The 64,417-nt window shown below is 35.2% G+C and overlaps 1 protein-coding gene and 1 long non-coding RNA gene across 2 annotated transcripts; one reads left to right on the forward strand and one right to left on the reverse strand.

Moving 5' to 3' along the window:
• Positions 1–5,601: 5,601 nt before the first annotated feature.
• LOC131145490 (uncharacterized) lies at positions 5,602–13,648 on the forward strand. Its single transcript, XR_009134159.1, has 2 exons — positions 5,602–5,754; positions 13,243–13,648. It is a non-coding gene; the product is annotated as an uncharacterized LOC131145490 (long non-coding RNA).
• A 1,284-nt stretch (positions 13,649–14,932) lies between these two features.
• LOC131145691 ((S)-N-methylcoclaurine 3'-hydroxylase isozyme 1-like) lies at positions 14,933–16,786 on the reverse strand. The gene is made up of 3 exons (XM_058094890.1): positions 15,893–16,786; positions 15,237–15,515; positions 14,933–15,100 (listed from the first exon to the last, which is right to left on the reverse strand). Exons 1-3 carry the CDS (start codon positions 16,784–16,786, stop codon positions 15,071–15,073), a joined length of 1,203 nt encoding a protein of 400 aa, XP_057950873.1. The 3' UTR covers positions 14,933–15,070.
• Positions 16,787–64,417: the final 47,631 nt, after the last annotated feature.

A 64,417-nucleotide genomic window follows, 5' to 3' on the forward strand; every position in this document is an offset into this window, starting at 1 on the left:
ATACAATAGTAAAGTAGAGTTTAGAATGAGATACCTTAACCTCTTCTCCAAATCCCTATTTATAGTGAAGGAGGTTGACCCAAGGGTGTCATGCCATTTATTGGCGAGTTATGGTGCCGGCCTGAATCGCTCCAGTGCTTACCTCGTTGGCGTGAATCACTCTACTTATTATAAGGCGGGAGTCGATTGCTCCGGTCAGGCGGTTGACTTGGGTGGTAACTGCCCTCATAATGCTGCGCTTTGGTCTCTTCTAGGTAGGTGATATATTTGGATTATATCAGTTGGCCCCCTTAGGTTTGAATTTTTGAAGCTGGCTTCCAAAGTTCGAAAGTTGTTGTTGTTTTTGTTGTCGTTGTTTTTGTTTTTGTTTTTTTGCCGTCAGCTCTTCTTGAGACATTTTGGGTTGCTTGTGGCTTAATGAGTCGTATTCTTCTTTTTTGCCGTTACTGGTCTAATGGGATGTGCTCATATTTTGGGCCGTTTTTGGGCCTTACGAGTGTTGCTCGTCAGTTGGGCTGATTCTTCATTGCCTAATGAACTGTACTCATTTTTTGAGCAGTCTTCTGGTCTCACAAGCATTGCTCGTCAGTTGGGCCGATTCTTCTTTACCTAATGAGTTGTGCTCATTTTTTGGGCAGTCATCTGGCCTCACGAGCGTTGCTCGTCAGTTGGGCCAATTCTTCTTTGCTTAATGAGACGTGCTCATTTTTTGGGTAGACTTTTGGCCTCATGAGCGTTGCTCGTCAGTTGAGCCAATTCTTCCTTGCCTAATGAGTTGTGCTCATTTTTTGGGCAGTCTTCTAATCTCACGAGCGTTGCTCATCAGTTGAGCCAATTCTTCTTTGTCTAATGAGCTCTGTTCATCTTTTGGCCTATATTTTCAATAACATTTTGGTCATTTATGATGTCGGGATGGTTGTTCAATTCGATAGGTTCTTGCAGTTTTGATTTCATTGGGGTTAAAGATGTGAGTTCTGGTATTTTCAATATTAGTTAGGATGCAAAATTGGTTCGGGATGGATTTGTTTCAAAGGGTTTGGACGTGTATGCACCAAGTGTTCGATCATTTGCGGCAAAGGGAACTGCAGGTGAGCGTGCAGTGTTATAGATTTCGCAGACTATTTTCGTGTCGTTTGTGTCATCTGTGGGGTCTATAAACTTAGATTATTCGATTGTATCCCAGTTGATCCGTGAGTCCTTTGTTGGATTTTTTGGACTCGGGTTTGTAAGTGCAGTGGCAGATTGAAGTTTGAGATTGAGATCTCGGAGATGTTTACCATTGACGACGATTATTTTGTTACTAGTTGTTTTGAATATGGTGTGGATTTTTCAACTGATTGGGCTCCAGGTGCTCGACAGAATGTCACTAAGGAGCTCGGTTTTACTATTTGGGGTTTTCTCGATTGCAGTTGCTACAATTGTGCAATTTCAGTGTGCGTAGCAATTTCAACTCAAATTTCAAATTTACTATTCAGAGCACTGTTCAACGCACATGAATGTGCAAGAGTCATTATTGCCGACCTCGTGGTGCATTCGGCCAACCCACTGAAATTTCAAAACTTGGCTTTGTTTATTTGACAGACAGTGCAGCTGTCATGACCCCACTATGCATTTGGTGCATATGTCATTGTTCAATCAATTAAATAACTTGAGCATCTTATTAATTATTATTAGCCATTAAGGTGGAGCTTGTCAAGCATTGAAACTCTGACATCTATTTGTTTTTTTTTTAGAATTATTATTGTATGATGAAGAAAAAATCATACTGTGAGAATAGGCACGTTGGCTACGTAAATCTTGCGCATAGAAACATCAATTATAGTCGGATTCTCATTAGATCCGGAATTTCCCAATATTGCAAGTTGGGTCTCGATTATTCGTCCGTCAATTAGATCCGGAATTTCCTAATATCGCAAGTTGGGTCTCAATTATTCGTCTGTCAATTTTCTTACTTGGCTTCTTCAACAAGAGCAAAGCACCATTGACGTGCTTGAACACAATAAACTCATACCCTTTACTTTTCCCGGTGACCTTGCCAAGGATCACAACGACTTCTTCGAGGTCACCGTAGGTGGAGAAGAGATTGCGGAGGTTCTTGATGGTAGTGTCCCATCCAAGGCCACGAGTGAAGAGTTTGTGCTGGGTAGGGTTTTGATCGGCGATGGATCGGACGGCGTCGAGTACATCTAGGTGTTGGACGGCGGCATTTCGAACGATCTCAATTGAGCCAATGCATCGACCTTCAATTATTTGATGTAGTTATGATCAAGGATTGAAAGAGAAAACCTCTCAAGAAGTTCCCATATATGACGCCAACTGTTGTAGCCAAAAATTGAACGACCTTCACAATCTTTGATCACAACCACCTGAAATGAGATAAATAAGTAAGACTTGGAGGACCCGGGGTGTACTCTGGGGAATCTCTCTGATGCCTAAGTTAGGGATTGGCTTGAGAGGTTTTTTATACAACAGTAAAGTAGAGTTTAGGATGAGATACCTTAGTCTCTTCTCCAAATCCCTATTTATAGTGACGGAGGTTGACCCATGGGTGTAATGCCATTTATTTGCGAGTTATGGTGCGGGCGTGAATCGCTCCGGTTCTTACCTCGTTGGCGTGAATTGCTCTGCGTATTATAAGGCGAGAGTCAATTGCTCCGGTTGGACGATTGACTTGGGCGGTAACAGCCCTCATAACGCTACACTCTGGTCTCTTCTAGATAGGTGATATATTTGGGCTATGTCAATAATAGATCACCTAGATGTCAATGTTGAGTAAGTTGACCCATTATCACTAATAAACCTTGAATCATTAAAATTTGAGCATGAGAAAATCCATTCATTTCTAACTTTAAAACATTAACCATACATTATAGTCCAAGTTAATGTCCTCTCCTATTTAATCAATGAGAAAAGCCCCAATTGCCACACAACCTATGTAAGAACTTGATCATACAGATATAACTTATTAGAAAACCACAAATCCCATGCATCCAAACTTCACTAGAGGCATAATTTAATTATGGTTCTAGATTTTCATGAAATTTATTAAAATTTTTGTTTTCATTACATTCGAAATTGAAATGACAATCAATTCCTATTTTTCAAATTTTCATCAAAATTTTTACAAATTAAGAAAAATGATTCTATATCTTAAATTTTACTACATTTATTGAAATTTTAACCATTGAATGTAATTCACTTGAAATTCAAATATGAGATTCAAAACCTAAATTTATAATTTTCTATTAACTTATCTTTTTTTTTTTTTTTGTTGTTGTAGAAATTGAAGATTATTACACAATATGAAACCTTTAATTTGAAACTATACGAAAAATTAAACTCATTCAGCCCCGCTCATAAGATAGATTAACCCTGCTCATATTGACAATAAGTTGTACTCACCAATATCAACGAAAAAAAAGGAGTAGAATGAAAGCTCTACTTGGGCATAGAAAAATTTTGCTTAGCTTGGCGTGAACTTGCCGTAGAGTTAAAGCTAATGGAGATCTACTTGGTTCATAGGAAAAGAAAAAAAAAAAAAGAGAGAGAAAAGAGAAAAAAAAAGAAAAAAAAAAGGCAGCTCAGCTTGGTGAGGGTCTGCTCGGTGGAAGGTTGGAGCCTTGGAGGCATTCCAAAAACTAATACTAAGCTTAAAAAACAATCTTTTTGCTAAAAAGTGGAGGGCAATTGATGGTGCATAAAATATCTAAAGATGCCCAAGAGGCACATAATATTGGGATATGAATTTCGCCCAAGATCAAATAGCGCACACACAAATAACACACAAGATTTACGTAGTTCGATCAATTAAGCCTACGTCAACGGGAGAAGAGTAACTTCACTATATATATGAGTATATAGTGAAGGAGGATGAGGATTACAACACACTCAACTTACTCACCTTAATACACACTCACAGTGCACTCACAATTATTGTATCTTCACATTATATACACAATGAAGGGGAAGTGCTCATTTTATAGGAGAGGATGAGGAAATTACCAGAGTCCAATTTCCTCCAAAAAGTCAGTATCAATTGTCTTTTTTCAAAGGGGGAGGTGGAGATGCTGCACCAAACAACAGCACCAAATTGCAGCCATCTTCGAGGCCACCATGTGCAGCAATTAATATTCTTGCCTCCTTTTTAATAAATGATGCGAGCCCCAACACATAAATATTAAAAGATATAACTAGAAGTTAATAAGTAGGAGAATAGAAAAAGGTAACTCCTAAATAAAGGAGAAAAAGTAAATGAGCATAATCTTTTATTATTATTTATCACGTAATCCCTTGAGAATTAAAAAGACGAGTTTTTGGGGGAGTCTATAAAAGAATCATAGTAGGAGAAGTTAGGGAATACACCTTAAGTTCTATAGTGGTCATGTTATTTATACAATCTTAATATTGACTTGAGCGTCAGAGAATGTCGTCAGATGCCCCCTAGAGTTTGTCAAGCCATTATTATTATTATTATTATTATTATTATTATTATTATTATTATTATTATTTCTTGATGGCAAGTGATTGTTGCGTATTATGAATGCATAGATCAAATTTATGTTTTGACGTCAACAATGTTGGTTAATTATACCCTTGTATATTTTTATAAAATATATTCCTTTAAAATTTGTTATTCTGTACTTGTTTTATTATATTGTGCATACTTTGAATTTTTTTTTGTATTTTAAAAATTTTCATAACTTGTAAAAGAAAATATGAATATTTCTAAAATAGGTAAATGAAAGAAAAATGAAATAAATTTGAGATATTAGTTACTTTTGTCATTTACATAAATCAAAAATTATTTTTCACACCCTCATGATATATTGTATTCTTATAGTTTATAATGTATCTTATGATTTTTTCAATAAATTCTAACACCATGTTTGAGAATATGGATTTCAAACCTTATATTTGAATTTAAATAAATTCAACATTATATTACAATTTATCCATAGAAAGATTTATATATTGTTGAGTAGTATGAATTTTGAGACTTGAATTTAAATTTGTGCAAATTTTGAATAAATTTTGACTAAAGTTAATATAATTTGTATTGTATTTTATTTAAGTTTATACAAATTCAAATTCAATATCCCAATTACATGCTCCCAAAAGTAGGGTCAAAAAAATCAAATAATCTAAATTCCTATATCCCAAACATTGGGTTAGTATTTTATTGGTTTGTATTGGGTTTTAATTATAGCAGAATATTGTATTAGTTGCATTATTAATTTCTTATTAATGTTTTTTTTGAAGTACTTTATTTCACATTGTAACTTATTTCAATCTTGAATCATTAAATTGGGATGGACGTGAGAATATTATTTTGTTTAAGTTCCAAGGTTTGTTTTTGTCTATTTTCAAGAGAACAAAACATTGTATTAACGTGCACAATGAAATTATTATTCTCAGAATATTTTATTTCTTAAATTATCATTCTTAAATAATCACGGTGGTCAAAAAATTCAAAATAAACGGCTTCGAATTTGTTTTGGGTAAATTTCTGTAAAATATTTTTGTCATGGACTTAAAATTAGAATTCAATAATTCAGTTGTTGACAAATTTTGTTTAAATATATTAATTATTGTCGTATGTTGTTTATTTTGATTTGCACTTTGGCTAGGTTCCTCAATGAAACGGAGGGAAAATTAGATTTAGCCAGTCGGGCATCTCATCAATGACGAAATTTAAGCAGATGGCAGAGGAGGGCGGATCATCTCACAGCTGCATGCAAGCTTGACACGCCATGGGTGAGCACTTTCTAGTTTCTACATTCTTCTTCTTCTTCGGCTGAGAAATATGGAACAGGTTTTGAATTGAAAACGATCACATGTTGTGTGATTGAGTGATTAGCGTTAACTTATAAGATGTCATGTGCAATTAGCGTTAACTTATTTTGAATAATCACTCATTTCTCAATGCGTACCAACTGTTTGTTAAATTGCTGGAGAGAAGAGATGGGATTGGGGCTTGCTGTGTTATCTGTCTGCTTCCGCATTCTGCGTTGGATTTTGTAAAATAAATTTATGGCTGCTCTGTGATTGGGGTTTCGCCGCGAGGCATTCCCTCTTTTCTTTTCCTTTATTCACCTTGGGACTGAACTGATGCATAATGGATTTGGGGATGAATCCATGAGATTGTGGTGGGTGTAGGGTTGAAATGCAGAGAGTTGGGTGTACATATTGCATTGGGGGTACAAGTAGGTGATGTAAGAGACAGAGTTCTGCTTGGGTTCTAGGAATAAGCTTTGGTTAGGGTTTTGTGTGGTAATAAGTGATTGTTGTCGCTTGAGTATGGGGCTTGCGCAGATGGGCTACTTCTGCTTAACAATTTTTTCAGGTAATTTGAAGCAATATCTTGATTGAAGCCCATTCCTTCAGCAACATTTGAAGGGATAAAGGATGCAGTTCCGTTCACCACGACTGAGCTTATTTTATGTGGGCGCTTTCTATAACACCACAAAAACAATTTTTGTTTTAAAAATTTGCTCGACACATGGAATATTGCACATGTCCAAGTGTTCGAATCCTTTGTAATGGCTGATACAGGTGTATAGGAACATAGGAAGTAGGAAAATTTTCAACAACTTTCTTTCTAAATTAGTTTTATCTTCAAAATAAATTTCAACCTCCAGTAATGTTATTATTGCTGATCCTGTAATGTGTCATTTGGTTCATGGAATCAAAAAGATTTCTGGGAGGCCTCAGCAATTCCTGGATATTGTCACGTTTCATTCTCGTTTTTTAATTAAGAATTCCATTCCTTGGAGTGGTACAGATTCCTATTAGCCACAACAATCTTTAAACACTGGCATCCCCATTCCTATTTGAATAGGCATGTATCCAAATTCCCAGCCCATAGAAATCACAAAAACCATGATTTTGCCCCATTATATTTTTTAAAAACTAAAATACGCTCACATATTTATCACCTATTTCATTGCAATATTTTATTGTCTCTCCCTCTGCTTGTGTTCTCTGCAACCACTGTTCTTGCATTCTTTTCCTCTTACTTTCATTATTATTTTTATTTTTAATGAATTAAGTAATTTTGGTATTCTTATTTTATTTGTTGATTTTGTGCTAACATAAAAAACTCCGTACATTTCATTTTTCTTTGAGAAGAGTTGGTCTTTCAAATTGAGGATATATGCTTTGGGAAAGCATGGTTATTTCTTAGAATCAACCATACATGGGAGTGTCACATTTTCAGGATTTTATCCGTAGTTACCAAAAAACGCTAACACCCTAGTGAATCATGTATTGGTACAAATATTCCAAAATATGGTACATACTCGTTCCAAAACACTAAATGTTACCAGCCATTGTGGTCTTTTCCTTCCTTGGACCCACATATGCAGGAGCTTTGTGCACCTTGCTGCCCTTTTTTAAAGTGGAGAGTTATTACTATATAGTTCGATTTTCAGTCATTATTAATCTATTTCACATAAGAAAACCTCTTCTAGAGTTTGAAACGCTTCAATATCCTACCCCAAATATACAAGTGCCACTGCATACTTCTCACCAATATATCTATTCAAGTACACCCTGAACATTCCGCGTTTTAGAGCATGTGCCATACCATGATCCTATTCTTGTTCCATCAACCGGAACATTCCATGTTTCAGGTAACACACGTTTTATCAATAATATGCTTTTAAACCAAATGCATGGATCGTATATTCCATGTATTACCGCTCCTAGAAATCATAATGTTAGACTGCATCTTACCACAAACCAAACTCTACATAAAGGTATTCCTCTAAATGAATTTTTTTTTTTTTCCTAAACTGCGTGGCATTTTGTAAGAATATGAATGAATCCTTAAGTTGAAGTAGAATAAATAATGGACTAGTTTAGTCAAGTTATAGATAATATACAATTGTATAGTACGGGCATTGTATAGGTACTGATATTTATTTCACGTGTAACTGTACTCCTAAGCTTACACTCTAAAAATGAAGACTTAACTCCACCATTTAAATCAAATTAGATTATTCTAAAAATCATTTTAAAATTGGTTGATATATTAGGGACTCTATTATACTTAGAAAAATTAATGATCGATTGCAACTTTGGCTCCAAAAATTATTCCTTTATTATTAGATATGAAAATATATAAAATAGTTTAACCAAATGATTGACTTTTGGCTCATATATCTAAAATAGGTACCTACTCGACATTCTTTGGTCCCGTAATAGACCAAGAAAAGAATACATGACATTTCTCATGATTGCGTATATTTGTGAGTATGCTTGTATGAAGACTCCCATAGAAGCAGGCACCTGAACTATAAAAATTTTGCTCCACTCGTCACATGTGACACTGGGGGAAAATGAATGCTGCCTCTCTTTTGTGGAGGGCAGAGAGATACCCCCGAGCCCACATGTCATGATCATAATGATTATTGTACGCAAGCATACTTAATTATTCTAAAAGTTAATAATCGAAGTTACAAATTTGGAAAGAGGAAAATCTGGTCATTATGGAATAGAAGGAACTTATCCACTTTGAAAAAGTAAAGAGTTGGGAAATAACCTCGTTCAACAATGGAGGTTCAGGTTGAGGAAACAGTTGGAGAGGGAGGTCCAAAGTGAGACGAATGACACCGAAGAGGATTGCCCAAACTAGGGCTTGCAGCAAGAGGACAAGGAGAGGACTACTTGAGTGAGAGGAGAGTTGAGGTCGAAAGGGTTCTCCAATTTGGGACAAAAGACAAAGAAAGAACCTCCATTGTTGATAGTGAAGGGAGACAACGAAGTGAAGCAGCGAGGGTAATCGGCAAGGGCGTTCAACTTCGAGCAACATCGTGAGAGGCGCTATTAATACCCAACATGTTATATTTGTCGTTTTTTATCAAATTTAAAACTTCAGCCTACTTATAGGGCTCATTAAAGCCCCTAATATTTCAATGCCTCAATGTAACGGCCATAAGAAATACCTTGTTTAGAATTTTCTCCAGGCTTACTTTAGGACCTTGTAATCACACTTTTTTTTCCTTCTATTTATACTGTGTTTTAGAAATCTCGAGTTTGGTTTGCTCCTCACTAGCCTTCTTTTGGGAGGAAGAACCTTAACAACAGTAGTATTACAGGATTCTTTAACATCTATTTTTGGCATTAATGCACCTTTCTTCTTAACAACCTGAAAATTTTAAACCTCTGCTGTCTCATTTTATAGATCATTCCCTTTTCTGGAAACTCAATTTCCATAGCTTCTTCTATTCTAAAACCAGCATCAAATTTAAGTGCAACGACTTTCTTTTCATAATGATAAGAAGGGGAACCATCCATATCCACTGATTTCAACAAATCCTTTGCTTTTTGCTTAGTTAATTCCTGTATTTCTAGATTTGCACCACCAACATCAGTTTTATGTGTAACAACTTTATTTACATGCTAATAAGAAGGAGATCCATCTATATCCACAAAAATCTTTTTGTCAACTCCAGTATTTCTTGTTCTGCAGCACAAAACCTTTGATTCTCTCCATTAGTACATTTATCATCTTTCAGATTCCTAACATTGTCATTATCCAATGAATCAAGTACAGAGAAAGGATTGAATTTTCCATTCTGTCTTCATTTTGCAATTTGCCTTTTCCCACTCAAATCTTCTTAGCACTACAATTTCTGCTAATATGGCAAACTCATGGCAGTTATCACATTTCTTGGGCTTCCAAGAATATTCCAGATAACAACAATAACAACAGCAGCAACAACCCTGAAGTCCCACTAGGTAGGGTCAGCTACATGATTTTTTCCTTTTCCTCCAATTCACCTGATCCAGAGTATTTTCCAGATTATAATCTCATTCTAGTGTCATAAGCTCAATTTGATATGGCAATTCCAAGTTTAAATCAATCTCTATACAGATCCTTGCACAGGTAAGATTATTCATTCTTTGCGTAAAAAATCCAAAAAAATTGGCACACCAATAGAGCTTGCAACATAGCTCAATCCTACCTCAGTCCAGTAAACATGTGGGATTCCATGACAGTTTGCCTAAATTGGCACTATATCCAATTCCAACCTTTGATTTTTTGTTTGCAAGGACAAAGGGGAAAGAAATATTGGATTATTTCCAATGAACCAAGGACCTTTTTTCAAGAATCCACTCTTTATCGTTTTTCTTATCAAATTGAAACAAAAACAACCATTTGAAAGTGTAATTACATCCACTTTACCTGCTCTCTTCCAAATTTTCTGTACTATTGTTTTTCCATAAGAATATGGAGGTGCTTTGCCAATGAATCTTCCAATTAATGCCTCTTTCCATTTTTCCTCACCCATTCTGAATACTTCTTGTGGAGGATTTATAAGAATTCTATTATCTTGACTAATAGGTTTATAATAGCTCAAATCGAGTTCCGTAGTTGGTATGCCGCAAATTGGTACTAGAAAATACAAAAAACACCAACTTATGTGACGAATGATTCGTACAAAGGTATAATTCTATGCCGAGTATGTAACCTATATCCCAGCAATTTTCCATGTACCTGATGTACTGTAAAGTATGTGACTCAACTTGGTATGTAATTATTCATTTTTATAATCTTTAAAATATAATTTACTTAACGAATTATCAGTATACCATGTTGGTTTTGATTGATGGAACTTTTTTGAAACATGTGGGAGGATCATATGCACATATAGCGATTTGAAAGAAAAATGAATAAAATAAAAACATATGATTTACATGGGTTGATAGTGTGTCTATGTCTGTGAAAGCTTTGTAGAAGCTCCACTTAATCGCCAATGGAAACTGTTTTAGGGTTTTGATCATTGGTTACAAGACATGTATAAAAAGTAAAAGTTGCTAAAATGCGAATGTTAAGGTGGATGAGTAGTATACATTAAAAGATAAAGTAAAAAATGAGCATATATACAATAACTTAGGCATAGCACCAATTGAAGATAAGATAAGGGAGGGGTGGTTTTGATGGTTTGGGCATTTGAATCGTAGACCTAATAAAGCACTAGTGAGGAGAAGTGAGTTAGCTATTGCTTTTGGTATGAAAAGAGATAAGGGTAGACCTAAAATAACTTAGAATTAGGTAGTGAGGAAGGATTTAATAGCCCTTAATCTAATAAAGGAAACACCCTCGATTAGGTGAATTGGCAGAAAAAATCATGTAGCCGACCCCACCTAATGGGACTTACGGCTTGTTGCTGTTGTTGTATCATTGGTTACAAGTATAAACATAGGCTCCAAGCAAAAATCTCAAAATACTCTTAAACAACAACATAATGACATTTCAACCCGACTAAAAAATATGTTATTGTAACTTGGGGCCTATTGGATCCTCAAACCCTACACAACGAAACCTCCTACTTATTACATGCTTCAAGTGGATGATTCTTCTTAGTACAAGCCACAACTCCCAACATGTATTTTGCAACTAATGAATGAAGCTCCATGTCTCTTTTGAATTTCCCTTCAAGGAGACTCACGAAGGCGGACTAAATTATCAGGCTTATTGGCAAATTGAATCTTGAGAGCTGATACAAAATATATATATATATATATATATATATATATATATATATATATATAATATGAAAATCCAGATTGAAGTTTGCAGATTTTCCCAAGAAAATCATGTTGTGATATCAAATGCAATACCCATGGAGAAATCCAACTGAGCTAAATGGAAAATTTGGAATATTTTTAGAGTACCTCAAACTCATAAAATGAAAAATAAATGTAAAAATTATAGTTAGAAAATTAATTTAAAATCAGGGGAAAATACTAAATAAGTAAAAAGGGAAACTTTTTGACAAATGGAAAAAGGAATTTTTGATGGTTCAAAGCTAACTCAAAGAAAATGGTAATAGTGACGCTTTGGAGTATACTTTTCAAACTAAGTTATCCCTTGCCTAGGGTTGATCACTAAGTCGAGGATTAAACCTTCTTGGTTGGGGATCAAGAATTTGTATGATCCTTCCAAAGGGTCCATGGTGAAGAAGGCCTTGACCATTTTGTAGCTGATTTATTTAAACTATCTATGAACACCTTACAGCAAGTGTTGAATCAATGATAGTAGTTGTAGTGATTTCGGCCTCGAAATCATCTACTACCACTTCTAGGTCAAGATTTGTAGGTATTGAAACACTTTACTCTTGTGGCCCAAAAAATGGGGAAAAAACTTATATCATTTTTTAAAAGCCAATTTTGGCTTTTGGTGTATTTTAAGAGTTCCCCAAACTCATAAAAAATAAAAAATAAATGTCAAAATTAGATTCAAATAATTAATAAAAAATTAGGGAAAAAACTAAATATTTAAAATGCAAAATTTTAGATAAATGAAAAAGGGAGTTTTTTAGGGTTTGGAGTCAACTTGGAGAAAATGCTAATAGTGTTGCTTTGGAATATATTTTTTGAATTTAATAAGTTATCCCATGGCTAGGGTCATTGGATTGAGGATGAAACATTCTTGTTTGGGGATCAAGAACTTGTGTGGATTCTCTAAAAGTGTCCATGGTGAAGAAGGCTTTGACCATGTTGTTGTTGGTTTATTTAAAATGTATGAAGACATTCTTTATAAATTGACGCTTAGAACGTGTAGGATCAAGGACAATAAGTGCATTAATGTTTGCCTCAATATCATCTATTACTACTTTTGGGCCGAGATTTGTAGATAGCTAAACACCGTTGTGCTCTTGGCAATTATGTTTATTGCAAAAATTGGGTCAACAAAAAATATGAGGGGACAAAAGAAATCAAAGTGGGTAGTTCCTAAGACTAGATGAAAAGTACCTTATTCAAGGCATGAAGAACAAGGATTTTGAACTTGAATTGCAAAAGTGATCGGTGGTGCCTTGAAATATGTTTGAGTAAAGCGAATAGGTTTGTGAAGGAACTAAATGAAGGGAAATTCAAGAAATTTGTAAAAACAAGTCGTAGGAAAGAAGTAGCAAAAGGAAGGCTTGAATATAAAGTTTCTAAAGCTCTGAGATGCAACAATGATGGGTATGACTTAAGATGATGGGTATGAATTGTGAGGTATGAGCTTAGATTACTATTAAAACTTTTTCAAATTTTGGGGAATGACAATGTTCATGCATTATCCCCAAGGAGAGACAGGTGACATAATGGCATGATTTTAAGATTTATTGTACATAATCCATATGTCCACATGCATGCATGCAAACATTTATATGATGTGTATGATTGAAGTGAACATCCTTCGTATTTCATATTTAAATTGAATTAATTTGGGTTTTTTTATTTTTTGAGGTGGTGGGATTCCACTAAAAATGCACTCGTGATGATGTGGCAACATTCCAGCCCTAGCATGGATGCATGGTCTAATTAAAGGAGTTGGGCAATTCGAGGAAGGGTTGCTATTGTGCACCATTGTCGAATCTCTGCTACAAGGTTGAGTAGTTCAACCCAAAAGTTCTTAAGAGGAAAGGAGTAACCAACCATCGTTAGATATCCTTTGGAAACATAATTTGCAAAATGCATAAGATGCAATCAACCATTTTAGATGTTTATTGGGATAAAGGAGGATTCTTATTATTAGTGGGCCGAGAATTAGGGTAAAAGCTTCGTAAAGCTTATACGCTGAGAATTATTCTTATGTTCTAAAAATTCTTTCTATATTTTTGCAATATATTTGAAATCAAATTCATTGTTGGATACCTCTTGATGGATAGGGTGATTGAGATTATTTAAAAGCTGACCCTTTTGTCAAATGCAGTGTTTTAAAAGGCCTAATCGAGGCTTGCCTAAAACACCTTGAGGCTCAATCTAAAATACCAAATTCCCAAAAGGCTAAAATATTTCATGTTGAGGCTTAAGCATTTTTACAGAAGGGATTTGGGCGGTCTGGGGGAACCACCATGACTCCTCTCTTCTCGAGAATCCATACATCTCTTATTAGTGTATGGGCAGCTATCACTCGAGTAGAGGTTTAGGTTCGGTCTTAATGGGAAAATCAAATGGAGCACCAAAAAATGCATCTTCACATACCAAGAACTACGAGATCACCCTAGAATGAAAGGGATGACGAAGGGATTGTACCATTTGAGCCATGCCTTTTGCGTCTTTATAGTTGAGGCTTACACATTTTGGGTGTGATTCTTAAGTAACAATTGGTTAACAAATTTTAACATGATGTTTGTATAAAAGAAACGTCATAATATGAGTTGATTTCTAGAACTCTTGGATCCCAATCTTTCCAAAATAATTGAGAGCTATATCTTAGATCATGAAAATAGTTTGAACTTTGTAATAGTATAGCTATCTCTTGTCATGATTTATGTCATGTATTAAAGTTGGCAATTTTTGAATGACCAACAAGTAGTTTTAAAGTATATATAGTTTTTCTTTCTTACATTATATTTGTGATTTTCTTAATTTTTCTTTATTTTCAAAACATATAAAATTTATTTACATATTTTTAAACTTACACCCCAAAGCCTTAAGGCTTATAGCTCGCCTCTTAAGGGTTAAAATGTCTTGCCTTATGCCTTCGCATTTTAAAACATTGGTCAAATGTATTATATCAATAACACACGTTATTTTTATTCACCTGGCTTTAGAGAATTGTTATAACTTTCTACCAATTTCATTCTTTTTTGTTCTTTTTCTTTTTATTTCCATCCCTTCTATATTCTTGTCTATTCTCCAGGGGCTAAAATTTAGACTCAATTCTGATTCACATTCTTAACTTTTTCTTCATGCAAGTTACCAAGTTAAAGAATTCTTACAATTATAGGTAGTAACAAATGATCATATGTTTATTTATTATTTGATAGACAACGACATATATCTATGATTAATTGTTACAGACTCATGAGAACTTGATCAACCAACCATGCATTAATAATACACTAGTCCTAGCTTGGACCTTGGTCTTTATTTAATCTTCGCAATTAGTTGACCTTCATGCCATCAATCTATTTCCTTACTCTAGGAATAAGGTGTAAAGGTTGTTCTCTCCGCAACACTGTAGAAAACTTCTCACGCATGTCAAGTTTGGCCGCATCCATGTTTCCTGGAAGATACCAATGGAACGAGTGCACCAACGTTGCAACAAATAAAGGAACTTTCCTTGCAGCTAGGGGCAGCCCTGGGCAGATTCTCCTTCCTGCACTAAAAGGTAAGAATTCAAAATCATTCCCTTTATAATCCAAGCTCGAATTTAAAAATCTCTCTGGCTTGAAGCTCAAGGGATCCTTCCAATGCTTAGGATCTCGACCTATCGCCCACACATTGACAAGCACCTGAGAGTCCTTGGGCACATTATAATCCATAACCTTGCAGGTTTCCAAGGCTTGGTGAGGTACGATTAAGGGCGCTACAGGGTGCAATCTCATTGTCTCTTTGATACAGGCTTGTAAATAGGGCAGGTTTGGTAAATGAGAATCTGTCACAATTTCCCCACCAATCTCATTTGCGAGCTCTTTGCGAAGCATTTGCATGGATTCTTGATTTTTTATTAGCTCTGCCATTGCCCACACTATTGTCTCACTAGTAGTTTCACTTCCACCAATAAACATTTCCTGTATGTCAAAGAATACATTTGTTAGTAAGCAACCACTCGACCTATTAGTTTGAAGTTTTAAATTGAGCTAATATCTCTTTGTTTCACTTACAAACATTTTATCACCAAATTAGACAACTAGGAGCTTAAAACCAAATTATGTAGAATGATGACACAGTAGAAAATTATACCCCAACATTTTTGGTGATGTATGCCTTTTTTGAGTCTTCAACGATTGAATTAAATATTTAAATTGTTGTATTGTGCCAAAAATGTGCATCAAGTCTAGCGCAAGTACAATAAACAAGCACACACATATATGCATGCACATGTATACGCACATCTTTGCATATGTACGAACATGTATAGAGACACAAACATAGATAGAGAGAGAACCATGATAAATTGATTGATCTGATCGTTGTTGAATCCAATATCAAGCAAGGCATCCAAAAAATCTCTTGGTCTTGACTCTTTAATCTGTTCTCTTCTTTCTTTAATAATATCATCCCAAATTCTAAACACACTCCTAAAGGCCTCATGGGTCTTCTCTTGTATGCCTTGAACATCCCATCGACTTACGATGGGATAAAAATCTGATATATTAGGCAAAGAAATCAACTCTAGAATTCTTATTATGAGTTCTTTCATCTCCCCACCCATACCCCTCCCCTGTAAATCTACGAAATCCCTTGAGAAAATAATGTTGCCTAAAATATTTAAAGAAGTTGCAAACACTATTTCCCCAACATTCACTGCTTTCCCTCCTTTTTTACCCAAAAACTCCACCATCTCCATCAACTTCTTCTCCCTCAACTTAGTTTGAGAATCTAATGCTTTGGGAGTGAGAAACTCTTGGCGACAAATTGTCCTTAGGTACTTCCATGGTTTCGTGCATTTGCTTGCAAACACTAGTGATAAGTGATTGAGTTCTGGACTTTTAATTGGAACTGCATGCACAACGTAGCGGCCTGATAATACACGATCATGGGTCTTCAAAATTTCCATTGCAGCAGTTGGAGATGATCCAACAATGAGGAGTTGGCCACCGAGGCGTAATGACATAAGCGGACCGTGCACTTTGGCTAAGTTACTCAATGTAACATGAGGCATATTTCCCATTTGGTGGATGTTTCCTATGACAGGCCATGGACGTGGCCCTGGTGGAAGTGAGTATGAACTACTTTTTCGTAGGAAGTTCTTCAAAACCACAAGGAGAACGGGTATACTTAGGAGGAGGAGGGTAGAAAAGAACGAGATCTCTTCTAGTAAAATGTTTAGAAGACCCATATTTTCACTTGGAAGCTAGGTTATGGCTTATTGGTGCATTGCAACAATTTGGTGACCCAAATTTATAGATTGGGGGCAGAGGCTTTCGGTCGTCCTCACTGCAGCGTATTTGCAATTAAGCTTGACAGGTCATGGGGTGAGCAGTTTCTACATCTTCGTCTTCTTAATATACTTTTCAGCTGTGGAATATGGAGCAGATTTGGTATAGTAACTATCACATGATAATGATGGAATGGAAATTGTGTGGTTCTGTGGGGTATATCAAGTTTGAATGAGTACTGACATGTCTTGATTAAGTTGAGAATAATGGCTCAATTATGCTGCGATATTAAGTGAAGGAATCAATTAATAGCAATGTTTTCTTCTCTGTGGCAGACACTTCATGCTTTCAATAGCACCACAAAATTTGTTTTCTCGTGAGCCAAGCAGTATATGAATATATGAAAAATAAGTGTCAAATTATTGGCTCTCTTTGGGTGCATCTGTTGCAATAGATAAGGCGCATGGGAATGGACTCAACGTAGATTGGATTACGGTATTTATCTTCTCTCATATTTGGATTGTCAGTAGTATCTTGTGCTTCTGTGTCCTAATCATATGCTAAGGTTGTTCTGCCTATCCCATAATTTTTATGATAGGGCAAAACCTTCTTACAGGGTTGGAGTGAATTGAATTGAGGAGTTGAGTAACATAGAACTTAATATGGTAATGTTTGAGAATTTAAAATTTAAATTAAATTTGTATGAATTTAGATAAAATATTGTATAAAAATATATTAATTTTTATTCAATTTTATACAACCCGAATAAGAAATTTAAAATTTATACTTACAAACAAGACCCAAAATTATAACACAAGTAGATATTTTTATTATTTGTTTTAGTTGTTGTAAACTGCTTTAGCACGAGATGATTATAGGCTTTAATGGACGTCTTATCTACTGGTCCAGTGGCGTTCCAAAATGGAGAGTGAGGAATGGTCAAATAGTGATGAGCTGTTGAGTACTTGCCTTACCCGCATAGGAAGGTTGGGGAATTTGCGGGCACGTGTTCCCGTTCTTTCTTTAAAGTTATGTTTAGGCATCCTTAGGGGCCTAGGCTGAGCTTAGTTCAATTGTTAAGCTTAACATTGGTTAGGTTAAGGACCCTTGTTACACATTTGGTTTATAAGAGTATTGAGAATTCCACTTGAGCTTTATGGTCAAGTTAGTGTTTATCTACGTGTATCAAGCCCACCCATGGGCTCCTCCAATGTTAACAAGTGGTATCAGAGATGACGATTTGTAACTCTAGGTGAGCGACCTCGTAAAAGTCGAGATATAAAGCTAATTCTCTTGATATGCTAACAGTTGGAGGATCAAGTATGTGACTGAGACTAATAAGGATCATCTAAATTGAGGATGGATCCGAATAGGGTCAAGACGTGAAAGGCAGGATTGATTTGGAGGCACGTGAAATGTAGTTCGAGATACATAAGGTGCCAGTGGTAAGACTCATTTGAGCAACTTTTAGGAGCTTACTCCCATAAGGGTGACAGTTTCCATTCAAGGGGAGCAGTTGGAACTCACAAGTGAGGCCAAGATTGTTGAGAATTTCATTTATGAGTTTATCTCACATTGAAAAATTTGAGTGGATGATGGATGCTTATATACACAGTTGGACTCAAGACCCAATAGGTTTAAGCTTTTGGGCCAAGTTAGTATTCACCCGTGTGTATCAAACCCATTCATGGACTCCTCCAATGCTAACAAAGAGTGGATAAAGTCAAATTTGTCTCGTAATTTTGTCAATCTCTATATTTAAATTTTCATTCCATTTTACTATTCCATTTCATTTCGTAAACCAAACATGATGTTACTATATTTTGGGCACCACACCAATAGAATATGACTAATAAAAAGAATAAGAGGTTTAATCCATTGGTATTTGTGTTTTAGGCGGTCACTCCTAGTCGATGTTCGCTTAGCTTCTTTCATGGCCATCGTAGCAAATTTTGGTGGAATTATGAGTTCTCTTTGTGAGTTCTTGTTGGAAATGGATTGTAATGTATCATAGTTGTTGGAAACAATTTAAATGACACTTTCATCTTTAGAGTAATTACTTAATTACATATCATGGTGATTCCAAATGAATTTTTAGTATTTACTTGAGAGGAAATACTTGCAAGCAATGATTGTCCACCAATCATAAGATGTTATTTTAATAAATGGATCCAATAAAGTTCTACAAAATCTATATCTTTGGGACTTGCGTCATTGAAACTTATAATTTGATTCCAAAAACTTAAATTAATTGAGTTGGGCACATCCATATATATTATTTAATTTTTTGATATGAGACAGCTCTCGCAACTGAATATCCAACATATTTACCCTCACTTGTGAGTCTTTATCCCTCTCAAGTGGATCTTACCACTATGCCTTACATGTCTCAAATTGACATTCCATCTGCTTTCAAATTAATCCTACATTCTACGTCTTGATCCTATTTAAATTTATTTTTTTGGTTGAGATGATCTTTGTTGGTCTTTGTCATACATTTGGTCCTTCAATTGTTAGTACATCAAGAGAACTTTGCTCTAGTACATCAAAAGAACTTTGCTCAATCCTAAACTATTAACATGTTAGGAGAATTTTGCTCTTAGATCTTGATTTATGATTTTTTTTTTTTAACTTGGGAGTTACAAACTGTTAAATTGGGAGAAAAGTTTTTTTCTCTATTAATTCACACATAATATAAGGATTACGAGGGTATATATACATGAGAGAATTGGAAAAAATGGAAAGTATATATTGTGCTAAATGAAAAGTAAATATATCGCTAATACAAACCAATGGTTCTCATATCACTTGTTAAAATTAGAAAGTCTTTGCACGTGTTAAATATACATAAGAAAACACCAATTTGACCTGCAAGTTTAAACTATAAAGTCTTGGGCACACCATGTATATAATCCACCCATCCTCCACTTTCTTTTTTGAGGTGGAATAAGTTTTGCAAGTGAAGTAATATTTCATTAACTGATAATTAACACTAATTACATAATTCAAGGACAACATTACCTTAAAAAAACAAAAAATTAATTCAACTTAACATAATCCTTTTTATATCTTAAACATTTAATAAATTTGACTATAGGATATTATAAAGTGATAATTTTAATGGAGTTCATTTAGTAATTTAACACCAAAATATAGTCAAATAATTTTTATGGATTATGTTTAATTTAATGATCCTCGTCTATACTTCTCCAATGAAATTGTTCCATAAAACTTATAATTTTGTAATTTATTTCTCAACACGTTAATATACTAATTGAATTAATATTTTTAATAATCTCTATTAATAAGTAAACTAATAATTTTAGTAGTCATTATAGATGAATTAATTTTTTTTATCTTATCCTATTTCATTTTGTTCATTAACATTCAAGATTCGAATCCTATGGTCCCATTAGTAAAGTAAGAATCAAAATCTAAAAGACAATAAATTTTTTTTTTCTAAATTTTCTTATAAATTTAGAAAATTAGAAAATGTGATGGCATCTTTACAATTATTTTGAAAAATTAAAAATATAAACTAAATCTATTCACCTAAACAACTAGTATCAAAACTTTTTATTAATATTATTTATTTTATACTAATCTTGTAAAACTCAAAAATAGCGTATTTCTTTTGGAATTTTTTGAAAAACTTAAAGTAAAAAATGAGAAGTTCCACACTTGATGAGGGTGGGAAGGGCTAAGGATTGATTGATGGGCTTCTTTTGGTTATGTAAAAGGTGAAAAAAAAAAAAACATGATAATTGTATGTCAAATTTTTTTAAGGGTTTTGTAATTTACTCTTTGTTATTTCGAAATCACAAACATTGCATTTGAGAGAATGAATTTCAAATATTTGATTTGAATTTGAGTATATTTGGACATATGTTAATATAATTTTATATTACATTTTATTTAAATTCAAATTTAATATCTTTGCAAATCTAGGAAAAGATATTTTGTAAAATTATACGACAAAAGGACACTTGCCTAACAATGAAAGTGATATCAAGTTAGAATTGTCAAGTTAATTAGTCAGAACATGTGGTCCTAGAGTGGACTACTTTGTGGACAAAATTAATTTGCAAGAAAGTATGGTCCTTCTGTATATATTTCATGACAGTGAGGGAAGAAAAAAGGTTTAACATTAAGTTGGACTTATATGCCTTTGTTGTCATGATTAAAATGACAAAAATGGTGCAATTAATCTTTTTGTCAATTAATATTGGTTCATTTTTGGGATAAGCAAGGGTATTTTTAGTTATGGAAAATAGTATTTAATTAATTATCTTTTTTCCCCCATGTTTGTAGAGACCTTGAATTTGGAGTTGTACTGGATTCAAATAAGATAGTGTATAAAATTGCAGTGAAATTTATCCAAATCCACTCAAATTTAAATTTAAGTTCTGAAATCTATGCTTCCAAACATTATCTTTAGGTTCTTTAATAACAACAAAATTATCACTTTTCTACATTTCTATTTTTCAACATTTATATAGAAAATTATAAAAAATGAAAATTATTTCCAATTTTCAATCATACTATTAGATAACTTAATAATAACATGACATTTTTTTTTGCAATTATTTAATAATATACATATATATATATATTTCACAATTAAACAAGCCCTAATTAGCCTAATTTAATGATAAACCCTTCATGTATAAATCATTATTTGGTTTATAAGAGAGATCACCCCAAGAATTAGTGTTGAAATGTTTTCTAAAATAATTGATTTTATGGGTTTTCAAAGTCTTCAATTTCTATATTTTCAAAAGCATTTATGAGGAGCATTTAATGCTATGTGGATTTGTCTCACATTGGAAAGAGTGAAAAAGAAAAAATTATTAATAAATGATAAAACAAAACATTCTCTTGTAGTTGGTTAAGAGATAGTGCTAGCGTATATTTTAGTATACTTCAGAATAATGCTTCGCACCGTTCGCACGCGCGTGCGTGTGCGGGGCTTATAGGACGCTAGTAGCGCATTTAGTTGGCGCACAAGCACTTAGTACTTTGCATCATTGTAAGATCGTAACCGTTGATCATGATCGGATGATTTAAAATTAATCTAATATTTTTTATAATATGAAGATCTTGACCATATAAATAATCTAATAGTCATATTTTAATTTGACAACTTTAAATTTGAACAAATGTAACTGTTGGGAATAAACATAATTCTGTCTATTTAAAGACAGAATTAATTTCACGAATCCTATAAAATATTCAACCATTCTCTCTTTCTCTTTCTCTCATAAGGCTTTCACAAATCATATCTTCTTCACTTCTGGATTCTGTTATCTGCAGAAATAGAATTCCAAAAATTTGTTCAAATTCTTTTAAATGTGTTTGTGATCAGTTTTTCATTTGTGTATAATGCAAACTGATATCAAATTATATTTTGGGTTGCATTGTATCCTTAAAACGTATTTGCTGACTCAATGCACACCAATTTGGTGGGGGACAAATAACATTTTAAGTAAAACGACATTGTAACGTGCTTTGAAGTGTTTTATGTTCTGTAACATTTTCTCTATTTATTTTTTACAATAGTTTCTTTCAATCACATTCAAAATCTAGATAGGACTACTTAGTTTACATTTTCTTAAGATATGTTTGGATGGTACTCAAATAAAAGTGATTTTATAGTATCAAAGTTGTGACGCCCCGAACTCGGTGGGGTCTAGGGTGCCACTTTACATAAATAATATTAATGCAAGAAGCGGAAATAATCTAAAACCTCAAATATTATAATACCAGTGTCCTAAATCACCAAATTTACATGGGTATCATCAAGTGACAATATTTACATCATGTGAAACAAAAAAATATATTTAACTTTTATTACATAAACACTTACTCTAAACTATATTTTTCTAACCCTGCCAAGAAGCTCGGTAGGCCTGATCTTCGATACGTCCTGAAATATGAATTAATTATTGGAGTGAGACACTTCTCAGTAAATAAGGATTAAATTAACATTAGTGTGTGACTAGAATGAGCTTTAGTGTAGAAATAATTTAATAATAATTTTAACTATTATAGAAATTTCATTTATAAACTTTAGGTCACATATCTACAAAAATAAAAATACATACTTTTCTCCTAAAACAACATTTAGGCCTATTAAATGGTCATAGGCACATAAATACACAAATATGTATAAAAGAACTTTTGGCTGATGTATGTCATGTTTAACCCCCATGACGGGTTGTGTGGTCTGAAGACTGAACTTATCTTGGTTAGCCGACTAAAGCTGAAACAAAATATTACGTTTGTAAGATCGATTTGCCTACCACATCTTGGTCCAGAATCAAGTAGGTACAACCCTACTCATGTCAAATCGACTATCCACGACCAACAACTCCACTACAGTGTGACTGTACTAATATTCCTCTGTAACTATGGTATCGAGCATTCACCACATCCGGTTTATCAAGGTTCTTAAAACATAGAATTGCAATTTATGCAACAACACAGTATAATGATCTCATCATTTTCTCAACATATAACCAAATCTCATCATTATTCCCAATCAAACACGTAATAAATATAACCCCATAAAATTCACAATAAACACGTAATAAATATAATATTGTAAAAATTCAAAACGTGCTAAATTATGCAATAAAATAAAATAAACTCATACCACACGATTTGTATAATAATTATAATTTCATAAATCACCGGAGAAAACATATAATAATATACTCGGGTATATTTTAAGAAAAATGCGGGTATAATCACCTCCACATATTTGACTTAACGCAAATATATTTAAATAAAAAAAATATAACCGTATTCACATACTCAAATTTAATCAATCGAATCCGTTAACGTACTTAATTTAAATTAGACATATGGATATAATTAATTTAAGTAATCCATTTAAATCAAGAATAATTTAAAATAAATTATGACATAATCTAGCCCACTTACCCTAATTTTGGAGTCGTGCCTATAACGTGTAGAAGTTGAAATCCCCACTCCTCAATTTTGTAGGGAAATAAATAGGGAATTGAGATTTAAATTTTTTTTCCTTGCAGGAGTAACAAAAAAATGGTGAGAAGAAACGAGGGAGGGAGAGAGATCGCAGAGAGAGTGTGAGGGAAAGGGGGGGGGGGGGTCTTGTAACTTTCTTGAAGCTTTCTGAAGCTTTAGGAACATGTATATATATATATATATATATATGAAATATTATATTATATTATATAATTAATAATAATTAAGTAATTAATTAAAATTTTTTTGGATTATTATATCTTCCACTCCTTATAAATCTTTTGTCCTCGAAATTGTTAACCTAACATCTAACACAAATCAACTTCAAGAAAGAGCCGATAGCCACCCACATAGCGGTCCCGTTCTAAATTTATTAAAAACTCTCACTTATGGCGGATGAAAACTGTGGTTACAAGCAAAGTCTTTGGGAAATTACAAATTGGCAATAAAACTCTCTCAAAAACCAACCATAAATAGAAAAACCAAAACAGAAAAACAAAAACTAAATATACCTAACCCAATGGCCTAAACCAAACAAGCCTACATCAAAATAGCCAAGCAACTACACAGAGAGTTGTGGTTACCTGACTTCGTGTTGAGCCTCGTTAAATAGGTATGGGTACCCATGACGTATTTCTTCTTCTAATTCCCAGGAGACTTCCTTAATTGCATGACTATGTCAGAGTACTTTTACTAACGGAATCTTCTTACTACGTAACTCCTGATCCTTCCTGTCTAAAATCTAGACTAACCCTTCTTCATATGATAAGGTGTCACTGACTTCCAATGACTCATAGCTCATCATATAAGAAAGGTTTGGAATGTATTTTTTAAGCATTGAAACGTAAAATACATCATGAATCCTAGATAATGATGGAGATAAAACTATTCTGTAGGCAACTGGACCAATCCTCTCCTATATCTAGAATGACCCAATATACTTGGGACTTAACTTACCCTTCTTTTCAAACCTTATGATTTCTTTCATTGGAGCAATCCTCATTAATATAATATTTCATACATAAAATTCTAGCTCTCGTCGATGAGTATCAGCATAACTCTTTTGTCGACTCTAAGCTGTTTTAATTCTATCCCGAATGAGTTTGATTTTCTCGGAAGTTTGTTGTTTAATCTCTCGCCCCAAAATTCGCCATTCACCAACTTCATCCCAATATAATGAAGATTGGCACCTCCGACCATATAATGCTTCATACGGTGCCATCTCGATACTGACCTGATAGTTGTTGTTGTAGGCAAACTCAACCAAGGGCAAATACTGAATCCAACTTCCTTTGAAATCCAACACACATGCCCACAACATATCCTCTAATATTTGAATTGTTCTCTCTAATTGTCCATAAGTATGGGGATGAAATGCTATGTTAAAGGTAAGTTGAGATCCCAAGGTTTTTTGCAAACTTTTCCAGAACTGGGATGCGAACTGTTGGTTCCAATATGATATGATGGACATTGCTACGTTGTGTAGTCTAACTATCTCATGAACATACAACTCTGTTAGTTTATTCATAGAGTAGTTAACTTTGATTGGAATAAAATGGGTAGTTTTTTTTTTTTTTTTTCAGATGGTCAACAACTACCCAAATGACGTTTTGTCCATGAAGTGTTGGTGGTAACCCTGTTACAAAATCCATAGAAATGTGCTCCCACTTCCACTTAGGAATATGGAGTGGTTGCAATGGTTTTATTGGTCTCTGATGTTCAGTTTTCACCTGCCGACATGTAAGGAACTTCTCTATGAATCGGGAAATTTCTCTTTTCATGTTGTTCTATCAGAAAGATTCTCGCAAATCCCAATACATCTTGGTGCTTCCAGGATGCACTGTATAAAGAGAACGATGAGCTTCTTCCAAAATTGTTCTTTTAATCTCTCCATCATAGGGTACACATAATCTGGTTTGGAACCTCAAAATCCCATCATTTGAGATGATAAAGTCTGCCCTCGGTCCACTCTGTACCTTACTCATAATCTTCACCAACTTTGTATCTTTCATCTATACAACCTTAATCTTTTCTAGTAAGGTCAGTTGGATTACCGGATTAGCAATGAAAGCCTGATGATTTTCCTCCGCTATTTCCACACCAAATCTTTCCAGATCCATCCTGATTTGATGTTGGGTCCCCACTGCTGAGATTGATGCATTCAATGACTTTCGCCTTAACGCATCTGCTACCACATTGGCTTTCCCCAGATGATAGTTGATGGTACAATCATAGTCCTTGATCAGGTCTAACTATCTCCTCTGTCTCATGTTCAATTCTTTTTACATGAAGAAGTACTTGATGCTTTTATGGTTTGTAAAAATCTCACACCTTTCACCATATAGATAGTGTCTCCAGATCTTCAATGCAAATACCACAGCTACCAGTTCCAAATCATGCATAGGATAATTCTTCTCGTACTCCTTGAGTTGTCAAGAAGCATATGCAATGACCTTCCCCTATTGCATTAATACGCACCCTAGCCCTTTTCGAGATGCATCACTGTAGATCACAAAACCATCTTCTCTTGAAGGAATTGTCAGTATTGACACAGTGATGAGTCGTTGCTTTAATTCTTGGAAGCCTTGCTCACATTGATCAGTCCATTCATAATTCATATTCTTTCTCGTTAACCTCGTTAGAGGACTTGATAATTTAGAAAACCTTTTTTACAAATCGGCGATATTATCCTTCCAAACCTAAGAAACTCCTAACGTCGTGAACATTCTTCAGTCTTGCCTAATCTACTTCTATCTCTATTTTACTTGAGTCCACAGAAATACTATTCCTAGATATCACATGTCCTAGGAATGCAACTTTTTCTAGTCAGAATTTGCATTTTTTAAATTTGGTATAAAACTTCTTTTCTTTTAGCATTTGAAGTACTAACCTCAAATGATTCTCATGCTCCTCGGGACTCTTTGAATAAATCAAAATATCATTAATAAATACCACCACAAATTGATCCAGATATTTATGAAAAATCATGTTCGTAAGGCCCATGAATGCAACATGAGCATTAGTCAGTCTGAATGACATAACTAAGAACTCATAGTGACAATATCTAGTTTAGAATGCAGTTTTTGGAACATCCTTCGACTTGACTTTCACCTGATGGTACCCTAATCGAAGATTGATCTTAAAGAAGACTTGTGTTCCTTGGAGTTGGTCAAACAAGTCATTTATACGAGCTAGTGGGTACTTGTTCTTAATTGTCACCTTGTTTATTTCCTGGTAATCAATACACATTCTTATCGACCTATCTTTCTTTTTAACAAATAGAACCGGTGCTTCCCATGGTGACATACTGGGTCTGATGAATCCTTTATCCAACAACTCCTATAATTGCTCCTTCAATTCTTTCAATTCTACTAGAGCCATTCTGTATGGAGCCTTAGAGATCAATGCCATTCTTGGAAGTATGTCAATAGCGAACTCAACTTCGCAATTGGGAGGCAACCTAGGTAAGTACTCTGAAAATACGTTCGATAATTCCTTCACTATTGGGGCATTCTTAAGCTTTAGCTCTTCCTTTGGAGCTTCCTTCACACATGGTAGGTACCCTTGACATCCATCCAAAAGTAGTCTTTTTGCCTGAATAAATGACAATATTTGTGGTGAGAAGCGCACGCACGACCCAACAAATTTGTACTTTTGCTCTTCAGGAGGTCTAAACACCACCTCTTTCTTGTAACAATCTATACTAGCATAGTTGGAGGCTAGCCAGTCCATCCCTAGAATTATATCAAATCCATGCATATCAAACACTACTAAATTAGTAGGTAGCATTCTTTGCTGGATACAAAATGGATAGCCTTTAAGTATCTTTCTACATACCACTAAGGTCCTCATCAGTGTGACCACAAATAATACTACTACTTTATTTGAAAATATAAAAATATTACATGTCACGACATCACCGACATTTTCTAAATCTCCTGGAGTAAGGGAATAAACGCACGCTTGGGCGATGTTCCTCTGATAGTTGCCTCGGGGAGCCTGATTGTTTCCCTGGTATTGATTAGGAGTGGGTGCATTATTTGGCGGCACATGATAGTCTCGTGCAATGTGACTGGATCTACTGCATCGATAACAAATAATTGCTTCAACCCGGCATTCACCCTAATGTCTGATATTGCATTTAAGACAAGGAGAATGTGGTGGATTATTTTGATAAGCTTGATTTCCCACTACTTGCCTCTGGCCCACATTATTATTGTTTCTTTTCCAAGGACCTTGTCTTATAATAGCGTGAAAACCTGGAGGCATGGGTCTCTTTCTCTAGTTCAATATCTCTGCACTCCTCTGTGGACATTTTTCCACCACTGTTGCTTTATCTACCAACTCAGAGAAGTTCTGGACTTGAAATACCATCACCTGCTCATAAATCCTCAGACTCGGGCCTTTCTCGAACCTCCAAGTCTTCTTCAATTCATCCGGAACTAAATACAAGGTGAATCGAGACAGTTCAATAAACTTGGCCACATATTGATGAACGATTAAGTTCCCCTAGGTTAAATTTGTAAATTCCTTCGCCTTGGCAACTCTGGTGGAAACAGGGAAATACCGATAAAAGAAAATATCCCTAAAGCGTTTCCAGGTAAGAGGTGTTGGTTCTGGCCTTTGCTCCTCAAGTTGGTTCATGGAAATCCACCAGTGTTTGGCCTCCCCGATCATTTTAAAAGTGGCATATAGAACCGTTTGCTCGTTTATGCAGTGAAGGACTACCAATAATTCATCCATCTCTTAGATCCAATTTTCTGCAACTATTGGATCAGCTGCACCCTCAAAAGTTGGGGGGTTCATGCAGGTGAACTGTTCAATGGTACACCCCTGGTCAATAGGTGGAAAACTCTGTCCCCTAGAGCTCCACATAATTTCTGCCATAAGCTGCTGGGCTAACTCACGTAACACTAAAGTAGAATTGATGCCTTCTTCATTGAAAGCCCCCATATTATTACTTCCTCTAGCATTCATGTTGTTATCTTTGAGGTCCATTCTTAAGAGAAGACAAAAATTATTTTAAAATCATAAATTAAGACGTATCAAATAATAGGCTAAAAGAAAAAAATCCTAACCTACCCATTCCTACCCTCATCATAATTCATACTTACGCTCTGGTAAAATTATTTGCTAAAGTTTATAGAACCTATCTCCTAAGCTTTGATACCGCAACCGTGACACCTTGAACCTGGTGGGGTTCAAGGTGCCACTTTCCATAAATATAACAAATGTAAGCAGCGGGAATAATCTAAAACCTCAAATATCATAATACCAGAGTACTAAACCACCAAATTTACATGGGTATCACCAAGTAACAATATTTACATAACGTGAAACAAAAAAAAATATATATAACTTTTATTACATAAACACTTACTCTAAACTATATTTTTCTAACCCCGCCCAGAAGCTCCCTAGGCATGATCTCCGGTACGTCCTAAAATATGAATTAATTATTGGAGTGAGACACCTCTCAGCAAGTAAGGACTAGATTAACATCAGTGTGTGGATAGAATGAGCTTTAGTATAGAAATAATTTAATAATAATTTTAACTATAATAGAAATTTCTTTATAAACTTTAAGTCACATATTTATAAATAAAAATACATACTTTTCTCTCAAAACAACATTGAGGCCTATTAAATGGCCATAGACACATAAATACACAAATATGTATAAAAAAACTTTTTTTGGCTGATGCACGTTATGTTTAACCCCCATGACGGGTTGTGCGGTCCAAAGACTAAACTTAACTTGGTTAGCCTACCAAAGCTAAAACAAAATATTACGTTTGTAAGATCAATTTGCCAACCACATCCTGATCTAGAAACAGGTAGGTACAACCCTACTCAGGCCAAATCGACTATCTACCGCCAACACTTCTGCTACAGTGTGGTTGCACTAATATTCCTCTGTAGCTACGGTACCGAACATTCACTTCATTCAGCCCATCAGGGTTCTTAAAATATAGAATTGCAATTTATGCAACGACATAGTATAATGATCTCATCATTTTCTCAACATATAATTTGTAACCAAATCTCATCATTATTCGCAATCAAACATATAATAAATATAACCCCGTAAAATTCACAATAAACACGTAATAAATATAATACTGTAAAAATTCAAAACTTGTTCAATTATGCAATAAAATAAAATAAACTCATGCCACACGATTTGTATAATAATTATAATTTCATAAATCACCGGAGAAAACGTATAATAATATTCTTGGGTATATTTTAATAAAAATGTGGGTATAATCACCTCCACATATTTAATTTAATGCAAATATATTTAAATAAAACAAATATAGCCATATTCACGTACTCAAATTTAATCGATCGAATCTGCGTAATTTAATTTAACTCATGTATATATTTGAATAAAACTAATATAATTAATTTAACATACTTAATTTAAATTAGGCATATGGATATAATTAAATTCAAGTAATCCATTTAAATTAGGAATAAATTAAAATAAATTATGACATAATCTAGCCCACTTACCCTAATTTTGGAGTCATGCCTACAACGTGCAGAAGTCGAAATCCCCGCTCCTCAATTTTGTGGGGAAATGAATTGGGAATTGATATTTAATTTTTTTTCCTTGCAGGAGTAACAGAAAAATAGTGAGAAGAAGAGAGGGAGGGAGAGAGATCGTAGAGAGAGTGGGAGAGAGGGAGGGGGGGGGGGGGTTCCTATAACTTAAAGCTTCTATAACATATATATATATATATATATATATATATATATAAAATATTATTATATTATATTATATTATTAAAAATAATTATTAATTAATTTTTTATTTATTTATTTTTAGATTACTACAAAAGTACTTAAAAACTAACATACAATAATTTAGATAAAAACTCATTAGTCTTTATCTACCTATAATTTGAGTATCTTTTTTGGGCTTGTTATTAACTATTTTAAATATCGTCGTCTACTAAAAGGATTTTACCTAAAAAAAATGTGAGGAATGTATTTTTTCTTTTGAATGTTTTTTTTTTTTTTTTAGAGTCACAAAAGAAGTCACTTTGGAAGTGCAAAAAAAAAAAAAAAAAAGATTATTTCATGATAGCCACATAGACCTGGTCACATGGCACAGGATTGTCGTGTGCAACCGTGCAATGCTCCCTTTTTTAGACAATTTCGGGGGAATAACCAAGCACCTCGAGGCGGCTAGCAGAGGAATATCACGCAGGCAAGGGTCTATGCACTGACGCTAGGAGACGCAGAGGCTGCCGGCAATGTCGTGATTGGTACTATTACTATGTTTTCAAATAAAGCTGTTGTTTTATTTGATTTAGGGGTCACCTATTCTTTTATATCGCTGGGGTATGTTAAGTTATGTGGGATAGAAACTCAAACACTAGACGCCGAACTATCAGTAGCCACACCGACGGGATCAGTAGTGATATGTAGAAGGGTGTTTAAAGATTGTCTAGGGGATATTCAGGGGAAAATGCTACTAGCCAATCTTGTAGTATTTGACATGCATGGATTCGATATGGTTTTGGGAATGGACTAGCTAGCCGCCAACTATGCCAGCATCGACTATCATAAGAAAGAAGTGGTATTCAGACTTCTTGGGGAGCAGGGGTACAAATTTGTGGGGTCGTGTGTGTGCTCCTCATCACAGTTATTGTTGGCTATGCAAGTGAGGAAGCTTGTAGTAACCTGAATAACTATGGGAATTAAATAATAAAGAAATGAGAGGAAAAAAGAATTTTTAAAGGGGATGTAGTAGGGCCTTGTCAATGAACGCAGAACGTTTGTCAACGAACTGTCTTCTTGAGCTCGTCAATGTGGACGCATGTCTTATCGACGAGAGTTTATTGAGGGGCTATTTTCAGGGCCTGAAACTCATCGACGAGGGTTAGGTGTTCGTCGATGAACTCCCTTTTGGACTCGTCGACGAGGTGACGTGGCTCGTCAATGAGGCCACGTGGCAAAAGGACTATAAATAGCCGAAAATGACATTTCAGTGGAGAAACTCAAATTTTTCAATTTTCTTCTCTCTCTATCTCAGCGCCTCTCTCATTCTCTTTAGATTTTCGACTCGGATTCTCTCCATTTCGACAATCAGAAGCTATCATGGTGATTATGGGGAGATTCTCTGCAACATAACTGGAGCAAAAATTCGATTTGGGAATTTGAGAACCATCCCAAAATTAGGGTAAGTGAGTTTTTAGGTATTTTCAGTATTACCAATTTTATCTGAGCTCGAATTTTGTGTTGTGAGGGTATATACTGGTGTTTTGTGGAATAAAATTTAGGTATTACATTTTCAGGGTTAGGGTGTTTTTAAGACCCTACAGGCATGGGTTGAGGACTCCAGCAGATATTTTTCGAGGAGTCTAGTATATTAAAGTTTAAAAAATTGTGAATAGGCAGGTTCAGGAAATATGAGTGAGATGATCGTTTGGGGAATTCAGTGATTTACTGAGAAATTTGTATAAATGTGTTATTTCAGGATTTTGAGGATAGTGCGTCGTGAGCGTGAAAATAGAATTGGAGGCAAGCCTCCTAGCTAGTTAGGCAAGGGAAATATGCTATGCTAGGAAATTCAAGAATTTTATCAGTAAAATACGGTATTTGTTTAACAAGGTATAGAATATTGATTATATAGCTTCATGGATTTTAGAGCATGTGTTTTATTAGTTGTGTGGCCTGAGTAGATATTTGTTCCGTATAACGTTTATATAGTTTTTCAGAATACCACGACTTATTAGAATTTATGCATAGAAATATTTATTATCAAATTTTACAGAATTATAAGTTATAGTGTATATATATATAGACAAATATTTTACAGACAGATATTTTACAAAAATTTTACAGCATTTACAGAATTTCGTGATTTCCAAAACCATAACACTCAGATATTACAGATTATTCAGCTAGATATTTAAGTCAGATATTACACTTATTTCAGTCAGATATTTTAGTATTTCAGATCAGATTTATAGTGTTATGGTTATTTTGAAATCATGATGAAACAACAAGATAATACATTTATACAGTATTAGACCCTGATGAATTAGATCAGGAATCAGCAGAGTACGGTATCGTTGCTATTTTAGATCAGTTTACCAGCTATCGTGCCACGGAGTTTGTGTCAGGGCCGGGCTGAAGAGTGGTAAAGATTAAATCATGATGTACAATTTTTCAGGGTATTATCACAGTTACCTTTATGTATATAGATTTACAAAATAGCAGCAAATATTCTATAGTACTAGAATTATGAATAAATCGTACTCAGAAATGTTAGTTGTATTTATAAGCTATATGAGATGTTTTGCCAGTTAAATTTAATTTTAGTTAGTTGTTAGTATATTATGTTTGTAAGCTTAGTTGCCACATACTAGTAATAGCATTTTTCCTCTTACTAAGCGTTATCTCATCCCAGTGATTTAATATTTTTCAGGCGATCTAGTTAGGCGAGTGGATCAGACTCGCAAATAGAGAGGGCGAGTACAATACCCTATTTGTAAGGTAAGTTTTAATAGGTGGCTATGTTTTTGAGTTAGTAACTAGGGGTTTTGAGTATATGATACTAGGATGATGTGTATTTATGTAATTATGTGTTGAGGAAAAATTGGATTCTAGTATTGTAAATATGGATGTATGTTTTACGTTTTTCCTTGCTTAGGTATGTAATATGAGCAAGGGTTTACCTCAGTGCCCACTTGGAGCCTAGGAGGTTATAGCATATAATTCAGGGGTATCAGAGTAAATAGGTAAGAGGAAAAAAATATGGTATAATTTTTGGATCGTTACAAAGCTACTACTGGATGGGTGCCAGAGATACTTAACTTGTATTAAGGAAGCGTTAGGAGTGGAATTGGAACTTGCAGATATTCCAGTGGTAAGGGAATTCTCAGATGTTTTCTTAAAAGATTTACCTGAATTGTCTCTCGATCGTGAGATTGAATTTGCCGTTGATCTACTTCCCGAGATGGTGCCGATATCTAAAGCTCTATATAGAATGGCTCTAGTAGAGTTGAGAGAGTTAAAAGAACATTTGTAAGAATTACTAGATAAGGGGTTTATCAGACCTAGTGTGTCGCCCCGGGGAGCACCAATTCTGTTTGTAAAGAAGAAAGATGAGAAGATGAGGATGTGTATCGACTATAGAGAGATAAATAAAGTGACAGTTAAGAATAAGTATTCTCTTCCTCATATTGATGATTTGTTTGATCAACTCCAAGGAACATAAGTTTACTCAAAGATTGAGTTTCATTCTAGGTACCATCGAGTGAAGGTCAAGGCAGATGATGTTTCAAAGATAGCACTCCGAACTCGATATGGGCATTATGAGTTTTTGGTTATGTCATTCCGACTAACGAATGCTCCTACAACATTCATGGACCTGATGAACAAAGTTTTCCATCTATACTTGGACCAGTTTGTAGTGATTTTCATTGATGATATACTGGTCTATTCGAGGAGTCCCGAGGAGCATGAGACACATTTAAGGTTGGTACTTCAGGTGGTTAGAGAAAGGAAATTGTATGCCAAATTCAAGAAGTGTGAATTTTGGTTGAAAAAAGTTACATTCCTCAGACATGTGATATCTGGGGATGGTATCTATGTAGATCCTAGCAAGATAGAGATAGTAGTGGGCTAGGTAAAACTGAAGAATGTTCAGGAGGTCAAAAGTGTAGAGACCTAGGAAATTTTAAATAATAAGAAAAATAAGGAGAAAGGAGGAAATTTGGTTTGGTGAAGACCAAATTGTCAACGGTTTGGTGAGGGGCACAGAAAATCGTCGATGATTTTGTGTTCATTGTGGGCCGGTTATAGGCAAAACGGTAAAAAAAACGGGTTAAAGACCTAAACCGTCAACAGTTTTGTGAGAGTTGCAGAAAACCATTGACGATTTTGTCTACAATGCTGATTTTAAAAAGGAACCCGCAAGCATTTTGTTAAATTAAAATATAAATCTCTCCCTTTCTCTCTTTAAAACCCTACAACACCCTTTCCCTTCTGTCTTTAATTTCGGCTCCATTCTAGCTTGGATCAACAATCAGGAACCATCACGAAGATCCAGGGAGGATTCTCTTCAACTTAAATGGAGCGGAATTGCGATTTGGGGTTCCGAGGCACCACTCCAAAACCAGGGTAAGTAAGGTATTTTAGGACTTAATTGTTAATTTGGAGTATATGGGGCTTAGGAAATGCTAAATGAGAAATATTCTGGGAGTTGAGTTGATTAGTTTGAAAAAAATGTAATTTCAGGGTTTTGATCTTCGAACGCTGTGGGGCGTGGATTTAAGGTTGTTAGCAGGCCTCTCAGTAAACGAGGTAAGAGGAATAAATTATAACAGTTATTTTTGAAAATTGCTGGTTGAATAAATATGTGAAAATGAAAATATAATACGTTCACAGTGGTTATTATATTATGAATATCAGGTGAAAAATTGTGTGGCATGAGGAAATATGAAATGATTGTTTAATATTGGGAATGTTATTGAAATTGAAATATGTGAATTGTATTGGGAAATTAGATTATGATATGATTATATCAAAATATTTTATACAGATATGAAGAAATGGAAACCTAGTAATATTTGCATATATATAAGTATGATGACATGAGATGTATATACACAATTGATGAAATGTGAAACATAGATGTATTTTTACTGGGAAATGATGAAATATGTTATACAGACATATTTTTACAGTGTTATGATAAAAATATGAGATACAAATGTGTTTTCATTGAAATGATGATATATGTAATAGAAAGATAGATTGGTATAGAAATGTTTTATACAGAAATATTGAAATGAGATATATACTATTATGAGATGATATGTGTACTGATATGATGGGAACGAAATAGAAAATGATGAGAATATTTCTGATGTGATGAAATATACCAACATATTGAAATATGAATACTAGAATAAGAATACTAAAATGCGAATACTAGAATATGAATACTGAAATGCGTATGTTGGAATGTGGAAATGAGAACCCTAATGGACTGGAGTTCAATAGAGACCACGGTACCGTTACTGGCGAGGTGTTAGTGCAACCACACGGTCTCGTGGAGAGTGTGGTATGTCAGTCAATTGGGCCAGTGAGAAGGGTAGAGAGGCCCCTGGAGTCTAGACTAGGCGTAGGTAGGCCAATCGTACTAGAGACAGGCAATTTCATTGTTTTGATCTAACCAGATAAGCAAATTGCGGTTCCAGCCTTCAGGTCGGACAACCTTGTCATGGGGGGAAGCATGACGTGGTAATATCCTCAAGGCAGCCATGAGTTATAGACAACCTATGTATGAGATATCGGGGACACTCATGACCTAGAATGTGAAATGAATTATGAGGAATATAAGAGTGTGAGTTTAATTGCTTAAATTACTAGGGCGAAGTAAAACTCTCCGTCCGAGGGCTTACTGAGTAAGGTGAGTGCGCTGATAAGTATCAGTTATAGCCACACCCAAACTATTCGGGAAAAGTTACAAACAAAATCAGAGCAGAGGGGCACTACATGTATGGGCGTGTAATCTCCCCCATCCTCGGGAACTTTCGTTGATAAATGTTGGTTGCATGTGTATGAGTTTGAGAAATGGAATTAAAGCTTATAAAAGGTTATTTATATATCTATATGATTATGAGTTCATATATGTATATCTTCTTAGATGATATAATCACTTTAGATGATATAATCACTTGAGTATATTATTATATAACTAAACTCATATTGTCACACACTGTAAATATTTTATTCCTTCTTACTGAAAGGTGCTCACCCAAGTATTTAAATATTTCAGGAGACTGTGAGAGATCAGTAGATAGAGCTCTGAGATAGAGGGGAGCTGGTACCCTGATAGATAGGGTAAGTGTTTTGTGTTGGGGATGTGTTTGTGTAATCCTCTAGAGAATGTTATGAATTTTTGGGATGTGTATGGATGTATAGAACTATGATTATTTGTATTCTAGATGGTTTGTAAATACTAACTTCCGCTGTTATTGTTGTTCGTATGAGATAGTTTGATTACCTAGTACCCTATTTCGGGTTGGGTTATGTTAAAATCGTATCGGAGTTTTTGACATGGTAGATGTTTGATTAATACATATTATTTATTGGAGATAAAAAAAAATGGTATGAAAAATCAAGGCGTCACAGTTTGGTATAAGAGCCTAGGTTGGTAGGTTTTGTAGACTTTAGTAAACAGTGAAATACAATACTAGAGTATAGGAATGAGTTTTGATGAGAATAGGAGATGGGTAGGTTGAGATATGGGTCAATTGTTGTTAGAGGATGAGATTGGAATTTAGGGTTTTATCTTGCGACTTGGAAGCAGGAGTTCCGTGGTTGTTTCTGTGATTTTTATGGGGTGACGACTTTTGGAAAACCATAGAAAACTATCACCGGTTCTTGTTTCTGGGAGGTAGGACAGAATCTTAAATTTGTATTGAGAATGTTAATATGAATAGTAATAGAAGATTATTTTATGGGTTTTAGTTTTTTGGTGTATTAGTGGTGTTATGATGATAGAATTATAAGACCCTTTTGTACCATTTTCAAGATGGATCCTAGACGTAGCAGTGCACATACTGGAGGTGATGAGGCAGGGCCTTCCAGTATGGGTGGCGGAGACCCCGATATAGTGTTATGTAGCGTCACCTAGTAGGTGATGGTAGAGATGACCAGGAGTTAAGGGGAGCGGTGCTGTATGATTGAGTAGTTTACGCACATGGGACCCCCATCGTTCTCTAGAGGGGTCGACCCATTCATGGCTAAAAACTGGGTCCAGGATATAGAGGAGATGCTAGCAGTGCTCCCTTGTATCGAGGAGCAGAAAGTGTCCTTTGCGGCATTCAAGTTGACAAGGGAGAAAAAATGGTGGTGGAGATCAGAGATACTGTTAGAGGACCAGAGACTTGAGCCTGTAGCAGTGACCTGAAGCCGCTTCAGGGAGTTATTTTTCTAACGCTACTTCCCTGCTACCATCAGAAGCGTGAAGGTAGCAGAGTTTTTACACTTGACGCAGGGCATATGACGGTACATTAGCATGTCGCCAGATTCATTGAGTTGTCTCAGTTTGCCCCGTATGTATGGTACCAGATGAGGGAAGAAAAGCGAGGAAATTCGAGGAGGGCCTAAGACAGGGTTTGTATGAGCAGGTAGTGGGCTTTCAGGTCCAGACCTTTTCAAAGCTGGTAGATAAAGTTACAGTGATTGAGACCAGCCTATAGAGAGGTGCTGCTGGAGCATAGAGCCAAAGAAAGAGGCCCATGCCTCTCGATTTCTAGGCAGTTTCTAGTCAGGGACCTTGGAGGAGGCAGAAAAGTAAAGAAGGTCAGAGACAAAGGATGAGAGATCGAGTGGTATATGGTATACAGATGCTCCCTCTCTGTCTCAGATGTTATAGGAAACATCCAGGAGAGTGCCGGGTAAGAGAAATTATTTGTTATCGATACTATCAACTTGACCACATGGCGAGAGACTGCCGAGCACTGCCAGTAAATGTGTCTGCTCCTAGACCATATTGAGGAGGTCACCAGGCACCCTGAGGCGGACAATAGAGGAATACCGCCCCAGTATGGGTCTATGCTATGACATTAAGAGATGCTGAGGCGGTAGGAGATGTCGTGACAGGTATTGTTCTTGACTCACTCAAAAAATGAGTAGCTCGGAAGCTATCCCAAGTATAGGAGTTCAGTTGTGTAATAATTAGCCCAAGGGCCAGATTGTTTCCTCAGGGAATGCAGTTTAATTCTAAATTTTGTGTAATTTTAAAAAAAAATTAAGAAAAGACAAATTACTGAACATTGTTCATATTCAGTTTTTGTGAATTTTTGAGATCTTTACTATGAAATTTAAACCCTAACTAAAAATTAAACATGCGTGGAAGAATTAAATAAAAGCCTGATGCAACACTAGAATAATGAGATAAATAGACATGCAACATTCAAATAAATAAATACTAAATGTGCTAAACACTAATTGAAGTTCACTAAATAAAGGTACCAGTTTTAATATAGAGATCAGACAAAATTAAAATTTAGCAAATTACTAAATACTAAAAGAAACTATCTTTACTAATAAGCACAAAGAAAATTAATCAAGCTCTAAACTTAAGATAATAATTAATTCAAACAAGAACAAAACTAATTAAAAATTTGGACTTCAATGAAACCTTCAATAGAGAGATTTGAAATAAAAGCCAATAAAAAAAATTTAAACTTAAACAAGAAGAAGAATGAATTTTACTAATAAAAAAAATAGTTCCCAACAATAGTTCAAGATTCAAAATAAAAAGAAAGAATAAAGAAAGAGAGGGAGATCGAGAGAGAGAGAGAGAGAGAGAGAGAGAGAGAGAGAGAGAGAGAGAGAGAGAGAGAGAGAGAGAGAGAGCAGTTGGTTGTGTGGGTTGAGGATAGTCTGGCCGTGGTAGCAAGAAGGCCTTGCTCTCGGGTTCCTCTCCAGCACAGCAGCAACACTCGGGCTCTCCCTTCTAACTCACTTCTAAAAATGAGTAGCATTATGACTATCCCAATTATAGGAGTTAACTTGTGTAATAATTATCCCAAACAGGCCAGATCGTCTCCTCAGGAAATGCAGATTAGTTTTAAAATAGCGCAAAATAGGAAAAAGAAATAAGAAAACAATTTTACTAATTATGGTTCAGATTCAGTTTCTTTAGGGTTTTGAAATATTTATGATGGAATTAAAACAAGCGAAATCTAAAATATGAACCTAACACGCATAAACTAACGAAACAACTCACTAATTAAACACTTGACAAAATAAATCAAAAGCAAGAACCTCATTAATCAGTATCAAATAAAGGCAAACTAAACTTAACAATTTCAAAAAAATTCAACACCTTAATAACGTAAATAAAAAAAGGATCCAATAACATCTAAAAATAAGCTAAATTTAACAATGATTCAACTAAGTGAAAGTAAACTAAACTAAACAACAAATAAACTCAACAAAATCTTAAATAAACATAACTAAACTTAAACCACTAAAGAATTCTCACAAGATATAATGACATTAAAGTGAAGTAATAAATAACAAAGTCCCAACAATATATTTAGAAATGACATTAAAGTAAAATAAAGCAATTAAATGACAATAAGTGGAACTTTAAATAAAAATAACTTGAACTTAACAATAAAAATAACTCACCCAAATAAAGTAACTCAACTAAAAAATAACTCAAGCAACAATAATTCCCATTACTAGGTTCAATAAAAATGATTAATTCAACAAAGTTTAACTAAAATAAATCCCAAATGAATGCTAAAAAAATAAACTTCAATGTTAGATTAAATAAAAATAAACTACAAGCTCAGCATTTAAATGACATTAAAATAAATTAAATAGTAAAATAACAGAGAGAGAGAGAGAGAGAGAGAGAGAGAGAGAGAGAGAGAGAGAGAGAGAGAGAGCAATGGAGATATGGAGTGGCCGTGAAGAGGAGAGGCTCAGGTCTTCTTCTGTCCCACTGCGGCAACAGCAAACAAGCCCCCTAGCTTCCTTCTTTAAACCCTAGCCTTTTTTCCCCCTTTTTATCCCCTAGCCTCCTTTTCTTTTTTTTTTTGCATTTGTCCCTTTACCACCCTCTCATTTTCCCACTTGAAATTCAGCTACCCAGTGCCTACTAAGCTCAAAAGAAAGCCTACTGCCAGCCACCAACTTTTACTTTTTCATTTTTTTTCATTGCTAGCACCTACTGCCCCTACTTTGTTATTCTCTTTTTTTTTTTTTGTTCTTTTTTAAATTCAATCCCTCTAACCTCCCTTCAGCGTGCCAGCGCCTCACTGCCAGCGTGCCAAGATGACCCGTGGCTAGGTTAAATCAATTTTTTTTAAATTTTTTTTCTATGTTTCTTCCTTCTTCTTTTTTTCAGCACACAAACCCGATTTTAACCTTTCTATAGTTCGTAACTCTCAAAGCTCAAAACATGAAAATTGTAGAGAATTTTCTCGGCTTTTCATAACATTTTTAATTATCTTGATCAAAGTTCGGACGAGAAAGTTACGCCCAGATTACGAAGTAATGTTGAAATGGTCCATAAAAACAACGTATGGTAACTTCATGTCCGATTTTGACCTTGATGCAATTAGTATTTTTTAAAACGCAAAAGATGAAATTTGTAGAGGGTTTTCTTAGCTTTTTATACAATTTTGAATCATTTGAATCAGAAGTCGAATGAGAGAGTTATGCACAGATTACAAAGTAGTGTCGAAAATGACCTCTCTTTGCGTGCATGGTTCGACTTCCGAAAATTATCCTTTAAATGTCCATGAAAATCCCGAATGCTCACGGTTTTGATTTGGACTCCGCCTCACATACATGACACCTCTTCATGCTCATGAACCGCGTACATCTTTAATGTCCAAAAATTTTCCTACAATAATAGGACACGAATGACTGTAAATTTATGACAAAAATAGGCTATTTATCTCAAAATTATCAAATGAGCTCGATGTTAAAATATTATGCTTAATTAGACATTTAATTAAAATTATAATCATCAATACATGAATTTGAATGCCTAATTAAGTATCTTAATTAGCAAATAACGTGAATGCAATCAAAGCAGGGGAAAAACAACCAAAATTCAATACTTGTAAAAATTGCATGCCATGAAATATGCTTAATGAGTTTAGGAACATAGGACACAGATTAATTCAAGTTAAGTATCAACTGAGAGATTTATACACCATTTAGTAAAACAACCAAAATAATTGAGTGTAACAAAACTCACGTGTACAAGGGAGGATAAGAATTCCAAGATTGACCACCAGCAAACATTAACGGTTTCAAATACACCAATTAATCTGAGATGACCGCACTGTCTTACTCTAATTCAAAACCATTGTACTAACGGCTTTCACACTATTACACTTAAAAGACATCCACTTTCTTGATTAGTTAGGATTCTGGTAGTAGGTTACGCTACTACACTAAGGTGCCCACTTTTTATTTAGTTGGGACCCCGGTAATAGGTAGCCCTTTCCAATACACAATTGTTTCCCTTTTCTTCTTTTTTTGATTTTTTTTTTCTCTTTTTCTTCTTGCAATTAATCCCTTACTTGTTTCTTATTTTCATTTGCTTCAAACTTTTTTTTTTTTTTCTTTTTCTTTCCTTTTTCTTTCTTTTTTAAGCCATTAGGATATGGTTTGTTAGAGTCCCAAATAATTGACATGTATATAAACTAGAAATGATCTAAGGTAGTCTTTTTAAGTCTTCTAACTTGTATAGTGTATGTAGCAAGACTTTTAACATCATTCCCTTGGTTGAAACTAAGTGAAATGGATAAAATTCTCTTTTGATTCAAACTTTGATTGCACTACATCCTATATATTCCATACCCTAAAAAAGAAAAAGAAAAAAAAATTTGGCATGTAACGTTCACAAATAAGGGATTTAGTATGCTCTGAGCTCAATAACAGTATTTCTCAAAAGGTGGACCTAACTAATATACAAACATCACATGCAATTTTCACATTGAAATTCTATCACATGGAAGCACACAATTGCACACAACATCACATAAAAATGCTCTCCCTTAACTAATATGAGACATTGTCCTCAATGTTTGAAAACATAGGGGAAATGGAAAAGATATGCGTGTGGGAAACAAACCAATAGAAAAAAAAATAAAAAAATAGAACAATAGAGTGTCACAACCAACAAACACAGTAGAAAAAGAAAAGAAAGATGCAAATAAGAACAAATAAAATAAAAAGAAAAAGAAATACAGTAAAAGAGAAAGGTCAGAGGACTCCCCTGGGGTCTTGTAGAAGCAAGACCTCCTCATGTGGATCGAATGGAGTCATGAAGGGCTTTAGACGCTGTCCCTTGACTATGAAGCTGTTGCCATTCTTTGGATCTACAATTTTTACCGCGCCATGGGAATGAACTTTTTTAACGATGTACGGACCACCCCATCGGGACTTCAGGTTCCCAGGAAACAGATGCAATATGGAGTCATAAAGAAGCACTTGCGGAGTAGGGCAAAGTTGTTTATCTTTGATTTTATTGTCATGCAGCAACTTCATTCGCTCCTTTGCTAAGCGGGCATTGTCGTAAGCTTGCCTTCTAGATTCTTCAAGCTCACATACCTACAATTTCCTTAAACCTTTGGCATCGTCAAGTGAAAACTAATCTGTTTTATAGCCTATAGAGCACAATGCTTAATCTCAACAGGTAAATGAAAAACCTTACCATAAACTAACCTGTAGAGAGACATCCCTAAATTCGTTTTGAATGCAGTTTGGTAGGTCCAAAGTGCATCAACCATTTTTTATGACCAGTCTTTTCGATTAGGACCTACTGTTTTCTCAAGTATGATTTTGATCTCTCTATTGGCCAACTCAGCTTGACCATTAGTCTGAGGGTGGTGTGGAGTAGAGACCTTATGAGTCACTCCATACTTTTGCATGAGTTTTTCAAATGGTTTGTTACAAAAGTGTAACCCTTCATCACTAATGATCGCCTTGAGCATGCCAAAATGTGCAAATAACTCCTTGAGAAATCGGATGACAACCCCGTGGTCATTTGTCCTACAAGGTATAGCTTCCGCCCATTTTGAAACATAGTCCACAACAACCAAAATGTAAGAATGCCCAAAAGAGTTTGAGAATGGTCCCATAAAGTCAATTCCCCAACAGTCAAAAATTTCAAGAGTCAAAATGGGAGACATAGACATTTCATTCTTTACTATGATTTTCCCTAGTTTTTGACAAGCCTCACAAGTTTTATAAAAATTCTCAGTATCTTTGAACATAGTAGGCTAGTAGAGTCCACTTTGAAAAATTTTTGAAACAGTTTTCTTTGCAGCAAAGTGGCCTCCACACGCTCCACTATGACAAAAATGCATCACGGAAGTAAATTAATAATCTGTCACACATCTGCAAACTAATTGATCAAAACAATATTTAAACAGATATGGATTGTCAAAATAGTAGTGTCATACCTCTGCAAAGAACTTACGCATATCATGAGTTACCCAATGATCTGACATTCGGTTGATGACAAGGTAGTTCACAATATCAGCAAACCAAGGAGCGCGCGACACTGCAAAAAGACACTTATCAGCAGTTAATAGTTTCAGCACTTCTTTCTTTACCACTTCATTCATGGTTGGATTCAATCTCCGCTGTGTATCACGAACCGGTCTTGCATCTCCCTCCAGAAAGATGTTGCAAGTACAAATTGCAAGATCAATACCCTTGATGTCTGCAATAGTCCAACCTATTGCTTCTCGATGCTACCTCAATACCTGCAATAACTCAGTCTCCTGCTTCAAAGTAAGATGAGAAGAAATCACCACCGAGAATGTGCCCTCAGCTGGGCCCAGGAAAACATATTTCAAGTGCTTAGGTAGTGGCTTCAACTCAAGTGTAGGGACTTCTTCTTCTAATGACTTCTGGTAAGTCAAGAGCTTCAAAAGTTGGCTTACACCAACTATTCATATAACCTGCATTATACAACTAAGGGGAACCTTCTATCCCTGTGCACTGCCCCTCTAATTCTTTCAACTCTCTAGACAAAGGAACTTTCTCATCAAAAACATCATGCTACTCAGGAGAGTCATTCTCAAATGCACTGTCAGAATCAACCACTGATAACAACTTTGAAATATAAATCTATCACATCAATTGCACGTACCTCGGAGTCATCACAACCACTCAGTATCTTGCAAGCATTGAACATGTTTATCTCCAATGTCATATTCACAAATGTCAGCTTCAGTACTCCACTTTGACAATTGATCAACGCATTGGAGGTAGCGAGGAATGGGCATCCAAGTATGATAGGTTCCTAGGAAATGGTGGAGATAGGTTGCTGCATATCCAAAACCACAAAGTCCACCGGATAGTGAAATTTGTCGACTTGAACCAATACATCTTCAATAACACCCCGTGGTACCTTCACTGATCTGTTAGCCAACTGTAGCACAATGGAGGTCTTTTTCAGCTCACCTAACCCCAAATGCTCATATATCGAGAATGGTAGCAAATTCACACTACTTCCCAAATCAAGCAGAGCTCTCCTAATGCGAGATTCATCGATCATAATGGAGATAGTGGGAGAACTAGGATCTCTGAGTTTCTGAGGAGTTTCACTTAATGTCAACGCATTAACCTGCTCTCTCAAGAACGCCTTCTTCTTTACATTCAGTTTCCTTTTCATTGTGCACAAGTCCTTTAAAAATTTTGCATATGAAGGAACCTGCTGTATGACATCTAGAAGCGGAGTATTAATCTTCACTTACTTGAAGATTTCCTGAATCTCAATATGATATTTGTTCCTCTGACTACCTGTCAACCTCTAAGGATAGGGTACCGTAGGTTGGTACTCCTTACTAGTCTCGGCCTCCACATCGACTGACTTCTTCAATTTTGGGCCTACTTCCTCTAATTTTTCTTTGGCCTCATTTGCCTTAATTGCTACTTCCAATGTCAGAGCAACTGTTTGCCTCTAAGTGGATATCTCGGGTTAGGAAACTTCCTTCCCACTTCTTAAAGTAATGACGACCTTTTTCATCTCAATAGAATCTCCTGAAACATTATGCACTGGCTGCTGTTGCTGCCGATATACCTGAGGATTAGGCTGAGGTTGTACTAGAATTTACCTTTCTCTGAGGTACTCAATTATGTGCTTATCTTATTAATGGCGCCTCTCAGTTCATTGTTAGTTGTGGCCTGAATTTGCATGAATTGCTGAAGAGTATCCTCAAGAGACCTTTTCAGTGGAACAGGTACGACATTAGATGGAAATCGTGGAGGTGAGTAGTGCTGAGAAATCGGATGTGGCTGATACGAGTGCTAAGGTGGTGGTGCACAAGACTGAGGAGGATGCTGAAATTGTGAAAAAGATTGACCAGACTGATCATTTCTCCATGAAAAATTCGGGTGATTCCTCCATCTCAGATTGTAAGAGTTTGAGAAAGGTTGATTGGGAGCCCTGTTAACCTAATTTGCTGACTGAATCTGATCAGACCTAATCTCCTATACTACCATCAAAATCAGACAATCCTCGACCTTATGGCTAGAATCTACGCATAGAGAACACACCTCAACTGATTTCGCCGCTTTCACCTTCTTTAACTCCATAACCTCTACCCTCCTAGCTAATGCAGCAATGTGAGCCCAGATATCAGTTTCTTCCTTTACCTCATTTACCTCCACCACCAATTGCCCTGAGAGGTTGCATCGCCATTGGTGCCCAATCAGATCATGTATTCCACTGTTGTGCACTTTCAGCTAAGTAATCAAAGAATGCTAGTGTCTCATCTGGTTCCTTGCTGAAGAACTCCCCATTACACATAGTCTGCACAAACTGCTTACAATCAGGGGTGAGGGCAGTGTAGAAATAATTTACCAGCCTCCAAGACTCAAACCCATGTTGCGGGCAAATATTTATTAGCTCTTTGAACCTTTCCCAACAAGTCTAGAAAGTCTCATTACCTCGCTGCATAAATTGACTGATTTGCTCCTATAGGAACTTGGTTCTCTGAAAAGGAAACAAATTATGTAAGAACTCATGCTGCATGTCAGTCCAATCAGAAATAGAGTTAGGTCTTAGAGAATTAAACCAGATCTTTGTTTTATTCTTTAAGAAAAAGGAAATAAACAAAGTTTAATGTATTCATCAGTTCCTGCTCTAGTAATGAAGGTAGTACATGCCAACTCAAAATCTGTAAGATGCTGATAAGGACTTTCAGAATCCATCTCGTGGAACTAAGGTATTACTAACAACACACCATGCTTAATTGTGAAATTCGGTGCATCATTTGGCAAAGGAATACATGATGCTGTGATGGTGCGTGTAGGCTGCAAAAAGTCTTTCAAAGTGCGTGGTGTAGGTGGAGGTGCAACCATAGTTTCCTCAAAATTTTCTTCAAAAAGATCACTCAAATCAATTTCAGTGTCCTCACTTACAACAGAATCAGGAAACCTACTACCAGAATTAGATGATAGTTTTTATAGCCTACGTGAAATGTCACTAACCCAAGGTATCAAACATCAATCCAAACAGTAGACAGTCACCAGTATAGTAGCAGACAAGCATGATCAAAATTTTTTGTTTTTTGTTTTTTTTGTTTTTGTTTTGAAAATGTTATATTTTTTTTTTGTGTTTTTCAATTATGAGAAAAATCAAAATAAATGGAGAAAACTAGTTTGAAACTAATTCTGGCACTCTCCTACAATGGCGCCAAAAACTTAACTCACTTCTAAAAATGAGTAGCACTATGGTTATCTTAAGTATAGGAGTTACGTCATGTAATAATTAGCCCAAACAGGCCATATCTGGTTTGGCATGAACGGATTAGATCACTCTAAAGAAGACGTCCGTTCAAACCCTGCTCAACCTGTACACACGGGTACATGGCGAGCTCGCCCTCGACGTCATTAATGCTTGAGACGGCCGCATACTTGGCATTGGATCGCGCCCCATAAATGACCACGATGGTGCCGCATCACGGGTCTCGTCCACGAGCCTGACACCAATCTAGCATTGCCACGTGGCGTCCTCTAATCCTGACCCGGACCTAAAAACGGTCTTCCCGGATTGGTCAAGGTTTGACCGGTCCTGCCCCCATCCCGAACAGGTTCCTATCGATTTATTTAATTTTTTACTTTATTTTATTTTTATCTTGAATAATCATTCTTTTCTCTCAAATAAAATTCATTAAAAGTCATAAAAATTCAAAATAATACCAGAAAATGAGAAAAACCCAAAAAAAAATATATATATTGTAAGGTAATTCTACCCATTTTCACATACACACACACACACACACACACACACACACACACACACACACGTGCATGTACACTCCCATACATGTGAGTTTTCATTCATGCACGACCACATTCATGCATTCTAACACTCCCACACACGTACACTTATGCATGTCCACATTCACTTATGCATTCTAACACTCTCACACACACGTGCTGTAACGACCTGCTATTTATTCAACATTTTTTTTTTCTGAATATAATAAATGTCATCTGTCTGAATATTGATGATAACATCTTAGACCCAAAGAGCACTGAGGAAACTCTATCTGTCATATATAACTAAGTAACGGTACATAAAACTGGGAACTGCTAAATATAATACAATATACCAGAAAACTACGCTGCTCTATAATATATTTACAATACAAAATACCCAGTGACATCACTACAATCTGAAGACTATCCCAAAAATACTGTTATCTCAAAAATACCTACCCTTCCCACAAGGGTAGCTCAAGTCAATCTCTACTTGCGAGCTTGATCTGCTCGCCTAGCTGGACCTCCTAAAAAATAGTAAGTCACAGGGATGAGACAACGCTCAGTAAGTGGAAATATGTTATTACTAGTGTGTGGCGGCTGAGTTAAATAGTTCAAATACTGAAATAATACTGTAATCTGAGAAAACTGATAAACTGTACAGAATATATCTATCTATCATAAAATCTTTAAAATATGATTGTGTGTCTAATTTACTATTTGAAGGTACTGTTAGTATAATAATATAAATTGCTGCTGTGTGATATGTCTGTACATAGGAGCTTTTGTTATACCCTAGGATCTATATATCATGATATATCCCCTCATGATAGGGTTGTGCGGCCCGTAGGCTGGACTTACTCTGGTCGGCCCTCCAGGTAAGTCAATCTTTATCATCCACCAATCTGTAATGATCTATGTAGATCCTGGCCCACTACAATCACGTCGGGCTATCTCAAACCTCTGTCATCGTCTAATCGGCTACCTCAACCCAGTATGTTGGGGAGACTTTAAAACTCTTCTAGTACAGTTAGACGGAATCCACATGCTATCTGAGTCATGTGGTTGCACGTGTCTGAAACTAGTAACGGTACCGTGCTCTGCTATAATTATATCTGTCTGTAATTTCCACAGGGATCTGATATTGTGTAATACTGTATACATATATATATATATATATATATATAAATATATACTCATCTTGCTGCTTTTAACATGATTTCAAAAACAATCATAACACTATGTTTCTAAGCTATATTGTCTAAGATATATGACTGAAATATATATATTTTCTATCTGTATCATCTGTGCTTTCTATCTGAACAATCCGTAATATCTATATAAAATATCTATATGTAATATATGAATATTCTGTATATAATATCTGTGTGCTCTGTATATAATATCTGTATACTCTGTATATAATATATGTATGCTCTGTATATAATATCTGTATACTCTGTATATCTGTTGTAGCATCTTGATGCTATCACTGTATAATCTGTCTAAGTGTTATGGTCTAGAAATCATGTTCTGCTCTAAAAATACTGTAAGTCTCATTCATTTCTAATATTCTGAAATATCTGAATATCTGTATATCTGAAATACTATAAAATCTGTATATGTAGGGTACTGTAACAACTCATGCCACACATTTGAATAAAAGTAGTCTCATGCTCAATTTCTGTAATTTTTGCTATAAAAATAATATTCATAATTCTCTGGAAAATAATCTGATGTACATGCTTGAAACATTCATTCATAATCTTCTATATACATAATAAAAATTGTTAGCATAGTATATTTCCCTTACCTTAACTCTAAAAAGCCTTTATAAAATTCTGGCTTTATACCTGCAGGGTTCCTAACTCAACATTCTGAAAAAAATATCCCCTAGAACAAAACATCAGTATTTTCTTACCTACAACATTTCTCATAACTACAAGGAAGGTATAATCTAAACAAAATACCTTACCCTGGATTTGGGATAAATTTTAAACCAACTTTTCCCATGATCTGCTTTGGCAGACTTATGGAGAACTTTGCCAAGAGCGTCGTGGTGGCCTTAGATCTTCAATCTGGTAAGAAATGGGGAGAGGATCGAAGAGAGAAGGGGAGGGGGTCGTAGGAGAGAGAGAGAGAGAGAGAGAGAGAGAAAGGAGGGTTCTGCGCTGAAATTTTTGTTAAAAATCCGAGTTTCAACTATTTATAGGAGTGGATTTGTCGACGAGTCTTGTAGAAATTTCATCGATGAACCTGCACCCTCGTCGATGAGTTTCAGCCTGCTTAACACCCTCTCTCGGTATCTTATCATCGACGAAACTTGTTTTCATCAATGAGGTCCCTTTATGCACTCGTCGACGTCGTCGACGAATTCCCTGTGTTCTTCGACGAAGCCTACTACCCCCTTCTGTTCCTATTTCCATTTCCCCTCCCTCTTTATTATTTAAAGACCAATATTTTTCGGGTCATTACACATGCACACATGCATTCATATACACTAACACTCAAACACACACATTCACGCACATACACATGTATGCATACGCATGTACACGCGTGCGCTCGTCCATCATACATCATGCATACGCATATTCGTGCGTTGGTGTCATTGTTCATTCATGTATGTAGGCGCGTGCATAGGCTCATCTGAACACACATGCATGCACGTACCCGATCATGTGCACACACACATTCATACACGTGCACATCCATGCACGCACACACATTCATGCACGCGCTCATCTATGCATACACATGGTCATGCATTCGTGCTCACACATGCACCGTGCATCATTCATGCACTCTAACATACACTTGAACATACAACCTACGTAGAAGGCAACACGTGTTGACTTGAGATGGTTTCGATCAAGACCTTAAACTGGTTTTCCCCGGACCGGTCAACGTTTGACCTATTCATCATTCCTGAAACTGGTTCACTCCAATTTTCTCCATTTTCCTTGTGTATTATTATTTAGATATCCAGAAAATTCACAAAAAAAATCACAAAATTCTCAAAAAATCTAAAAAAATATTTTCATACTTTAATTTCCATGGTTTTTATTTGTGTTATTTTAAAGTTTAGGAAAATATTGAAAAATCACAAAAAACCACAAAAAAATGTTTTCACACTTAGAAAAATCACAAAAATATTTTTAAGCCCATAAAATCATTTTCATCCTGACCAAACTTCAAAAACCTCCCGGAATAGTATTTTCTTACCTAGAAGACCTACGGATTTCAAAACCCCCGGGAGCGTATTTTGTACTTTATTTTCTTAATTTTTCATCCTGATGATTGCAAGCAAGGGCATGGACTCTTCGAAGTATTTGATTGCCCTGGTTTTGAGGGAATACCCATATAGTATTTTCATTCTTTTGATTTTTGAAAGGGAGTAATTTTGACAGGCTCATTAGATTTATTTTGAGGATAATTTTTGATTAATCTGGTACCGTTCGTAAGAACGGGTGCGTAGGAGGTGCTAATACCTTCCCCTTGCGTAATCGTACTCCCGAGGCTAACTCTGGTGATGGAGGCTGATTCTAGCCCTAAAGGAGTAGAAATCAAGTGTTTTAACCACACTTCAAAAGGTTAGTGGTGACTCCATCACACGTTGTTTTTCCACAAAAATCTTTTTCAAAATCACACATCCATTCTTCCCAGTTCGCAGCCGCACCCTTTTATTTTTTCCAGAGAGTTGGTTTCTGGCTGGGTCCGGGACGTCGCGACAGAGTGCAAAGTGGATAGGGAGCTGATTTTAATATTTTAGATGATGGAGCTCTGAGGTTTTGTAGTAGGTTGTGTGTACCCGATGACACCAGAATTAAAAAGACCATTTTGGAAGAGGTGCACCGTTCCTTATATATGGTTCATCTAGGAAGCACTAAAATGTACAAAGATTTACGGGTATCCTTCTGGTGGAGCAATATGAAGAGGGAAATTGCCCAATATATAGGGCAATGCTTGATATGTCAGCAAGTAAAGGCTGAGCACTAGAGACCGGCAGGACAGTTGCAACCACTTCACATCCCTAAATGGAAGTGGGAGCACATTTTTATGGATTTTGTCATGGGGTTACCACTGGCACTTCATGGGTAGGACACCATTTGGGTAGTCGTTGATTGGTTAACGAAAACTGCCCATTTTCTTCTTATCAGAGTTAACTGCTCCATAGGTAGATTAACAGAGCTATATATACAAGAGATAGTTAGATTGCATGGAGTGCCTATGTCCATCGTTTCTTATCGGGATCCATATTTCACATCTTAATTCTGAAAAAGTTTACAGAAAACTTTGGGATCCCAGTTGGCTTTTAGCACAACATTTCATCCTTAGACCGATGGACGGATAAAAAGGACCATACAGATATTGGAGGATATGTTACGGGCTTGTGTGTTAGATTTTGGAGGCATCTGGATTCAGTATCTTCCACTGGTGGAGTTTGCTTATATTAATAGCTATCAGGCCAGTATTGAAATGACACCGTATGAAGCATTATATGGTCAGAGGTGAGTATCTTCCACTGGTGGAGTTTGCTTATATTAATAGCTATCAGGCTAGTATTGAAATGACACCGTATGAAGCATTATATGGTTAGAGGTGCCGAACTCCACTATATTAGGATGAAGTGGGTGAAAAACATATTTTTGGGCTGGAGATGGTATAACAGACTTCTGAGAAAATCAAGCTTATCTAGGAAAGAATTATAACAGTTTAGAGTTGACAGAAAAGTTACGTAGATACTCGCTAGAGGAAGCTAGAATTTGGTGTAGGAGATCATGTGTTTTTTAGAATTGCATTCATGAAAGGAGTGATGAGATTTGGAAAGAAGGATAAATTAAGCCCTAGGTATATTGGGTTGTTTGAGATATTGGAAATAGTTGGCTCAGTTACCTATAGGCTAGCGTTACCCCCATCGTTATCCAGAATACATGACGTATTTCATGTAACTATGTTGAAAAAATACGTCCCAGATCCATCACATATAATAAGTTATGAAGCACTGGAAAATGATACCTTATCCTATGATGAAGTGTCAGTTCAGATCTTAGATCATAAAGAGCAGGAATTACACACTAAGAAAATCCCACTGCTAAAAGTGCTCTGGAGGAACCATGTAGTTGAGGATGTCTCGTGGGAGTTAGAGGAGGAAATGCGTCAAAAGTACCAAAATCTATTTAGTGGGGTCTAGCATTAACCAAAAAGAAAGATAATGGTTCAGGTAAGAATTCATTGTATGTAAGTAGATTTTTGGGCAGGTTAATTAGTTGAATGTAATATTTTTTTATGTTTGGTGGTTTTGAGAGAGTTTTGGTTTGGTTATTGTAATCTCCCAAAACCGTAAATGTAACCACGGTATTCATCTGCCATAAGTGAGGGTAATTAATAAAATTTCAGCGATTTTTCCCAAATATTAGTATAAGTGCTAAATGGAAAATTTTGAGGACCGAATTTTTATAAGGAGGGAAGAATGTAGAGACCCAAAAAAAATTTATTTATGAAATAATAAGAAAAATAGAAAATTGGTTTGGTGTAAGACCAAACCATCGACGATTTTGGTGAAGCTAAGAAAATTGTCGACGGTTTTGAGTTACTACGATGAGGAAAGGGTAAAATGGTGAAAATGGTTTGGTTAAAAAGGCCAAACCGTCGACGGTTTCCCCTGCGCCAGCAAACCTAAATAAAGGGTTTAAGTCATTTTATTTGTTAAAAATCAAACTCTCTCTCTCTCTTTCTCTCTCTCTCTCTCTCTCTCTCTCTCTCTCTCGCCTCTCTTAGGGCTGCGGCCTTCACTCTCTCTCTTTTTTCATTTTCTCACTCGGTTTAAGCCTGAATCGAAGAAGGAATCTCATTTCGGGATCTTGGCGACGTTCTCTACAATTTAACCGGAGTGGTTTAATAATTCAGGCTTTCTAGGCAAGACTCCAAAATCAGGGTAAGGATGATGTTTTTAAAAGTTTAATCAATTATTTGAAATGTGTGGGCCTAGGAAATGTTAAATGGTTGTTATTCTATGGTTGACTTGATTGAATTAGGGTTTATGGATACATGACTTTGTGTGTACGCCACAAGCACGATTGTAGGATCCTTGCAGCATTTTCTCTAAGAATCAAGTAAGGGGATAGATTATCACAGAAAATATGATATTATTTAGTATATTATTACAGTTTAGCTGGCCTAGTGCCGTGATATTTCAGCCGGCCCAGTGTTGTGATCATATATATATATATATAACAATTTATTCAGAAATTTTAATATGACAAATTTTACACAAAACACAAAATGAGTTATGTTACATTTATTTATGAAATGTATTATATGATAGTAGAACCCTGATGACTTAGTTTAGTTTCAGAGCACAGTACCGTAGCTATCTGTTTAGATTAGTGCCACCACATGTCTCAGATAGAGTGTTGGTGATTGGATAGTCAATTGAGCCTAGAGAAGAGTAGTATGCCCCCTGGCAGTCCGGACCAGGCTGGGCAGGCCAATCATACTTACAGACGAGTTAGTTTTGGCTTAGCATGGTAGGTCAACCATTGTTAGGTCCCGCTTATAGGCTGCACAACCCAATCATATGGGGGTAAAACATGATATTAGCTAACTATCCATCCAGGGGAGAATTTCAGTATTATACTGATATAACAGATAATTTACATATATACAAAAATTTATTACGACACAGTATGCTTATGTTGAGAAATTAAATATGATTTTACCAGACTTATATAAGTATGAGTACATATTTTCCTGACTTATCAGATACAATTAATTATGTACAATATATGTTTATAACATAATAGAACTCATGTTGCCACACACTGATGATAATCTATCCCACTTACTGAGAGGTGTCTCACCCCATAATTCAAACATTTTAAGAAATCCAGACAAATGTTTGGAGCAAGCTCCGAGGTACAGGAGGTTATGATATTGCCCTAGTTCTAGGGTAAGTGTTTGAGTCAGGGGATGTGTTTTGTGTAATCTCTAGGAGATTTTGTGGATTTTGGGGATGTACATGTATATTTATGGAAATAATAGAACTCTAGTATTATATATAAGGTTTGGGTATTTTATGTTTTCTACTGCATAGAGAGTATGTATTTGTGGACAGGTATCCTCAGTACCCACTTTGGGTCCAGGTTGACTTTGTTGATATGTCATGGTATCAGAGTTTAATATGTGGGGGAAAAAAATATAGCAGAACTTTCGAGTTGTTATAGCAAAGCTCTCCACCAAAGCTTGACAATAAGTACAAGCTCGTTTAGGAAATTGGTCGTGGAAAATAATTTTTATTTTTTGTTATAATTTTTTAAAAAAATTATAAAAAAAATGAACTAATTTTTTGGCTTTTTAACATTTGTATAGAAATAATAAAAAATAATAAAGTTTTGGTACTATTTACTTGTGTAAATAGTTTTATTCCTCATTTTGAAATTTTCAAAAGATTACAAATACTACCTCATTTCTAATTTTTCTAAATTTATGTTGGAAAGTGGGAAAATTCTTTTTATTATTTTTAAAAGTTGTGATCTCTTACCTTGTGATTGGGAGCATGGACTACAATCTTAAATTTAAATTTTTGTAAATTTAGACAAAATGTAGCATAAAATTGTATTGAATTTCATCTAATTCGTCACAAATCCAAATCTAGACCTCAAACTCTCAAACACTATCTTATTTAATTTATGAAAAACTAAAATATAAGTTGTCTTTTTGTATTATTTTGAAATTAAAAATTAAAAACGGAAACTCTTGTGCACCCTGAAACCCTTGCACACAACTAAACAAATTCTTTATTTTTCACCTTTTTGATACAAATCTTTAAAAATAGAAAAATAAGCTAATATTTTTAATTTTTTTTAGATTTAAAATTAAAGTTGTTTTCATTAACTAAACTAACCCTAAGTGATGATAGAAATGATAGAATGGATTAGAGTGCTTCAAGATCGATACTCGTAGAGAGAAGTGTTGCGACATTCCTAAGGCGAACTGGACAAGGTGGTTTTAGAAATATTTTCGTGGAAAACATGGTGTAATGGAGTTGCCACTAACCTTTTAGAGTGTGGTTAGAACATTTGATTACTACCAAATTAAGGGTAGAATTGGTCTGCATTGTCAGAGTCGGGTTTGGGAGTTTGGTTACACGAGGAGAAGGTATTAACACTCTCTACATGCCCGTTCTACGAACGGTACCTAATTAATTGAAAATTATCCCACAAATTAAATTTAATAAGTCTTTAAAATTACTCCCTTTTGAAAGTTGCGAAGAAATGCACAAAATAAATACTATATGAGTATTTCCTCAAAACTGGGACGTACCGTACTCCGAAGAACTCATGCCTCCCTTTAAATTCATTGGGAAATAAAAACCTAGAAAATATTTTGAAAAATACACTCCTGGGATTTTTGAAACTTGTAGGGTATTTCTTAAGTACGAAAATACTATTTCGGGAGCTTTTGGATCTTATTTGGGATAAAAAGAGTGTCAAAAATGATTTTCAACCTCAAAAATATTTTTATATTTTTCTGTAATTTTTATGAATTTTTTTTGTGATTTTTCTAAGTACAAGAACACATTTTCATGATTTTTCAATATTTTTTTGAATTTTGAAATAACAAAAATACAATTAAAGCAAAATAATGAAAATGAAGTCCTAAAATAGAATTTCCTCCTGAGTTTTCTAAATTTTCTGTATTTTTTTTTTTTATGAATTTTTAGGAATTTCTTTGAATTTTTGGATTTCTATAAATTTATCATTTTTCTTTCCAAAATCTAAAACAACCCCAAAATTCAATTAATTAAAAATAGTGAAAATTAAATCAAAAAATATTTTTTAAAGAATTTTCCCCTGAATTTTTTTTTTTTTTTTTTTTTACTTTTTAGCATTTTTTCTGATTTTTTATGAATTCTTTTTTGTGAATTTTTTTTAGTTATTAAATATTTTAGAAAAATAATATAATAAATAAAATAACTAAACCGGTTTCACACTGGTTGAGGTGACCCAAACTGGTTCGATAAGGAATCGGTCAAAAGGGGGGTCAATCGGGTTAAAGTCTGGTCAGGGCCTATGTGCCACGTGTCTGTCTTTGGGTGGATGAGCATGAGGAGTGAGGATTGATGATGTGGTGTCTTCTGGTCCATTGTGAAGAAACACAAAAAGAACGACTAGGATTTGATCTTGTCAGGCACTTGAGCATGTGGAGGGGAAGATGACACACATTGTCAGTTTAATGGGGGCGTGCTTTGATAAGACTTCTGACACGACATCTTCATGGCCGTTGATGATGGCCAGAGATCTAATGGTTGAGGTGAAATGAGCACGGATAGCCAACGTGGCCTTGATCTAAACCAAAAGAGAAAGCATGAGATAAACGATCCAGATTTGGCCGCGCAAGGTTCTGATCGTGTGGGGGGTGAAGGCTACATGTGTCATGATCCTATCCTTTCCAAAGTCGAGGATATTTAAACCCAAATTTCATTTGTTGCTCATTTTCTCATCTCTCTCTCAAGACTCCCCCCTTTTGTCTTCCTCCGTTTTGTTCTTCTTCTCGAACGAAGCAAACTCAGAAACCCTAGGGTTTCTGTCCTCTCCCTTCTTTGCATCCTCCTCGAGCACTCCCTCTCTGTAACCTAATTCTCTCTTCTCACTCCTTCATTCTCAGCCCCTTGAAACTCCTACGGATGAAACCCTAATTCTCCTATCTCTATCCTTACTCTCTGGAATTCCACGAGTGAAACCCTAGCTCTCCCCTACTTTTTCTCTTCTCTAAAACTCTACGAACACCACAGGGACTCTAACCCCCTTACATTCTCTGCAACTCTTTCTCAGATCTCTTCATTGTAACTTCCTCTGTGGTCTGAACCTTGCAAATGAGTTCACTGAAGGCTCTAACTTAGATCTTCATTCTCCTGCAACTCCCTTCTCGGTTCTAAAAATGGCGAAGCACAACAAACCCTAACAGTGTCCCTAAAACTCCCTTACTTCTCCTTTCCTTTTGCAATTCCTGAAACCTTAGGTTTTCAACTTGAAATTTGACACTGAGACTTAGGAGAGGTCGGATCAGGTCAATCACAAAAAAGATAAGTGCTTTCTCCCATCTCTGTGTTATTATTATTATTTTTGTTTAATTTTTGTTTGGGCGGTTTGAAATTTATGATGATGATGTTGTTGGCTTGCGTGTGGCTTTTAGGGTTAGGGTTAGGGTTCAATTTTAGGGTCAGAGACGAAGACTAGTTAACTCGTCTCAACTTAATAGGTTACACTTGGGTTAACTCGCATGAGTCAACCTGGTGGGTGTGGACTCAGAAACACCCGAGTGGCTTGAGACATATGTGTGAGTTTACACATGTTGAGTTTGGTATGGGCTTAAGGTTGTTTCCAAAAACGGGCCAAGGTAAAGTTTCGAAAATGGGCCTCATGGGGTTTAAAAAAAAACGGGCTAGGTTGAATTTTAAAATGGGCTTGAGTTAACCTTTTCAAAACGGGGATGGGATAAAATTTTAAAATGGGCTTGAGTTAAAAACCAAATCGGCCCAAGATTAAGTTTTAAAACATGCTTGAGTTAACTTTTTCAAAATGGGCTTTGGGATAAAATTTTAAAACGGGCTTGAGTTGTATAAAAAAAAAAAAAAAAAGGTTGCCCAAGGTTAATTTCTGAAACGGGCTTGAGTTAACTTTTTCAAAACGAGCTTGGGACAAACTTTTAAAACAGGCTTGAGTTGTAAAAAATAGGCTGACCCAAGGTTAACTTTTAAAACAAAGGGCCTAGAGTCATTTAAAAAAAAAAAAAAAACCAAGGCCCAGTGGGTTTTGCCAAAAGGGTTGGGCCTCGGGTAATTCAGAAAAGGATTGGGTTAAATGGGTTTTGGTTCAACATTTCAAAAACGAGTTAGAATTAGGGTCTAATGGGTATCAATGGGTCAATCCTCAAATCTGGGTTCACGTTTAGATTAGAGGACTCGAGCCCCCAGTTCAGGGTGTTGGGTCTAATTTGGTGCAGCAGGGATTCAGATCTCGGGTTTGAATCCCTATTCAGGTTCAAATGTGAACGTGAGGCTTAGATGGGGGGAAGTACCTGCATTCACACACACACACACACACACACACACACAAATCTAGCAATGAACTTGGGGACTAAATGAGACAAGGGGGGAACTATATGTTTTTACCTCCTCTTCTTCTCTCCTCCCGTCTTCTTCTCCCTCTCCTTTGGTTGAATGATTGGGAGTTCCAGAACAAAGAATCCTATCATCATAACATATCCTATATGCACATCTGACTATAACCCATAAAATATTCCTCTATAACCATTCATCTTAATATCTTTGTATTTCTCAACTTAAGATTCAATCCTACCATTCAAATGCAAGAATCGGGGATAATTTACTATGGTTTTCTTGAAGTCATCACCCTAGGAAAATCACAGAAAAAAACACGGAACTCCTGCCTCTAGGTCATAAGATAGAATCCTAAATTTCAATCTTATCCTCCACAATAATTGACTTATCCCAGTCTACCCATCTCCTACTCTTATCAAAATCCATTCATATACTCTAGTATTGTATTCCACTGTTTATTAAAGTCTGCAAAACCTAATAACTTAGGCTCTAATACCAAACTGTGATGCCTTGATTTTCAGATCATTTTTTTCCAATAAATAAAAGATATTAATCAAACAATAAACCATAAGTCAATTATTTGCCACATCACAAACTATGATACCATATCCACATAACCTAATCCGAAATAAGATACTGGGTAATCATTCTATCTTATACAAACAAACCTAATAGCGGAAGTCAATATTTACAAACCATCCAAAATACAATTAACTAGAGTTCTATATATCTATATATATGTACATGTCTAACACAATCCTAAAAATCCACAAAATACTCTAAGGAAAACATATATCCCTAGCTCATAGCACTCACCCTGTCTATCAGGGTACTGACTCCCTCAATCTCGGAGCTCTATCGACTCATCTGTCACGGTTTCCTGAAATATTCAGATATTTGGGTGAGACACCTCTCAGTGAGGCGAAATAAATTATTTACTGTGTGTGGTAGTATGAGTTTTTTTATATCATAATATACTCATTTAAGTGATTATATCATCTAAGAAAATATACTGATATGTACTCATAAACATATAGATATAAAGCATAATCTTTTATAAGCTTTAATTCCATTTCTCTAATTCATACACATGCAACTAATATTTATTAGTGAAAGTTCTTGAGGATAGGGGAGATTACACACCCATACATGTAGCGCCCCTCTGCTCTAATATCGTTAGTAACCTTACCTGATTAACTCGGGTGCGGCTATAATTGATACTTACAAAGGCACTCACCTTACTCAGTAAGCCTTTGAACGGAAAGTTTTACTTTGCCCAAAATATTTATGTAATTAAATTCACACTCTTTCATTTCTTATCTACATTTCACAATCTGGCTCATGAGTGTCCACTGTAACCCATCCATGTGTCATCCGTAGCTCATGGCTGCCCTGAGGATATTCACTACGCCATGCTTCCCCCCATGGTCAGGGTTGTGTGGCCCGAAGGCTGAATTTAAACCGCCCTTGGCCCACCTGGTTAGATCAAAATAAGAAATTCATCCATGTGTCTGTAGAACGATTGACCTACCTAAACCTGATCTAGACCTAGGGGGCAAAACTACCCTTCTCACTACCGAGCTTTTCGAAATACTCCAGTCCATCAGGGTTTTCATTTCCACATTTTCATATTCACATATCCGTATTCACATTTTAGTACTCACATTACAGTATTCACATTTCAGTATATGCATTAAAGAATTTACATTGCAATATTTACATTTTAATATGTTGGTACATTTCATCACATCAGAAATATTTTTATCATTTTTTTTTTCATTCCCAACATATTAGTACACATTCTATCTCATAATAGTATATATTTCATTTCACATATTTCAACATTTTCCATATTTCAAATCTCATATAATCACAATTCAGTATATAAACATAATCGGTTTCTATTATCTTCATTTTTGCATAAAACGTTTCAATATAAATATATCATAGTCTCTTTATTTTCAATGCAAATCACATAATCCAGTTTCAACACATTTCCAGTATAAATCATATGCCACACAATTCTATTTGATATTCATATCATAATAATCTCAAGCAAAATATCATATTCTCATTTTCAATTATTTACTCAACTAGAAATTTTAAAAAATAACTATTATAATTTATTCCCCTTATCTGACTTACTGAGAGGCTTACTAAAATACCCAATCCCATGCCAGCGGCGTACGAAACTCAAAACCCTAAAATCACATTTTCCCCAATTCAATTAATTCAACCTCGGAATTACAATTATTTTTAACATTACCTAGGCTCACACGCTCCCATTAACTGGTTAAATTCTAAAAATGCGGGTTTGATCCACTTCCCGTATTTAAATTTAATTTCTAATATATTTAAAAATATTAGTATGATCAAATCCCCGCAGTTTAATTTTATTTCAAAATATTTCCCAAAATTCCATTTAATCATTTCCCTACAATTTAACTTAATCCCAGAACATTCCCAAAAATTTGATATAATCCAGTACTCCAATTTAATAATCACCTATTATAATTTAACCGGCTGATTTCTAAACTAATTGACATAATTTGTACTCTTCACCTTAGCCTTGGAGTAGTGCCTAAGACTCACAAATCAAAAATATGCTCCAACTAACATGACGAGAATCAAACCTAAGATCTCGTAGTGATATCCGATCGTCAATTTGGCCAGAGATTTAAGGAAAAATTGAGAAGAGAGTGGGAGGTTACCTTACCCCAGGAGTGGTGTCTACGTCACTTCTACGACAAATCCACTCCAATTAAAATATCGGTGGTGAAGAATGGAACCCACAAATATCTTCCGTTTTTTGATCGGCACCTATTTGGCCTAGGAAATCAAAGAGAAAAGACGAGGAGAGAGACGGAGAGTGAGAGACACTGTAAGAGTTGAGCGCTGCAGGGGTTCAATTGAATCTTTCCTGAAGAATCAAGAAGGATTTATTTTATGTATATAATAATAATTATTATTATTATTATTTAAAATTAAAAATTAATTAATTTAATTTTTAATTTAAATTTAAATTTTTTAATTTTTTTTTTGCATTTTCATGCATACAATTTTTTGGGTCATTACACTTAAAGTGGATGATTCTTCTTAACATAAGCCACAATTTCCTGCATTGTATTTTGCAACTGATAAATGAAACTCCATGTGTCTCTCTTCAGAATTTCCCTTCAAGGAGAGTAGACTAAATTATTAGGTTTATTTTCAAATATAATCTTGAGAGATGATAAATATATATATATAGAGCAAATCTTGTTGTGATATGAAATTCATTACCCACGGAGAAATCTATCTGAGTTGAAGAGAAACTTTGGAATATTTTTAGAGCACCTCAAACTCGTAAAATGAAAAATAAATATAATAAATTTATATTTAAAATATTAATAAAAAAATAAGGGAAAATTCTAAATAAACAGAAAAAGGAATTTTTGAGGGGTCAGAGCTGGCTCGGAGAAATTGGTAATAGTGATGCTTTGGAATATACTTTTCAAACTTAGTTATCCGTTGGCTGGGGTTGATCACTAAGTTAAGGATGAAACCTTCTTGGTTGGGGATCAAGAATTTGTTCGATTCTCCTAAAGTGTCCATGGTGAAGAAGGCCTTGACCATGTTGTGGCTGATTTATCTAAACTGTCTATGAACACCTTCTTTTTAGACTTGCACGTAGCAAGTGTAGAATCAATGAGAGTAGGTGCAGCGATCTTGGCCTCAATATCATCTACTACCACACCTAGGTCAAGATTTGTAGGGATTGAAACACTTTCTTACTAAAAATGGGGAAAAACTTATATCAATTTTTAAAAGCTAGTTTTGGCTTTTGGTATATTTTTAGAGTATCCCAAACCCATAAAAAATAAAAAATAAATGTCAAAATTAGATTCAGAAGATTAATCAAAAAAATTAGAGAAAAAAATAAATATATGACGAAAAATTTTAGATAAATGAAAAAAGGAAGTTTTTTAGGATTTGGACTTTGGAGTCAACTCAGAGAAAATACTAATAGTGTTGTTTTGGGGTATATTTTTCAAACTAAGTTATTTGATGGATGGGGTCACTAAATCGAGGATTAGACTTTCTTATTCGTGGGTCAAGAACTTGTGTGATTCCCCAAAAGTGTCTATGGTTAAGAAGACCTTTTCTGACTATTTTGTTGCTAGTTTATCTAAAATGTATGAACACATTCTTTTTAAACTGACGCATAGGGAGTGTAGAATCAGAGACAATAGGTGCATTAATCTCCGCCTTAGCATCATCTATTACTACTTTGAGGTCAAGATTTGTAGGTAGCTAAACACCTTTGTACTCTTGGCCATTATGTTTATTGCTAAAATAGGGTCAACAAAAATAAGAGGGGAAAAACGAAATCAAAGGGGGTAGTTCCTAACATGACCTAGATGAAAAATAATTTATTGACGACATGAAGAACAAAGATTTTGAGCTTAATTACAAAAGTGATGAATGATGCCAGGAAATATGCTTGAATTGAGCAATTAGGGTTGTGAAGGAACCAAAAGAAGTAAAATTCAAGAAAATGTAAACATAAATTGTTGGAAAGACATAGCAAAAGGAAGGGTCGAATATAAAGTTTTTAAAGCTTTCAAGTGCAATGATGATTGGTATAAATTTTGAGGTATGAGCTTAGATAGCTATTAAAACTTGTTCAAAATTTGGGGAATGATGATGGTCATGCATTATCCCCATGGAGACATAGGTGACATAATGGCATGATTTTAAGATGGCCCGTGCAAGGAACTCAATATGTCCACATGCGTGAGCATTTTCATGATGTGGATAATTGAAGTGAACAACCTTCATATTTTATATTTAAATTTATCAATTTTTGTTTGTTTTGTTTTGTTTTGTTTTTTTTTTTTTTTTGGGGAGTGGGGGGAAGTTTCCACCAAGAATCGCACTTTGATGATGTAGCAACATTCCAGCCCAAGCATGCTCTAATTAAAGGAGGAGTTGGGCGATTCGAGGAAGGGTTGCTACCATGCACCATTGTCGAATCTCTGCTACAAGGTTGAGTAGTTGTTCAACCCAGAAGTGCTTAAGATGAAAGGAGTAACCATTAACCAACCATCGTTAGATGTCCTTTAGCAACATAGTTTGCAAAATTCATAAGATGCAACCATTTTAGATGTTTATTGAGATAAAGGAGAATTCTTATTATTAGTGGGCCAACCATTAGGATAAAAGCTTCCTAAAGCTTATACTCTGAGAATTATGCATATGTTCTAAAATTTTTTGTTTCTTTATGCAATATATTTGAACTCAAGTTTATTGTTGGCATACCTCTCGATGGATAGGGTGACTTAGATGCATGGTCTTAAATTTCCACGAAATTGTCAAAATTTCCATCAAAATTTCTAATTTCCATCACCCTCGAAATTGAAATTGCAGTCGATTTTCATCTTACATAATTTTAGTCAAAATTTCAATGAATCATCCGAAATTTATCGAAATCTTGAAATTTTAGAAAAACTTGTCAAAAATTTAACTATACGATGAAATTTCGTCAAAATTCAAAAGAGAAATTTAGGAGTGAAGTGAAATTTCTAACTTAATTTATTTTATCGAAACAAAAGAGTATTACAAGTGTTTTTGAAATTATATGAAAAAATAAACTTACAATAAACATTTTATTTAATCATTCATGTAA

This window comes from Malania oleifera, chromosome 13 (genome assembly GCF_029873635.1).
Source record: "Malania oleifera isolate guangnan ecotype guangnan chromosome 13, ASM2987363v1, whole genome shotgun sequence".
Classification (NCBI taxonomy): Eukaryota; Viridiplantae; Streptophyta; class Magnoliopsida; order Santalales; family Ximeniaceae; genus Malania; species Malania oleifera.

Coding starts and splice junctions, on each gene's coding strand:
- LOC131145691 (XM_058094890.1), bottom strand. CDS start 16,786: ATGGGTCTTCTAAACATTTTACTAGAAGAGATCTCGTTCTTTTCTACC. Junction 15,516..15,892: donor AGATCAATCAATTTATCATG/GTTCTCTCTCTA, acceptor TTTGACATACAG/GAAATGTTTATTGGTGGAAG. Junction 15,101..15,236: donor ATGTGCCCAAGGACTCTCAG/GTGCTTGTCAAT, acceptor CTTTTAGTGCAG/GAAGGAGAATCTGCCCAGGG.